Source organism: Gallinula chloropus (genome assembly GCF_964237585.1).
Source record: "Gallinula chloropus genome assembly, chromosome: 3".
NCBI classification, from domain to species: Eukaryota; Metazoa; Chordata; class Aves; order Gruiformes; family Rallidae; genus Gallinula; species Gallinula chloropus.
Genome location: NC_140087.1, coordinates 72533946 through 72592664, shown reverse-complemented (window position 1 = coordinate 72592664; position 58719 = coordinate 72533946). Strand labels below are relative to the sequence as shown.

The 58719-nt window shown below is 41.5% G+C and overlaps 1 protein-coding gene across 1 annotated transcript; it reads right to left on the bottom strand.

The window, feature by feature from the left end:
- Nucleotides 1-2385: 2385 nt before the first annotated feature.
- On the bottom strand, nt 2386-31944 carry WDR26 (WD repeat domain 26). Its single transcript, XM_084262269.1, has 14 exons — nt 31166-31944; nt 29460-29559; nt 29223-29330; nt 22533-22669; nt 21851-21948; nt 21138-21294; nt 16578-16716; nt 12592-12732; nt 11174-11293; nt 10306-10451; nt 9717-9795; nt 9049-9178; nt 6713-6898; nt 2386-3513 (listed from the first exon to the last, which is right to left on the bottom strand). The coding sequence occupies exons 1-14, from the start codon at nt 31525-31527 to the stop codon at nt 3488-3490; spliced, it is 1929 nt and encodes a 642-aa protein (XP_084118395.1). The 5' UTR covers nt 31528-31944; the 3' UTR covers nt 2386-3487.
- Between the last annotated feature and the right edge of the window lie 26775 nt (nt 31945-58719).

The following is a 58719-nucleotide window of genomic DNA, read 5'->3' as shown; positions in this document are numbered from 1 at the left end:
TACCGACTTTATTAAACATTACCTGTTTGAAGCCAAGTGGAGAAGTACCTGGCAAGATCTGGATAGATTTCTAGCTTGCATCTTTGCTCCAATTATAAAAAATGAAGTTAACTTTAAATTTTGAGAACTTTAGAAAAGACAGAGGGGATTTAAAACAAAGGTGTAGTTTCCCCCCGCTGCCCTCCCATCCGGAACAAGGACAGATCTAGCGTTTTCCCTTTTGTGCTCCATTGTGCCTTGAAAATTACTTACCTGAACAGCTAAAGAACATTCAGATCATGAAATGCTTCAGGTTGTTGTTTTTTTTTTAAGACCTGCCTTGACAATAACTTGGGGCTACTGCAAATATTTTAAGCCAACAGCTGACCAGGGAAAATTACAAAAGGAGTACACACTTACAGTATTTTCCTCTCTAAAACCATAGGTCTGTTGACTAGGTGTGTACTTGTTCCAGCCTTAGACTCCAGCCTGCAAACATTTTTAAGCACATGGAAATCAACGTGTTGCAAATGAGCAGATTCAATTGTTCCCCCCCCGCCCCCCAGTCTCATTTTGTAGTCTGTGCACAAAAAGTATTGGTACTTTTCAACCTGCATCTTGTGAATTCGTGACACGTTACAGAAATGGTTTTAGGTTCCTTTTAATCTCCAGGTTGGAGCAGTAGTTGTTACTGGTAGGTCTATCATGCCAGTTTACTGTGGGACCAAGTAGTGTGGCAGAATGGTTACTCTCCTCTCTGCTCACTGCCTGCGAGCGGCAGACAGCTACGCAATACACTGAGCCACTCTTCCAGCAGCACCACCTCTACGGAGCTTTCCTGCACGTCGCATAGTCACACCACAAAACTAACCCGGAGATGCCAGAACACGCAGTTCCCTCTAACTAACTCTGCTTCTCAACACCTGAAGTGTATTTGAGAGGTACAAACCCAAGTTCAGAACCGAAACCCCAGAATGGAGAGGGAGTCTTTCTGCAAGAGTATTACATTTAAACTTTTAATGACACAGGATTGCAGTGGACCATCACATACATCACCCCCCCCACCTGCAGACTGTACCAGGCAAGGAGTCTCACTTTGCTTCAGTATGGCCACATTAAAAATACCTGCTGAAGTGTGTGTGAGGGACTAAATCTAAACTTGAGATTTGAGCCAGCCTTTACCTCGTGCCTACAGCTCCCACCAAAGTCCCACAAGTATGAGGTAAACAAGTAGTGCCACGACCATTGTATGAGACACCAAACCCAGCATTATTCTCCTTACTCTCCCTAAATAACATTTTGTTTCTAAACGTAAGTTCCAGAGTAAGGAAACTTCTAAAGATTCACATACTGGCACTAGTAATGAATTATACCATGTTTTGAACCTACAAAACACTTAATTAGACATTCAATTTTTATTTAAAACCTAAAGGTTTAACTTCCTAAGGTCAAAATTGACTGAGTTGTCTGTTTGCCTGCAACACCGATGCCACAGGGAACAAGACTGATTAATTTTACGTTGTCTGAACTATAAAGAGAAACATCTTCCTCTAGATTAGCTAATGGAAGAAGAAACTGAGTTGTAGTCTTCTAAGTTTACACACGTATGCCCAGTGTTGTGGAGCAGTAATTGCTATCTTGAAAAAAAAAAAAAAAAACAAAAACCTTAATTTCAGGACAAATATACCAGATTGAGGATGAGAACCTGAAGTTCCTAGCACCTCCAAAATGAAGTAGGATTATGTCAGATTCGGGGCTGGTCTCAACCAAAGCATCCTTAAATCATGTTTAAGTTCACATGCAAGGCACAAATAAACCTGTGCCACTTCACAGCTGGGATCTAAAAAAAAACCCCTAACCTGCCAAGGCTCACCTTGGTTTTCTGGGAAAGAAAAAAAAAAAAAAAAAAGGACTGTTTATTATGTTAAAATAACACAATCCCATTGAAAGTGGCCACAGTTCTCGCCAGAAAAATCTTCCCCCACCCTTCTTTCACACATGACTAAGAAAGACACTAGATTATTATCTCCTTAAAGGATGAAATCCACACTTGTGCTCACGTCATTCTTGGCAGCACGCCTTTCCCTGCTCCTTCTTTACTTCACAGCAATACCAACAACTACCTTCCTACCCAAGGTGACAAAAGGGAATCCAGTGCCATCCCATAATGAATGTGTATGTGTAGCACAGCAGCACAGTGATGTCAGGCCAGCTGTTTATGTCAAACAGAATAAATACTTCTATCATGAACATCTTTATCTTTTAACATGGAATATTAGCGGAACTATTCCTAGATGTGTCGAGATGTTCACAGCACCAGCTTGCAACAAGATCTTGGAGAGGCAGAGGTAAAAACACATTCTCAAAAAGAAAAATCTGTACACCTTTTTTATCAAACCAAGAGAAATTGCCATCATAATACAAGTGTTTAATTATGATTTGTATGTTAATTACTTTTACAAAACGTTGACGTCGTGAAGAAAGGATTCAGCACATTCTTCCCTTGAGGTGTAGTCTACCTTTTATCAGCATCGTTGCATATATTTATGTCACTAAATAAACCAAAGGACCTTGTCTTGTTTAAACTCTTAGTCTGGTGGTGCACTCTGAATGCTTTTTTTTTTATTCTAAACATTGGTAAAGGTGGACAGTGAGTTTCTCCTTCTAAAACAAGCTTCACTGCCTACATAAAGCTCCTTCCAGACACTGCTTTTGATTGGATCTCAAGACACTTCGGAAAAGCATTAGTGATACTGTGTTTCGTGACACTTCTTGCATTGTTTTAATTCCAAATGTATACAAATGAAGTCATTTTAATCCTATAAATAATTTATTTTTAAAAAATTGTGCTGTTAACCCCTTTGCAGGGCAACAAGCTATGTGAAAAGTACAAAACTTTTTGTCAAATGTGATACTGAGAGTGCTTTTGACATAGTTCGTTGGTTTATCATCTCAATTTATATATACTGCGCAACGGGCAAGGCTAGAATCCATGAACCAAGCTGCAAAGATCTCAAGCTAAGTAAGGCGGAGAGAGACTTGAGAAACAAGAGAAGGAAATACTTTCCTATCCAATGTATACTCTTCAGACTAAAGCACTCTTTCTATCAAGCCTTCTAAACTGTTAAATAAAGTGTTCCAAACAAGCATTTAAACTTCATTACACAGAAGAGCAACAAGAACAGTAGCCTGCCAGACAAAAAGGCAGGAGGGAAAAATATATATACTGAGTTCAATGGTTAGCCTGAATGTAGCACAGTTCTTCACAACCGATGGGGGGGTAATTTCAACACGGTGTCCAACAACGTTCTAAGGACGTGCTTCATCTCGACTGGTTACTATGAAGCAAGGTGGTAAATGTTTGGCCCCAACCGGGCTTCAGAAATGGTTCTTTTTCATGACGAGCATGTCTGTCCAGCTATCAATCATGTTTGTTTGCACCAAATCCCAAGCCATTTAAAATACGACTAATTAAGTTAAACTGAAGTCGTCTGCTCCAAATTCGCCATCAACTATCCATGCTACTGCATTCCTCTGAGCAAAAACAAAAACATAAGAGAAAAATCATACCTTGAAGATCTTATTAGTCGTTAGCATTTCTATTATTAAGTCATTAATACAATGTACATACACAGTTTTACTGAACATGCATTAGGTAAGGGATCTTATTTTTATTCCGTAACTAAATCCCATGAAGAAAACTAATTTTAGATATCATTATTCATATTAACTGAGAGAATAATTAACATGTTAGGTGCTGGTACACAAGAAACATCTCTTCCAAAAAAGAAGTAACACATTTGCATTTGAGTTCCAAGGAAATGTGATGATTACAAAGCTGTCTATCATCTACTTAAGATTCCCAAGTTGTTAGATACCATCCCGTGCACCTAAACCCCTTGTGGAAGCACTGCTGTGAAAAGTCCATTTACTACTGGCCTGATTTTTATGGTGTTTCCTAGCTCGTTTTCTGGAGGAGCTAAGAAAGAGTGAGCAAGCAGCTAACTGGAGAAAACAAACAAAAGGACAAGTGAAAACAACTGGAGGAGGGGCTCAGAGTCCTTATTCAAGGTGTTACAAACAGGAGATTGGCCAGGCTGGTCCACCTAGTTCAACACCAGAAGCAGATGCCTCAAAGCGCAGGAGGGAGAGGAGATATTTCTTCCTCCTGATATCCTTCCAACTTTCAGCCATTTTCACCTAAGGGACATTCTGAACTAGAGGCGTTTCCTTATCTAGCAGCACTCAATGGATTTCTCTGATTACTTTGTCCAGGTTTCCCTTGAACTCTTGTCCACACCTGGTATCCACAAGGTCCTGTGGCAATGGGATATACTGTATTTAACTGCAATGTCTACTGTAAATTTTTACCACAAGGTTGTACGTGTAATGACAGAAGCCTATAAAACTGCAGAACAACAACCCAGCAGTCATCTTGTTAATTATTTGGGGGGTGTGGGGGGGCAACAAGGATAGCAAGAAGCGTTGGAAACAAATGAACATTTTGGCATTGGAAAAAGCTGCCTTGTTTAACAAGTCTCTCCTGGCCACAGATGGTTAGGAAAGAGTCAACTGTGTACACAGTTTATAGTGGGGAAACTTCACTCTCTCCAGACATTGGAGATTCCTTTTGGAAGCACTCTAACATCATTATACAATTTGCAGTGTGGTCAGAACGCATTTTTTTAAGTCTATTAACACTGGATGTTATTAAGCATCAGGCACTGGATGCAAGATTTAAGAAGTCTACATAGAATCACAGAATCCCTGAGCTGGAAGGGACCCGTAAGGATCACCAAGTCCAGCTCCTGGCTCCACACAGGGCCAGTCAGGTTGGAGCATGTGACTGAGTGCATCGTGCATTGTTCTCTAACTCAGTCAATTTGGGTGCTGTGACCACTTCCCTGGGGAACCTGTTCAGGTGCCTGAGCACCCTCTCAGTAAAGAGCCTCTTCCTAATATCCAACCTAAACCTCCCCTGTTGCAGCTCCATGCCATTCCCTTGGCTTCTGTCACTGGCTACCAAAGAGAGGACATCAGCACCTGCCCCTTTGCTCCCACACATCAGGAAGCCACAGACCGTGATGAGGTCTCCCCTCAGCCTCCTCTTCTCCAGACTGAACAAACCAAGGGACTTCAGCCTCTCCTCGTAGGACTTCCCCTCCAGACACTTCATCACACTCATTGCCCTCCTCTGGACACTCTCCAATAGCTTCATGTCCCTCTCCTACTGTGGCACCAAAACTGCCCCCAGTACTCAAGGTGAGGTCGCACCAGCGCGGTGTAGAGCGGGACAGTCACCTCCCTGGACCAGCTGGCAATGCTGTGCTTGATGCACCCCAGGATATGGTTGGCCCTCCCGGCTGCCTGGGCACACTGCTGGCTCATGTTTAACTTGCTGTCCACCAAGACCCCCAAATCTCTCTCAGCACGGCTGGCCTCCAGCATCTGATCCCCCAGTCTGTGTGTGCAGCCAGGGCTGCCCATTTCCAGGTGCAGAATCTGGCACTTGCCCTTGTTAAATCTCATGCTGTTGGTAACTGCCCAGGTCTCTCTCCAAGGCTTTTCCACCCTCAGAGTTGACAGCTCCTCCCAATGTGGTGTCAACTGCAAACTTCTATTCCTGTGTCCCGATCATTTATGAAAGCACTAAAAGGAGCTGGATCTCAAATGGAGCCCTGGGGAACCCCACTAGTGACTGGCCACCAGGCAGATGTAATCCCATTCACTATCCCCCTCTGGGCCCCAACTTGTCAGCCAATTGTCCACCCAACGCACTATGGCTTTGCCTATTTGGATGCTGGACATTTTGTCCATCAAGATAGCATGAAACATTATCAAAAGCCTAACTGAAATAAAAAACAACATCATCAACTGGTTTAGCTGGGCCAACCAGCTGGATGACCAGTTGCAAAATGAAATCAGACTGGATAGATAAGACTTTCTTCTGAAACTGTGCTGGCTGTGACCAGTGACTGCATTATCCTTGAAGATCTGGACAATGTTTGCCTGCCTCCAGTCAACTGGGACCTCTCCAGAAGGCCAAGATCATTGAAAATAACTGAGAAAGGTCTTTCAATGAGAAGTAACCTGTGATGAATCCCATCGGGGCCCATGGGCTTATATGGATCCAAGTGGAGAAGTAAATCATCCACAAGTTCACAGTTCACTATGGATTTATTGTTACCGCAGTCACACTCCTCCAAATCTGAGATCCCAGAGCCTGTCAACTGTGGTGAAGACAGAGGCAAGGAGGGTGTTAAACATCTCTGCTTTGTCTATGTCCCTGTTAGTAAGGTAACTGTGCTCACCGAGTAACAGACCAGTGTTCTCTCTGCTCCTCCTCTCATTAAATGTAATTGAAAAAACACTTTTTGTTGTCTGTCACAGTACTGCCCAGCATCAGCTCTAGCTGAGTTTATGTGGCTAAATTAATATAATCCTGAGATCTTAGTGACATCAGTTTTCTCTAGAGCCATGTCAGATGTCTGAGTATCATTTTGGAAATACAGGTTGTCTCCCTTTTATTCCACAAACAGGAATAAGTTAAAGATCCATAGCCATACATAAAACCAAGTAAACTGGTAATCTTTTTTAGTAAAAGCAGTGATTCTAACCCAAGAGTCAAAAGCATTTTTATATCCTATATATGGTAAGTAAAATCCACCTACCCAGCTCCCTTTGATTTACTCTCTTAGTAATTAGAGAACATACACATACATGCTGGTTTTACCTTCAATATCCTGGTTGTCTACGAAAGGCGCTGGTCCCCATATTCTAACAGTGCCATCATCTGAAGCGCTGGCCATCATGGATGGGATCTGCGGGTTCCAGCTCACACAGTTAACTGTACGCGTGTGCCCTGTCAGCTCCGCAATCGGCAGCTCGCTACGCTTGTGCCAAATATATACTTTGTGATCTAAATAAAAACACACAGTAAAAAACCAGAATCAGAAACATTGCTCTGCACAGATCAATCTGTCACATCACTATCACTCCCACACAAGCTAGCACCCCGTGGACTTTATAAAACCCCATATGCAAAGCCCGTGCCTGTTGGATGTACGACAGCACTAACACTGCTCTTCTAAGAGCGACCACAAGAGCAGGAGTGCAGCTCTCGCACCAAGAGGGAGGCTCCCTTTAAGGCCTGCCAAGTCTCCTACCCATGCTATTTCACAAAAACATTTAACTACAATGAAAATAAGCCAATACGTGGCTAGAGAGAGAAACGACGATATTCGTACGGGAAAGTCATGGAGTTGTAGTCTTACTCAAAAGGAAGCCTTGCAGATTAATTTTTTAAATAAAATGTGTATTTACAGATCAGAACATACTTTATAAAGTCATGAATAATAAGGCAGAACATTTACAACCATCACCTGTTGACGAGTATGAGACAAGATCACAGCTCTATAGTTTATAAAACACATCTTTGTGGTGGTTTGGCCCTGGCTAGAGGCCAAATGCCTACCAAGCTGCTCGCTCACTCCCTCTTTTCAGCTGATAAGGGGAGAAAATATATGCGGGGAGGCTAAGGACTTGAGATAAGAACACCACCTTTATATAAACTTGCATTGGATGCAAGTGTAGTGGTTGTGTATACATTCCACTTACAATTTCAAGAGACTACATACCCACGCTATTCATCAGACAACACAATTCAATCTCTGCTTAAACACTGGACACGCAAGCCTCTGCTGTCTGGGAGAATCAAAGCCTAAACACAAACCAGTATTTTGGTGCTTGTCAGAATGCCTGTATTTTGTTTTGGGAAAAAAAAAAAGTTAGCTACATTAAGGCAGCACTCAGTTTCCCTCTCAGAAAGAGGGAATTTGCTCTTTTCATGCAAATGTTAGAAAAAAGCCTACCTAACTACAACACCCCTTCAGTTTAAGAGGTTCTGACAATGTAAATTATCAATTACTTTTCTTAAAAAGACTATGACAATGTAATCCATTATTTTTGTAATTTGCTTGGTGGTTTTTAAGATACAGAGACTTTTTAAGTAGCCACATTTGCAACAATTCAATGCAAAGTGGCAACAACTTCGCAGTTCAAATCTAAATACGGTATCATCAATTTCTAGTTCGTTTATTTGGGTAGTTCTCAGACAAGATAATAAATAGGATGTGAAAAAAGGACCGGTGCGCTGTAGTATCTACACCTACACATGCACACTGGTATAGCTCAACACAAATCCTGAGCTTTTGGGTCTTCAGGTTCTTTGTTCAACCATTAAGAGGTTCCTACTGGCTCGGAGGTGCTGTCTTTCAGTCATTATACTCCACAACTTGATCAGAGGGTAAAGTCTGGTTTTATTTCATAGATATTCGGTGTTTGCCAGAAAGGCATAGTGGGAATGTCCTGGCTAACCTTATTTCATAAGAGCTGCAAATTACATGGTACTAACAGTGATACACTTACATATCCTAAGTGTAATTCTTAGCCCTCCATAAGCTGGAACCTTAAGTGACCTCTACAGGAGCTGATGGCATTACATCAATGACAGAACTGAACCAATTCAACATATAAACCATTAACTAATTTCTACTCTTGCCACAGACAGTTGAATAAAAGCATACCACAAAGCCTTTGATCACTCTACCAGACTATGTCAACAACTGCTTAATTTGAGACTGCTCACCTCTTAATTAAGCTGACAACTCCTACTGAAATTAAAATAGCCTCACCACACCTCTGTCTTCCACGGGCAAACAAAGCTGGAACTTCCCAGATGTATTTTTGATTCAAACCATAAGCCTAAGTATCATATCACTAAAAGAGAAAACCTCAAGAACACCCCACCCACTTGTAATTAAAAGATGCTTTTGCTTTAGAGGAGCAACCCAAAAGATTCATGAATGTTTTCTACTACTACCACCATCTTCTCAGAAGATTCCTTCTGCTAGCATGCAGTTATTTTGTGAAGTATGCCATATCTTCAGTGCTCCTCAACTTAACCAGCCCGTTGCTTGCTTTTATAGATGACAGCTGCTAACAACATTATAAAAAGGTATAAGAAGGATACAGTGTTCCAGTTTTCTGCAAAAATGCGAATGATGTTACCTTCGCTGCCACTCGCAATGAAATCTTCATTATGACCTCCAAAACACGAGTGAATTGTGTAAAATCCTTGTGTAACACCTTGATACTTTCTCACTAAAACTCTGTCTTGTAAGTCCCATAAGTGAACTCCCTGAGAATAAGAAATAATTAAAAAAATAAGACTTAATTTATCAGTAAACATTATTTACTGCATTCTTCTGAAGCACTGTATATTACTTCAGCCAAGTTCAAGACTGTTGCTCTATCAAGAGGGTAAAGATACACCATATTACTAGATTAAGCTTCCATTGTGCTGTCCCACTGTGGAAGTTCCTATTCTTACTCAAGATTCCAAAAGTAGAAATAAATAAAATCTAACTATCAAGCCCCCAAAACATGTTGACCTGCCACAATTCTTGCTGTACATGGCTTCTCAATGAAACAGCCAGATAGTAACATCTAATTGTACACATTACATAGTATGAAACTCCTGGCTATAAACCAGGTCACAAACCCCATCAGTCTCAAGAATAAGACCGCCTTCAAGCTTTATTTGTGCATATTAAGGCCTTCATATGACATGAAATGCAACTGGTTAATATTGGACATTCCAATTTCAAAAATATTTTTAAACAGGTGGCAGTTGCAAGCACATTTATTTGCATTTCCATTTGCCATCACTAACTCACCTGAGTTGCTACATTTAACAAAGCTAAACGGCCATTTTTCGAAATAGTAAATGACATAATAGGGTGATCTTCTTGTACTCTGCAATGATAAGACACATCAGTGTTAAGAGGACACAGCCTATGACGCATCACCAAAGTAATATCAGAGACAGGACATGCCTTTTATCAGGGAAAGACAACTCTGCATTTGAAAGTATGTACATCTCTAGGTCAGTACAAGTTAGGTCTGCAATAGTTTGCTCATACTTATGACAAGTCCCAAGACCAAGAGCTACTTCAGACCTCAAATAACCCCCAACTTTGAGGCAGGACCTACTAAAATATTCCAGGAATGGAGAAGATGACAACTCCGACAGAAACATCAAGACAGCCACAAACAACCTACTCCAATGTTCAAGGATTATTTCTAATACTTAATTTAATGCTTCTTTCTGCAACTGGAATTCAGTAATTCTTGTCCCATGTTATTTGTCTTTTAATACTGAGAGCAATTTAATAACTTATTTCCCATCCTGCCCTACAAACCTTCCCTCAATCTTTTTCTGACGCTAAGAACCAGGAATTCAAAGCCAAAGAAAGAGGTAGTTACATGTTCCTGTCTGTAAGATCCTCAAAGTTATAACCTCGAATCCGCTGGTGTGTGTCCGATGCTAGAACGGTTTTCCCATCACTCAAGCACCAAAGGCATTGTACTCTCACCCCTTCCCAGGAGTCAAGGAGATTACCATCTAAATCCTGATGAGAAGAGAAAAAAAGAACTGTTAGCCTCAGATTTCTGAGGAGTTGACACACAACATCTCTCTAACCTTCTGTTCATACAATTGCTACAGAAAGCATTCTTACTTTGTACAAGAGAGGACTTAATGAATTAGGACTTGGCTGTTTTTACCAAGGGCTTTTATAGGCACCCATTCCAGAGAGCAGAGAATCTTACTTTCCTCAAGCATGACATGTCCAATTTAAGTTATGTTACATCACAGAACTCACCTCTGCAGTGAGGGCTACATACCACACTGTTATTCTGGCACCAATTCAGATGACACAGGTAGGTCAAGACTGTGGACCACCACCCAAAATCAACACTAGTCAAATAATGAGAGTTTCAAATTTGTTTGCACTATGCAAAGACAGCACACAAACACTAAGACAGACACAGCCAAAATACTGTGGAATAGACATTATCTGTGGACAAAGGCACTGCACTTTTTATAGGGGTATTAATATCTTCCAGCACATTAATCCTCCCTTGAGCAGGCAAAGAGATGCTTGAACCCTTCTACCCGCTTTACACAGAAGTGCTGCTGAACTACTAGCATTACTGTATTGCTGCTCTGAGTTATAAAGGATCAGAAGTTTTAATGCACACACATAAAAAAAAATACGTCTCTCAGATTCCACCATGACAAAACTCTTCATTTCTTGTTTTGTTTTTGATGGGACAGACACAGAAAACTTACACACTGATAGAACTGTCCACGCTGACCTCCCGTTACAAAACGCTTCCCATCAGGATTCCAGGCCACACTTGTTAAACTGTCTTCATGAGACTGGCTCATCTTTGTCCTCAGCTCCCCAGTCTGGAAAATAAGCAAGGCCTTATACCAGAACCCTTTCACAAAGGGGCATTTATGATTTTGACATGCATAGTGTCTGGAAGTACATATATTTCAACATCTTTATTAAAAAGCAATACAAACTCCAGAATAATGCAATAAAAAGAATTACTTCAGCATCTCCAGTGACCCTGTCCTCAAATCAAGAGAAACAGACTAGTTGGTATGTCAGACAAGTGGAAGGTTATGAGTAAAGAGAAGGAAAAAAAAGATGGAAAACATGTAAGAGAACCAATATGAAATTAAAGAAAACCAAACATAGAAAGCAAGGAGGCAGAAGGAGAGTAAAATACAGAGACAACAAATTAAATTTTAGCAAAAAATTGGGAGCATTAAGAGTATTTAGAATATTCTCCTCCCCAAGCTAGAGCTCTCCGTGCTAAAATGTAGCTTTCATCCCTAGCTTAATGCCAATGTTTCACAAGACAGAGTGCCAGTGAGCAGCTTAACCATTGTCAAAACACCAAAGGCTTCTCTCTGTTCCCTTGTGCAGCTCTAGTGCTCTTCACAGAGCCAATTTAGTCAATTAAACAGTATTCCAAGGGTGTAAAAAAGGGAACGTTTTTGTTTTAGGAAACTAAATTGGTTCAGAATACCAGGCAGCACAAGAATGTCTATACAGCCCACAACTGAGGCAGGGGAAGATTTTATAACAACTCAAGTTCCAAGAGGAGAAAAGGATATTCAAATTCACAGAGGAAGTGGCAAAATTCTCTAGCGTCTGACTGAACTATGAAGTTGTGAAATAAAAAATTTAAGCCTCTGTGGATCTTCTGCCAACATTACTGGGAGGGTTACACAAAGGAAGGTTTGCTTCTCTGTTGGTTTTTTTTTTTTTTTTTACTTGTTAAAATCTTCAACAAGCAACTGTTCCCCTTAGATGATAATTCTGCCCCACTTCTCTTGATTAATTTACTGTTCCTCTCTCCAGTAGCTCTCTAAGGTCCTATGGATTTATGCCATCCCTTCTCAGAAATCATCAGTAACAAGACATACTAGAATTGCTGCACAATTCCAGCAGCAACTGGGAACTCTGATTTCAAATCTGTACAGAGTTGAGTTTAGTCACAGAAACTGGGGGCAGGGGAAGATCAGCACTTCCTTTATACTCACACACCTTTGCACAACAGGTTTGTACAAGATGACCTCCTTCACACTTAGCACATTTAGATAATGAATTAAAAGCAGCAGCCTGACACCAGAGTTTGGTTTTGTTTGGTTTGGGTGTTTTTTTTTTTTTTCCACTCTTAGTTGCCACTTACTTGTACATTCCAGAGCCAAAGCTCAGAACAATCATCTGGGCCACAGGCAACAAGATAGTTGTCATCTGGACTCCAAGCAATGTAAGAGACACCATATGCATGACCTTCTAACGTCTTGAGTAGCTTTAGCTGGTGAGTATCCTGAAAGAAGAGAGACTCTGTTGAGACAATGCAAATGAACTCCTACTAGATTTCACATATACAGTACATTTGAGTACAGCACAGCAAGTTTGCTTTATGCAACTTGGCATCTGCGTCTTACAAGACTTTATATGAATATGTTGTTACTGGAGAAGCAGCTGCTAGTTTATGGACTAGGGCCATAAAATGAAAGCCTGTGTGTCAGTGTGCAAAACAAAAACACTTCAAAGCGTTTTTGTTCTAATCTTCCCTGATTCCAAGTACGGAACTCATAAGATACCGTTGCACAATGAATTACACTTGCTTTAGTACAGAAGAACAGGAATACAAAAATACTATTATCCCTATTTTATAGAAGTACATTACTTTCTTAACAGTAAAGGCAAGAATGGACAGGCTGGAATCCTGTCAAGATTAAACAGAGAAGCAAAGCCTTCACGTACACTCAGAAGGGAAAACCTGTAAGTGCCAGTATTTTAATAAACATGAATGTACCTTGTATGTGCTGGTGAGGAAGTTTTACAGAAAGGTATTTTTAAAAGCTTCCTTGAGGGGTGTTCTTATTTCAGAAGTGTTCCCTACAGCATGCTGCTGCATCTTTTCTGCCAGATTTAGTGAATGAAGCATACTTTGCTCACACAGAGTATCTTATATCACCTTTATGCAACAACTGTTCTACTGCTGCCCTGTCAGAGAAGCATGACTTTCAGGCAGCTTGTAAAAATAAATAGTACAGCTACTGTGAAACAACCATACACTGGCTTCCTAAGTACACAAACAGGCTTTAATACAGTATTAGCACTGATTCTTGACAACCAAACACTCATAAGGAAAACAGAACCAAGCTTGTTAAACTGCTGACAATTTTGGTGAAGCTTCTTGGAAAAGGGCAAGTGCATTTCCCTACCTCCTCCCTCCCCTTTGTTTTTCTCCTGCACGGGAGATTTTTCTTTTAAATAGAAGTAGTAAGTATAAACAAGTAACTCCTTTCAAAACCAAGCTTAATTTCTCAAATTGTGTTTTTTCTTTCTTTTTTTGCATAACCTAGTAGAACACCTCTTAATTCTACAGAAAAATGACATGGTCAGCAGTACACTGTGACAAAGGACTGTTTCCTAGGATCACCTGCAAGGGATTTGGTGACTCTCAGCCAGCCTGCAGCTCTGCTGGTTCCAATGGCAAGAAAAAGCTGAATTCCTCGAAAGAAAGCAGGCTAAGAGTAATTTTAAAAGCACAGAGAAAGAGGGGCAAATGAACAGACCTCTTCAAGGCCCCTTTTCCTTTCTAGTTATTATTATTATTCTGCATTAGACACTGCTGTGTCTGTAGCTAAACTGATCTACAAGGAAACCAAGTCATGTCTGACACCACCTCACATCCTGGAGCTTGCCTGCAACCAATGTACTTCTTTTTACATCAATATTAAGTAGCCTGTCACTTCTGCATCACATTCGAGACTCATGAGGAACAAGACACATAGGATGTTAACCTTCTAATGATAGGACTTTGTGGCTGTTATCTCTCACACTGTTCTCATACTTATCTCCAAATACAGCAAAACTACCATACCATGATTTGCTCTGGAACAGTCATCCATGGTACTGGAGGAAAACGTCCCCAAAGTTAGTCCATCTTCCTACCCTCCACCAGAATAAATCTTAGCACTGTTATCCTGTACATATAGCTTCCCAAATTTTTGTTATGTAGAAGAAATAACTATTCAGCTATCAGCTTAAGTCTGCAGTAGTTGAGGTCCTTGGCTGAAAAGCCAAAAACCTGCCAACAGGTTTCAGAAAGCACAGAAAGAAATGTTGGTTTCAGGAAAAGCCTTCCTTCAAAGATGACAGATGCCTGAGAAGGTGATGCACCAACTTTGCTTATTCTTTGTGATCTACAGATTCTGCCACACCTCGTGCCAGTCAAATAATGTATTCCATACACAAACCTAGCTCACCCAAGTCATTTAACGCTGCTGAATCTGTGTAAGATCTATGAAATGAACAAATGAAAATAGAAGCCTGAGTTAAGTCAGCTTGAACATGTAGTAGTGTTTTCTTCATTTCATACCATGAATTTCGTATTTCTTTTCCAAGAAATACGAAATTCATGGTATGAAATGAAGAAAACACATGGAAGCAGTGTCATTACACTTGGAGAGGCGATGAAGAAAAAGAAGAAATTAAGATTGGATAGATGTTTCCATGTAGTTTATATATACAGATTAGAATAATTCCCAATACCTGGAGCTTTGAAAACTTGATTAAACTTATGGTTCAGAAGACATTCGCAACTTCTACAAGAAATGTGAAAGGCATGCTCTGGCAAACACAAAAATGGCTCTGGCCTAATTTATTTAGGCATCTACCTTCTTGAAAAGGTTTCTCTTTTTTTTTTTTTAAAGTAGCCGAATACAGAAGATAGAACTCTACAAAGCTGCACTCCCATTATTTATGTGTTTTGTTCCACTAATAACCCCAGCCAAAAGGGTGAGTCTAAAACACACACAAAACATTTACGTGGTTTGATTAACCAGGTATCAGCTAACAATTCACTAACCAAGATGCTGGGTAGTAGAACCCATAAATATGAAAGGAATATGTACCTCTACAATCAAGTGACAAGGAAAACATTTGATCTTTAATTTACTTGTTTGTTTAGTAAATTACTCAAGTCAGCTTACAGTGCTATGCACCCCTCTGCCCAGAGCACACTAGTTGTGTTAAGCTATGCCCGAAACATTCATAGCAATTGCTGTTAGTTCGGGGGCTAGGTAAAAACTCATCATCTTAATAGCAAAAAGGGCTCAAATTATATGGCCTCCTAACCTGCAGCAGAAGAAAGATTAAGTTCCATTCTCAATTCCTACTGAAAGCCAGTACTGAGTTGAGAAAAATCTGTCATCTTCCACACAGCACAGTTTTTAACTACGCAGCTGGTCAGAATCCTACTGTTGATGGTGCTTTATAAGCATAAACAACATCAAATACTACACACATAGGTACAAGCTTATGCACAGATCTCAACTGTTATGAAATATACAGACACTTTCATATTACTTCTACCTGTCAAAGTGTCTTAGATCCACCACAAACCTTTTATTTGTGTAAGAACAGATATAGATAGGAAAAACAAACCTTGTAGCTGTAGGATATTTTGCAATGGGAGTAGTGCCACATGTTAGCATCAAAACCTAAAACCGTGGTCTGCAAGAAAATGGCTGGGGATACTTCCATGCATCGGGGGATTCTGACAAGTGTTTAAATTTTCATCTCAAGCCAAGGCAAATCTTAACAGCAAGTAGGAAGTAGTAGTATAGTGATACAGATTTGGTTTAGCACATGCCATATTATTACTCAGAAATAAAAGTAGTAAAACGGTGAAATAGAATATTTAAACCCAAGTATGTCAACAGCAGCACGGTAATAGAAAAGGGTTAGCTGCTTACATAGCTCAGAAATACTCTAAGAAGAGTGATTTATAAGAAAGGATCCTCACTGCCCTGTTCCTTCCACTCTCACCCAATGCTTCTCAAGGTCTTCAAACTGAGAAGTTCCTCTGGAGAGCATTAGCAGGCTTTACCCCGTGCTTACTGGTGAGGGGCATGCAAAGGCCCTGCCCAAAGCAGCCAACAGTTCAAACCTGTTACACTCAGGCATCAAGTTTTCAAGTGTCCTCCTTCACTTACTCTGACCATATTCAGTCATTAACATTCCAGAGAAATACCCTACTCCGCGGGCTACATTACAGATTAGCCTGTCCTCCAAAAATCAAACCATCCTAGCAAAATAAAGTGAAGAGGGAAGGGAAAGACAAGTCATACACACTTTAACACGTCTCACACTTACTGGATCAACCTGCCATATAATAACAGTTGTGTCCTTAGATCCTGTTGCTAGTTTAGTGCCATCATTGGAGAATTTACAGAACCACACTTCATTACAGTGCTCCGTTAGTATCTGCTGTGTATAGCATGGGAACTGTTTCCTGGGGAAAGAAAGGGAGGGATTTGTAGGTTAATAAGAAAGCAGTAACACACTTTTTAAAACTGAGCTAGTAAAAACTCAAACAAAAAAAATACCTTAAATGCAAGACCAGGCAACTTAAAAAAAATTCCTCTAGTAAGATAGAGCCTTCAAGTAAGTATAGAATGAAGTGTCTTACTGGGTAAAAAGCTCATATCACTAAATAGTCATAACTAACTGTAGGAACTTGGAATTATCCTTATTCTACTAACAATTTGTTATGCTTTCATGTAACTTGGAAGAAGAGACCTTATTATAGGTGTAGGAGCTTATTACTATATACTTTGACATATAAAAAATACTGGAGTCCAAAACTCTTTGATCCCTATGCACAATGTTTTATCTACATACAAGGTTTTTCTAAGTACTTAACACTGTATCTTGCCAGTTCTTTAGAAACTATTCTTACAAAAGTTGAGTAAAAGAACAGACTTGTTTCTTTTTCTCAACGGAATCTTGCAGTAAGTTAGGTGTTTTTTTGCCTTCACTTTGTGCCATTTTTCACTTTCTTTGCAGAGTACCACATACTATATCTAAACACATCACCATTACGAGCTTTCAACTTGAACTGTTTTCCCCTACAAAATCTACACTGTGTAAAACATTAAGTGTTTGATAAACAAAATATTATATGGTAAACTACTGACAGAGAAGAGTCAAGCATTTCTCTAGACCTAATATTTAATCTTCCAGTTACACACTGAGGAAAAACTAACAATCAAAATATTAAGTTAGGTAAGAACTGAAGACAAGTTTTATTTTATTTACAGCTTGCCCGCTGCATCAGAATGAGAGCTAAGCTAAAATAAATGTAGACTTTTATAGCAGATGACTACTTTTAGAAGTAATACTGCAGTTAACTACTAGCTCATTGTGCAGATCCACTAAGAGGTAGTCTCTAGCCACAGATTTTCTTTTTCTTCTCTGAACTGCAGGAATCCTGAAGTGATTTAATTATCTCTTGAGTTCTTATAGCACTCAGTGCAACACAACTCTAACAGGCCAGAACAGTACTAATGTAGCATCAGTCTCTGTGAATGTACAGTTGTACTTCTCACTGGAGATAAACTGGCTTAAAAGAACACTTACTTCCTTTAAATTTGTGGGTTTTAAAAAAAAGCCAGTTTGATGATAGACAAACCAGGTTGACAGACAAACTACTTCTTACCAGAAGCCAGAAGTCCTGCTTAATACAGTGTCCGTATCTTCTCATCCCATTTTCTTTTACTAGAAGATGCTTCCTAGTCCATACTTAAGGACTATCTAGCAGCACTAAACAACCATACAGCCCTAGTATTCTGTCTTATGGTAGAGCAGGATAAACAAAATGTGTGTATGTACACATATATGTGTGTAGTTGGCTTCCTTGGGTCTACTTGCTCTACAGAAACTCAAGTCTGCTATGGTTCCTGCTTTAAGCTGACCAGCAGCTGTCTAGTTGCCACTAGAACAACACTGAGCTCAAGGTAAAAAGCCCCACCCGTGTAAGAAGACTTTGTTTTCCTTGAAGTCTTGAGGGAGGAAGGCAAGCCCTTGCACAGATACGTGCACGTACAGGAAGAGTGTTTTATTATTATTTAGCCATATTGTAGTAAGTTAATATTTCTCCTCAGAGCAGCAATTTGCTCTAGAAAGTGAAAGAGTCTTTAGCCATAAGTCAAAGTACAAGGGGCACACTCTGTCCCAGGAAAGCTTTTTCAGAATATTTAATTTTAAAAAATACTCTATAAAACATAATGTTTGTATTCTAAAGTTTAAGAACAGTAGTCAAGGTTTTGTAGACATAAAGAGTAAACACTATAATGCTGGAATACACAATTTTCAAAGCAAGGTGGCTTTTGGATTCCTAAAAAGGGAACAGGCACAGTTGATACGGCTCCTGCAGACTCATCCCACTACTGAATTATGCTATTTACAATCTGGTCAGAACAGAGTACTCTTTGAAAGAGTTCACTTGACTAATGAAATATACAGTCCAGCAAGTCTGACTTCACAGATAGCAAAGCATACACTAAAAACCCTTCTGCAGAAGGAAGTAGCAGCAGTCTCAAAAAAAAAGAAACCAAAACCAGTTGTCGGGTTTGGTAATTAGAAATTATTGTAACTCAAGGGTCATCATAGATCACGCCATTCAGCACAGCACACTTGAATTATGTTGTTCACATACTGAAGTATCTAATAAAGATATCTGTTGTTGCATTCACAGGAGTTCAAAGTTTTAAATAAAGCAAACAGCTACTTTTTTTTTTTTTTATCCCCTGCACATAAACCAGAACATTTATTCCTCAACTTCCACAATGGTTTGTTTCCAAAAACGCTACATTAAACTGGTACCTACAGGAAGTAGCACCATTCATCTCTCATTTAGGCTTCACTGTTTGGAAACTCAGAGTAAAGTTCATTCCCATGAAAGCAAGACAAAAGAATTCCAGGAGGGGGAAGACCAACATAAAAACCACTCACCTAAGCTCAACATTCTCAAAACCAAAAGCGACCACCCCCAAAGGCATTGATTTTTACCAAAATAATATTAAATCCCTCACCTTCACTCCCAGCAATTTCCCCCTCTTATCTCCCACTCTTATGAGGTGGTTAAGTTTTAGTTAAACATTTTTCCTATTAATTCATTTCAAGCATGCTTGATCAAAATACTGCCAGAAGTCAAAAAATGGATTAGTTCCAACTAGAAGGGGAAAGTTGTCAGTGTTCTATCATTTAAATTGTCTAAGCTATTAGACTAGATACTTCTGTCAGTTTAATCCAAATTTGGCTTCCACTGTCTTTAACTCACCTCATTAAGCCCAAGCATGGCAGCATGTACAGCGCACCACATACTGATCTCAGATCCCTGCAATAGGTAGGTACAATAGGTTGAGTTGAGGACAGAATGGAAGCCTTTATTTTGAAGTGGTTTGGGTTCTGGTTTGGTTTTTTTTTTTTAAATTAAAAGTAGTCCCAAGTATGTACATATGTGTACATACCAAATATGCAAGCTTAGAAAGTACCACATTAGGTTAAAAAACCTAAATAACCAAGATATGGCCAAACTTAGGTCAGCAAATAGATTCAGGTGGGTAAAAGTCCAAATTTATTCCATATGTTGCCATTTATAACTGGCTCTAGCTAGTACAATTTCAGTAAACCATGCTCTGATGAGATTAATCAAACCCCAATCTGCTACAGAACATCCAGTGTTATTTATGAACTTGTAGAAAGACTAACATCTCCTTCCATCAGTCTGATTTTAAGACTCACTTCTGAAGTAAGGAAGCCACAATTCCAGGATTTGATAATTTCCAATAACTCTTAAGATAGGAAACTAAAACGGAAAAAAGTTACTTGAAATGCCAACAATATTAATTTTAAAACTTTAAGATGGCTTCAGTGAAGTATTATGGAAGTCTGCATCGTTAAAAACTGACTCCAAGAAACCCAAGAACTTAGGTCAAAGCAGCTGATTTCACAGAATTTCTATCAAGTTTATCAATACTTAACTTCCTCAGATGAACTAACCTTAACATGAAAAACCCTCTGACATAAGCTCAAGAGTTGGCTGTTACATGAACATAAGGATATCATATACAGCCCTTATTTTCTAGGTGTCCTAGCCCTCACTCCCTTACTGCATGATGCACAGTCATTCCCTGGTTACAGCTACACTGAGTTTTTAAGCTCTCAGCCAACTTCTGCAGGATGAAGAAAAGCCACTCAAGTCAGCTATTTGGTACAAACATCCTCCCACTTCACGTCTACCAGAGTATGGCTTCTTGAAGATTGACAAGCAACAAAGTGTTGTTAAAAAATATTATCCAGATAGTCTTAAGATACAATGTGTAGGTATAAGAGATTCTAAATTCTTACTACCTTACAAATCTGAGTAAGTAGGTTTTGTTCATGTTATATATTATGTGAAACAGCAGTGACTACTGCATGTTACTACTCTATTCTAACCTTGGTGTCTAAAAGCACCTTGCTGTCCACTATTAAAAGTTGAAGCTGAAAGTTGACATCATGAAGTATGCTTCAGCAGACTTCCTGCATTCCAGCAAGCTTGAAGACAGTCTGGATAAATAACATACTAGTAATTCTCCAATGAAAAAGCAGAGCAATCACATGGTGATGAATAAACAGACCGTCTGTCCAAAATTACAAGAAGCAAGTCACTAAGGATTAGCATAGTAATATATTCTATTCATACCCATCTGATTAAAATTTTAAAGCTTCAGTCTGACCCCATTACCCCACATCCAGCTATCAGTCTCTTACAAACACACTTTCCCTACTCCCTCCGATTACCCTTTTACAAGAACCGTCTTTTCCCAGTCAAGAAGACCAAAAAACCCCATATTGTTACCTATCTTAAAAGTAGCAAAGGTTTCTTACCTACTACAAACATGATCTATTAACAGCGAGACAGAGTCTAGATTACTATCTAGTTTGGTATTATGGTATAGGCACCGGTCCCGTTGTAGCTCCACGGCCTGACGTAGCAGGTTCTGTAAACGCCTTGGAGGAAGCATCACCGATGGGGGTAGGTATGCTTTCAAAGAGTTAAGGAAAAAAAACAGAACAAAAACACCCCATCAAAACCAAGTTACAAGTAAAAGTGTATTTTGAACTTGAGTGTTTTAGGAAGAGACTGTAGTAAACAAAGCTTAATAACTACAGGAAGAGTGCACACAGCTTGTCAAATTTACAGCTATACATCAGGATCTAGAGGCATGAACTTCTGGAAAGCAAAACTGTATGCAAGGCATTTGCAATTGTAGTATATGTTATCCTAGCCAACAACCACCATTTGCACAAGCTAACTCAAAACTAGGTATTTAACAAAATCCATAAAACTATAAAACAGTCACAGCTGTTAAGAGCTCTTAGAAACAAGGGCTATTACAAACAGTTTAATCAGAGACAGCAAAAGGTCAGCTACAGAAGACCAAAGGGTAAAGGTACAAAAAGGCATCCCCGTTCACCAAGAAATACAAACACAACCACCAGCAAGCACAGTTAAGCGCCTATCCCCTGGGATACATCATTATGTAAAACAGACTGGATTTATAGAGGTGGGAATAAATTCTAACACTGGAACATCTTACTCTGGAGTTTGTCCAAAAGTTTAGATCTGGAAGCTGTTCCTTTCCCTTCCCACTCCGCTTTTGCACGCAAGTCTTCTGCATGGCTACACATCAGATACCTGTTCGAAAGAGCACACACACACACCAACAGACCAAGTCTTTCTGGAATCATTCTTTCCACTTTTGAACATGGCAGATATCATAACATTCTGAATGAATGGGAAACAGGTGACTGACTTAAGCTTGAGACTGATAGGAAAAAAGGCAGGGAACTATTTCACACAAACACACATCATCTTCAGAACAAGTATCTACAAATTGGCAAAAGAAAAACAACATACAAACAGATTTTAGATGAAAATAAGACATTTTTACCTTCCCTAAGAAAAAAATATATACATTCACCTACTTACTCAATTAGAACATAACATGCTAGCAATTCTCAAGATTAGATGACCATACACATGAATGTATTAACTTTGTTCTAAGAATAGAGTAAACAATAATCAGGCTATTTTCAAGCATCTGAAACACAACACTGTCTACTGTCATCTTTACTCACCACTACAGCATATCTCACTACAGCTTATTAATCAACAGGATAGTAGTTTTAATACAGTTTGAGTTTTTACAGTGTCAGCTAGCAAAAGCTATGGAACTTAGAAGATTCCACTGAAAGATCTCCCAAAGTCCAAGCACTTACCCACTGAGGACATGAATGCGTTCTGTATTATATTTCAGAGGCGTCAGTTCACAGCGTAGAACTTGAAGTGCCTCCAGGACCTTGCCATCCTCCAGGTACTCCAGGTACTTCTGCTGCAGCAGCAAAAACTTCATCCTCTGACATGACAGAAAGCAGCAGTCAGGGGAAAAAGGTTGACTGAAGTTTCAGAAAACGTTTGAGCCTAAACAGAACAGTAGAAACCATTCTACTATGCCCTTCAGAAATACAGCTATATGTAATGTTTCATTACTCAGAATCTTTTTGCTGGGTTTTCAACAAAATTGCAACAAGTTATCCATTAATTTCCTTCCTGCCTTATGGGGCTGCATGTGTCTTCCTACCTCACTTCTCAGTTCCCCCCTTCAACTTGCCTCATTTTCATACTCACTCCCTTTTCAGCCACCGATCTTCAAACCCCAAAGCAGACAGAATATAAGGTTGGGAATCCTATCAAGAAAAGCACCCAAAAGCATCTAATCACACATTTTAGACTGCATGACAGAACACAACAGGCCAACTCAACAAGTTCTCATACTGCTTGCATAGGAGCTGACATGGATTGTTTGCATAGCTGCATAACATACAGCAATAACAAATGGACACTGCCTAAGGTTTTATTTTGTGGTCCCATGTTAAGTTATTTTCCTTGGGTGTTGTAAGAATTGATTCCTAAGTGTAAAAAATCTTTTTTTCTGTAATCCTTAAAAATGATCCAAGTAGCCACTGCTATATCTTAGTATTACTTTCATCTGGTACCATTTTTTGTTATTTTATTTTTACAAAATAAGCAAGCTTGCTGTTCTAACAACAAAAAGTAAAAATAAAAAAGAAAATGCAGGCATGTATTTACTGTATTCAAAAATACAAAGGCTTAGAAGTTTCCAATACCAGTTTATTACAAACGTAGTTTGGTTTTTTTTCTGGATTAAACCAACTAATCAGTGTTTCCACATCTTTACTGCTAGCAGTTATCAGGAAGAAAAGACATTTCTGGACCACATGACTCACCAGGTTGAAGAGGAAAATGTACATTCTTAGACATGTAAGCGATAAGCAGAATGAAGATTAAGTATAGAAAAACACATTTGCTTTTCTAATGAATATACCACCACAAGTTCAATCACTGCTTTCCTTTTCTTTGTCAGTCCTCTAGCACCTCACTATTTTCATGCTCATATTTGGTCAATGTTTACTTAGTTTCAAACACACTGCCAGCCTCCTTAAGCAGAGGGATAATCAGGAAGTTTTAAGATGTTCCTGTCCTCTTAAAGCTTATGTGAAAGTTTAAGGCTTGCTATATGTAAAACCCAAAGCTAAAACAAGGCAGCTTTAGCTTCTAGAGACATTCAATTCTTAAAAAGAATAAAGTTTCCACGCAGAATGCTATTAATTTATCCCACAGCTTTGTGACACTTGAAACATTACATAGTAAAGGTGATTTATGTTCAAACACATCTGTAGTACTCTACTGTCCTGCATGCGACAGACAAACCAATATTACATTCCCCATCCAGTTCTTCAGGTTATTTGGACTTGGAATTGTTAGAGAATCACTGTACTCTTTTTCCATTTGAGAAAACATTTTTTTGGTGTTCTCACATGTAGACAGACAAAAGAATGATATCCCAATTATTTACAGCCTCAGTGGTGGTTCCATGCAGTAGGCCAGCAGATCTCACGCTGTTTGCTTATACACTACCAGCAGGAGGGATAAGAGCTTCTTCTCCCAGCTATGCACGTGCTTACAAGGATGCATGGAGGTGCTCAGGTAGTAGGCACATACCATATTATATTCCTCTTGGTCACTCAACATCGATGACCACCATCAGATAAGAAGTCTGATATTTCCAGTTGGTAATCAAACCTACAATCCCTCCAACTCATCTTTATCCATTCATCTATTTAACATTATTTATTAAGTTTATATAGTCTTTAAATGTGATAGCCATATCTATAATTAATCTTTCTCCCTCCCCACTTTTTAAGTCTTGGTATGTTACTTTCGTAATTTAGGGGGAAAAGTAAAAAAGAGTAGAAAAGCCTAAAACCAGTTTTTGTAACATCAGTCTCAACAACTTCCAGGAAGCATTACAGAACAGTACCATGCAGAACGTTGTTGCCAAGTTAGCCAAACAAGTATAACTTCAGTTTGGGGTTAGAAAGCATAATTAAGAAAAAAATAAAGTCATCAATGTCATATGTGACTTTGGCATACTAGGAATACAAAAGCCTCCAGAACATCACAGTCCTATACGCTTTATGCAGGAGTCTACTGTTAATATACTGGAGAATTAGAATAAGAAATAAATTACAGTTTCAAACTGCTTATCTACAACAAAAGGCAGGGACTAAAGCATTGACAGGGAAATTAAACTGATTTCTAAGCTATTTTGATAACTGCTCCAAAACTCACCCTACAGCATATCCTTAAGGCAAACCACACTCTAGTGACATCACAGATCAAGTCTTTGGTTTTTTAATATATCAGAGCCTTCTATCACTTATTTTTGTACAACTATTGACTTTTCTGACAAACAGATTTCACTGATCAACTGAATTCTGTCTTTATTTTCTCTCAACTACTTATGTGCCCTACTAATATTACAGCCAATTACTTCTAATACCACCTTCTCAGGGCAGGCAAGACCTCTTTTAGTGTATTATCTCTTCTACAGCTCAAATTAAGTCTTCTAGAAGGAAAGAGAACTGTTTATAATACTGGCAACTATAAAGCAAAAAAAACCCACCTCACTATTTAAGCAGAACAGAACGAGTATAAAGCTAATCTGATGCAAGGCACCCACAAGAACAGCTTACTCATTCTCCATATTCTTCAGCTTCCTTCCAAAGAAGGGAAATAAAAATTATCATAATCCAAATTACATCATGTACAATGCAATAGAAGTGTCTGGGATCTGTTGTTATCATCTCAGTGTTTGCAATGGAAATTCAACATCATTAAACTCTTAACTGTTGAACAATTGAAACCCAGACACCACCGCTGCTTAGTTTACAGCAAAGATTCTTCACCCAGCAGGGCCCAGGGAACAGCCAAATCCAACAGTTTTAGTACTGCAGTCTCGCTGGTTTTGTTCAGTTATCATTACCTCATCCTGACTTTTTAACTCTGAGGATAAAGTGCAGTACTTTGTTGTTTCTAGAAGCTATTAAAGTGTAAGTTGAACCTCTGGTCACCCTGGGGCAAAACTAAGAATTAATAGATTTACAGGGGGTTTTGTTTCTTTTCATGTATGTACTACCAGCACTTTGCTTTCTTCAAACTGCAGCCTTTGGTTACTAACACAAGCGTTTAGTTCTTTACTCCTCGGCTGCCCTAACTGCTAATAGGAAAGTCCCTTGTAAAATCTTAAATTCTAGAAGTTGTGCGCACACCACCAATTCACTTCAGTAAGTAACTGAAGGCAAAAACCTCAGCAAAATAACCCAAAACAGTAGAACAAGCATCCTACTACAGTCAAGAAACTGGGCCATTCTGAGCACTAGTTACATGACCAAGTCTTCAGACACTTAAGGAATAAAATGTGTAATAACCTAATTTTAGGATTAGATTTTCATCTTATTTGACCTGTATATATTAAGCTCCACAACCATTCCATTTCTGTACTACATGTTCAAAATAATTAAGTAAACCCTGCTGAAACAACTCTTCTTTGAAATGAAGACAGTAAATAAAAGACATGCTGAAATTATCAGCTTATGTTTCAAGACAAACTCAAGGCAGTAGCTACCTGCTTATAGCCTGCAGAACTAATACCCCAATTTTCATTACTCTGTAGCCCTCATTACTTTGGCAGTCTTGTAAAATACCGATAAAAGCACTTAACCATCCAAAACTTAAACATAAGATTTGATACGTAAAAGGCAGAAAATATTCCAACCTATAGAATCTCACGAAGCTTCAAACGTGCTCCTTAAGTGACAGGATTTGGTAATTCATTCTAATAGGGAACTACCCTTAATCCTGGTAGCAAGAGGCACACCACACAGGCAGGTGGAGCACTTTGCTTAAATAACAAAGATCAAAGCCTTTTTTTTTTTTTTTTAAATTCTACTGCCTGCTGCAGGCTGTATAACTCCAAAACTTGGGAGAAGGCCCATTTAAGTAAATGAAAATAAAGAGTAAACAGGACAATTTGAAAGTATATTCTAGACGACTATAAACAAATAATCTCCACATTTCTTACTAGGTTAAATTAGTTGCCGAAGATAGATGCCATGATGTGCTTGAGTACCCCTAAAGCAAGCAAAACTTTGGGCTGGCTTGAAGCTGGTATTTTCTAAGCATCACTCGAGGAAAAACAACATGCTTGAATCAACTATAAAGTTTTCCTACAGTTTGTCTCAAGACAGCTGTATCTTAGATGCTGGATAAGTACACATGACTAATCATACACTACATAGCACGCAGTCGCATTGACAAATAGCAGACAACCCAATATATCAAAACACAGCAAAGGTTTACAAACAGAGAACAGTCATTTCATGTTAAGTGTTTTCACCTGTAGAACTTCCACCACTTTGTAGAAATAAGGAAAAGACAAATAGAATTTTCAAAATATGTACACATCCCCTTGACTGACCAGACATTTCAAGAGCAACTATATAACCTGGTTATTTTGTCCAGGTCAGATCACTGTAAGGAAAAAAACCAAGCCACCCACAACCGAGCCACCAAGCAAAGAACAAGCCACCAAACACCCACCCACCCTTGTTAAACACTGTGTGTCATCTAAACTTTTAGGTACCCATTCTTCTTGTATGCACACATTTGTGAAACTTCTAGTCATGCAGTATGAGTCACAAGTCAGGAAACACAGAATCTAATTTTCTGTTTTTAAAGAGTTACCTGCAGCAGCATCTTGTTTGGACTTTTCCCTAATCAAGACATTTACCATCTTCATTAGCTCTGACTTTGTTGCAATAAGGATTACCTGCAGAACATCAAGCATCCCTCCTTACCTGTGATGATTTTTCACTAGTTTTCCAGGTGCTGACTACACTAATGCCCAGCCACAATCTCAGCCGTGTACAGAGAAGTGCCGGGCGTGGAGCGAGACAGAGACAGTGTGCACACGATGGAGCACGCACGAGCTCGACTCAACTCTGCAAATCAGCACTGGCTAACTAACACACACACACAAGACATTTCATACCATTATCTCTTTTAAATCACATGTCTATGTAAGGCAGAACAACTTTAAGAAGAAAATAGTTAATATCTGGTTCAGGTGAAGTTCTGTCTAAACCAAGCATTGTTATTGCACCAAGTTTTACTCAAGCAGTTAGACAGCAACATTAAAAACCACCATGCTTTTAGAGGCTTCCAAAACAAAAGGAGGAAAAAAACCCTTTTTGACTCAAATTAAGTTCTCCATAATGTACAACACTACTGATACTCAGCTAAATCTCGATTCACAGAGACATAAAAAGCTTTAATACTACTGAGAAACTTGTTATCTTCAGAAGTTATATGAGAAAATAACAGTCAAACAACCATTCATATTCAGATAAGGTGGTTTCATACTTTTAGTCTCCACAAACTGTTGAAAGCTGTGTGCAATGTTCTAAACTACTTGAACAGTAAATCTTGTACTATCAACTCTTCGAGAAAACAAAACGTGAACAACTAGTCTAACAAAGAGGTGCTAAGCTTGAACCAATATAATAGAACAGAATGTAATCTTCTGTCAAGTACCCTCTGATGTTTTGTTAAACATCTGTTTTCCTACTTCACTTCCTGTTCTCTCTTTCTCTCCCTCCCCCACCAGACAGGAAATTGTCTTGACAACAAATGAATCAGCTAGAAGTGGAGCTAAGCAGCCATCAGCTGATTCTTCATTGTTTACAGTCACAGACACTTCAAAAAGCCTTTGCTACTGTTTTCTTCCTAAGTGACCCTACGGTTCTAACGTCCTTTTGTTAAAATAAACGTTTAAACACAACAGAATAAGCTGTTTGAAGAGCCAAGTAATGATTTTCACCTCGAAATAGAAAAAAAAAATATCAAAGTAAGAAATAGTGTCCTCAAAGTGAGCGAAGTCATAACAACACATATTGCAATTGTCAAGTCACAGGATCTACCGATCTACCAACCTTTTATTTCTAGGTTCATCTTTAAAAAAAAAAAGCCAGCCAAAGAGAAAAAGCTCTAAATAAAATCCCAAACAGCAATACAAATGCATTTGCTCTTTAGAAGCCATCTGGAAAAGCAACAGTATTGTTCATGGTCTATAGCTGTTTCTATATTTTTGTATTGTTCTGTTACAATGCCCACTCCACATTAGTATCACTGCATTTTATTTCTGAACTTCTCTTCCCTCAAGAAAACCCAACTCACAAACACATAGATTGCGAGAAGCATTTCCAGTTTTAGATTAATATTCAAAATAACCAGTTTCTATGCAAACTGACCTAATTTAGGACTGTTACAGGATTTATATTTTATCACTAAAGTATGTTCAGCAAAGCTTTAACGTTCAGTACACCAAACATTAGCCTCAATACTTTTGGGCTTCCTATCTCACATTCTAAAAAAGAATTTAGAAAGTTCAGATTAATATGACATTTGATACAGCATGCAAGCTGCTTAAAGTAAACAAAAAAGAAAACAAGAACTGAGGACAACCAACTCCATGGTGATTACACCACTACAATTAGTCCAACTATACAACTCTGAAAGAATTCAAGTGTGCCTCTTACCACAATTGCATGCGGAGAATGCACTAAGGCCTTAAGTTCATTCAGGTCGTTCTCAGCCTGCAGAAATAGGCATAAGAAAAAAAAAACAAAAACAAAGAAGTACGTAAGGATGGTGGATTTTGAGTTCTCTCTCAGATACTATAAATTTAAACAGTGGTTAATACAGTCCTATAAGCCCTACGTTACCTTATCCCATTCTCCTTCCATGACATGATTGCGGAATTTGGTAGCAGAAGGATGTTCTAAACGACATCCTGACTCTTGCATGAGAAGATCAACAGTCTGGCTGCAGGAGAGATACAGTGTAAAAAAACCCGACCAGTTTTACCCTCACAAATATACCGCCTGCTATGATAATAGTTAACCATATTTAAAAGTAACTTTAATAAAGAATACCATGATCAGATTCAGATGGTTGTCCAGAAAGAGTTGGTTTCCTGAGACATGTACACAGCTACCTATATCTAAAGCAAGTTGACAAAGAGCTTGAAAGCTTCGCTGAAGTACCATAAAGTATGTGACTTACCAGCCACCACAAACAGCCATCCCTGCACAGAAGATAAACTTCATGAAGGAAGACATAGACTAGAAAGCTGTTAGCTACTGGCTACAATCCCCTGCCCCCCCCCCTTTTCTCCTCCCCCATAAAAGAGCATGGAGAACCACTACATTTGCAACAGGCCTTTCTCTTCTTCAGCATATATTAAAAGACTGGCTCCTTAAAATAAAATAAACAAACTCATGAACCTGTAGCCCTCCCCCTTTTACACTAAAAATAGCTTATTTACTGTGGTGCCATCTATGAACAGTCACGAGTTGCCTGCTGCTGTAAACTAGTCTCTTGTGTCAGACGCAATTTATTTTATGTGTTAAGTTCTCTACAATTGACCCACTCCACAGTGTTTTGAAAACTTCTTTTGTGGCAGTTACGTGAAAACTTTACAGGGCTTCTCTAACCTCCTTCCCAAATGCTGACATGTTGGCTTCGGCTTTACTCACAAAGTGAGCGTTGCGGCTGAATCCTCAGGCTTCTCCTACTAAACCCAGGAAATTATTTTCCCTATTCTGATTTTAAGAAAGAGCCAACATAAGATTAGCTGTAGACCATAAATTAGTATTATCAAAAGGCTGCGTCCAGCACAAATCTGCAGAGGCCATCACCATTTATAGGGACCAAGGCCTTCGGAGTGAAACCAAACAGACTATTTAAGTGACAATTTAGTTTATGCTCACTTCCTCCCAGCTGACAAACCAAATCTTGGAGGTAACCTGCAAAAAACCGCCCCTTCCCTCCCCCTCCCTCACTTGCAGGCTCCATTATATTTACCAGATAACTTCTCCCCCACTAAAACATTTGTATTGATCTGGCCTTATCGGTGTGCAACTCGACTTCCATATTGCCATCCCTGGCAGAGGAAGCTCTCGGCCTGTCCCTTCGCAGACACCGAACCTGACCGCCACAGGCTTGGAAAACACATCTCCGGCTCCATTTTTTTTGCGAGCGGGCCTGCCCCACTGCTCTGCCTCGCACCCAGGCACTGCTCTCTTCCTCGTTGGGGACTACAAGGCTGTGACAGCGTAGTTTTTGCTACCAACCCCTGCTCCGGAGATCCCTTACTCTCTCTCCCGACCCCCAACCCTCCCCCCGCCCCCCCCGAGCTCCTCGCTTCGGGCTACCCATCCTCACCGGGACCACCGGCCCCCTGCGACCCCGCGGAGAGAGAGGACAGCGGGGTGTTTGCGTGGGGCCTCCCCCGGCCCCACGGTCAGAGCGCCTCCGACGGCGCGGGGAGGGAAGGAGCCCCGTTCCCCAACAGCCGCCCCCCCTCCCCCCCCCGGCGTCTGCGCTCCCCTTTGCCGACCGCGGCCTCCCCGCGGCCGCGTCCACTTACTTAAGGCCCAGTCCATGGAGGTGCTGCCCTATCAGCCGGATCACGTCTTCGTCGGACTGCGAGAGCCGCTTCTTCTTCTTCAGGGCGCTGCCGCCGCCGCTGCCCCCCAGCTCCGCGGCGGCCGGGCCGGGACCCCCGGCGGCGGGCACCCCGTTGTTGACACTGAGGCCGCCGGGGCTGCCGCCGCCGCCGCCACTGTTGGCCGAGGGCAGCAGACCGTTAGCGTGTGCCAGCTGATCGCCGGCGGCCGTGCCCGCCGAGGCCTCGCCGTTCTGGGCGCCCAAGCAGCCTAGCTCCGGGCCCGCCGGGCCCTGCGGCGGCTGCTGCTGCTGCTGGCCCCCTCCTGCCCCATTGGCCTGCATGGCGCTGCAGACGCCGCTGCTGCTGCTGCTGCCTCTGAGTGGGGCGGCGGCGGGGGCGAGCCCGGCGGGGAGCGAGGGGGACTGGGACGAGGTGAGGCCTGCTCTGCCCGCGGAAGCCCCGGGCTCTCCTGCTCCCTCCACCGCCGCCGCCGGGGAGGCCCGGGCTTTCTTCCGCGGGGGCGGGGAGGCTCCGCCGGTGTCCGAGTCGGAGGAGGAGGAAGCGGAGGCCAGAGTTTCCTCGCCGAGAGCGGCCGTGGTGGGAAGCCGGGGGGGGAGGGAGGCGGGGGTGAGGGGAGGCGGAGCGGGGCCTTGTGCCCCCCGGGGGTCCCGGAGGCAGCGCCGCCGCCCGCTCGGGGCTCCCTCTGGCGATGGCGGCCGCCGCTGCCCTGAGCCCCCGCCCGGCAGCCCCAGGAGCCCGGCCCGTTCCGCTCGCTGCCCGCTGGGTTTGTCTCTCCTCAGCCCAGCTGCAGCCTAATGGAGTCCGGGCCGGGACGTCACAGGAAATTCCTATACTGCCCCCTACACACACTTCCGCCGCCCGGGGCTGGGCGTGGGGCACGGGCCCTATAGGGGCCGGGGGGCGGCGGTGGGGCAGGCCCCGAGGTCGCTGCAGGGCCCTGCCGGACTGTTGCCGGTCGCCCCGCGCACTGCCCTCCCGGCCTCCGCGCCAGGGTCTGCCGATGCATATGGGGGCCATAAGGCGCCCTGCCCCGGGGGATCCCGGGGGTCCTGTGCGTGTGCCCGGTGTGTGCCCGCACCTGTCAGACCCGGGGTGAGAGCCCGGTGCTGGGGACGTGAGAAGTCGAACACGGTGGGCACACACGACAGTGTGGTGAGCACCCGCTGTAGGACTGGCCATCCCTATAATGTGTTGGAGGTGACTGGGCAGGAGAGGGTTACAGTAATTTCCTGGAGCAATCTGTTGGGTTTTGGGTGTTCGTTTTTTTTTAAAAAAAAAATAGAAGAAATGCTTGATCAAGTCGCATCCTGTCATTCTCAGGTTGGTTACTGGAAGGGTTCAAATGTGCTTGACTTTTGTAGTCACTGTGTGCATTGGCACAGAAGTGTGTGTGGGGGGGGGATGGTGTTCTTGCCATAGATCTTACAGGAATGTCAAGAGTTGGGTCATACTTGTCAGGTCAGGCTGTTGTAAGACACGGGGGAGTCCCAGTGTCTGCTCTGAGGTGTCTCCCTCCTGTGCAATGGAGGGGAAAGTCAAAGCCTCAGCCAAATCTGATCAGAAGTCATGAGATGAGTGAAATCTTGGTCTTTAAAAATAGTATCTTGAAGAAATAACATGCATTATTTGGTTTAGAGACAGGAATTTTCTGATTTTCTTTTTTTTTTTTCAATATTCTCAAGCTTTTCTTCAAAACCTAAAGGGAAATAACACAACTTTCTTTTTTTCTTAATGAAAGCTGAGATTAACATCATCTTCACCTTCAGAAGCTGAGGTCTAGAAGCACTGAATGTTACTTAGGTTAAAATGACAACTTTGGACAATAATGCTCTCTTTCACATGCAGCTTTGAAGAAGGCTCACTGAGGGAAATCATGGGTCCAAGAGCAGTGGAGAAGCTACGAAGAGACACAATTCATGAAAGGAATGAAACCAGAGGAGATGAGATCATATGGAGGCCTGGCCATTTGAAATAGATACACCGTGCCTTGGGCCTGTTTAGAAGCCTCTGAAGGTATTTAACTGATACCAGCTGTAGCACCCTTATAATGAAGGGAGAAGTTGGAAAGAGCATTGACACTGAGCGCTGCCCAGGTGTGACTGTAGTGTTAAATTCAACATTGGTCTTCTGGAGAGAGGAGCATGTTGATTTTGTGTTCCGTAGCTCACCAACCCTTGCACTGCTTGTGTTTTAGCCACCACTACTGTTGTATCTCCTCTCATCTCCATCACTCCATCCTTTCATCGCTCTTGAGTTCTTTCTCAGTTGTTCCCAGGTACCATCACTGAATCTGTAATTCAGAGATTTGGATAAAGATGACAGAAATAGTAGAGAGAGCTGCCTAAGCCTGTGGAGGCACCTTACATACAAAAGCAAGCTCTAAAGAGCAAGGACTGGGTTTTTGAGAAGATAAAGTTGCCCATCGTTCTCTCCTGACCTGTGCCTCAGTATCCAGGGGTGGGGGTAAAAAAACCCACCTTCCCACCATACCTGTTTGTGCTGCTGTCCCAGCAGCTGCTTGCCTTGCCATCCTGGCCTCGCACTGCCTGCAGAGCCTGGCATTTCCTCACCAGTCACTGCTTTGAGTCCCTGTTCCTGTTTCAGTGATTCTCTGAAGCATGTATCTATGATGAAAGAAAGGCAGAACCACTGTCCTGTGGCTGGATGATATCACGTGGTTACATAGCTCTGTGTACCCTGCTGTGACAGAAGAGGGTCTCACAGAGCTGCGCTACGCCCCATTCGTTTAAATGAAATATTCTTGGAGCAAGATCAGTGTTTGGAGCCAAAAAGAACCTAAAATACCACCTTTAAGAGGTAGATCTTGCTGCATTAATCACAGTAAAAGTCCTTCCTGCCCCTATCTCAGAACCTTTCTGTACCCCTCAGAAACACAAAAGAGCTGGAGGAAGAAGCCGAGCAATGCTTGGTGGGCACAGGCTGTGGATGCTGTGCTGGGGAGAGCTGGGCACAGCATCAGAAAGTTTCTCAGGATGCTAGCTGACATGAAACTGTGGAAGGGAGATGTTTCAGAGTCCCATACCTAGCCAGTTCCCAGAACAATTCCTGCTCCTTTCCTCCTTTGTCACCTATGGTTTTCCTAGTCATAGGGAAGAGTTTTCTTTGTCACCAGGAGGGGGTCCTGGGAGACAGGTGTGTGGCCACTCCTTTGTGCTGCAGATAGGAAAAAGAATCAGGATAGGGGCAGTGGCACTGTGCTTTGGCAGTCTCTCATCAGTTGAGCCTTGGTTTGGATCCTAATTCCTACATCCAAATTTAATGACAGAACAAGCACACAGCTTTTTGAGCAACTGTATGAATCAACTATTAAATACAAAACACATCTTGCTTGTAACAGAGAGCTTTATTAAGAAGTAAATTTATTTTTTTAGTAAGGAAGTATGCATTCATCATACTCAGACATCTTCAAAGTTTCCTAAAAGTAGAGAATAAACACTACAGTTCAGCAATAAAAATTGACAAACTTATGAACACTCAGAAGAAGAATTTAAAAAACCAAATATTGGCAACTTTAAATACAGCTGTCATAATATCAACTGTGTTACTGAAGTGCAAAGGTAGTACATAACTATGGAAAATATGTACAGTTCTGGCTATATTGCAATTCAAACAACTTCCTATTGCCTACAAAATTTCAGAAACACTTCTTAACTATTGTGAAAGTTCATAAGACTGAAGAGACCAATTAATTTCTATCAAAAACAACCAATGAAACAAGTGGAGAATATGTTGAACGAGTAGTATCTTTATATGAAAGAAAATTGTCTTGGGATGCACTAGACTTAATGCACATGCTTGGAAAGTAAGAAATACCTCCCTTTTCTAGATCTGGAAAATTAGAAAAAACCACCCTCAGAATTATCATTTACAGACTGACTACAACTAAGAAAACTTTAGCTAGTTTCTCCCATTATGGTGTTTTTTCATTTTGCTTTAGAGGGCGATGGGGCAGGAAGTTCAGATCTGAATAATAGGAAGGAACTCTTTCATTTAAGGGCTGGGTTTTTTAATGATAATTGTGTGAAGTTGCTTGGGCAGACCTGAGGTAATACAAAATATTAGAGAAAATCCTGGAGAGATGTGTTAGCAGTTGAATCTGCGTGATGAAGGTAATGAATCATTCAATTCTCTCCTATCAGGTGTATGTGTTTATGTTTTTTCTTATGCACTGAATATGAGGTTACTGGAAACAAACCAACTAACAACAGAGAACAAAGGAAGAAAGAATAATTTAGAACAATGTCATTTTCCACAGTACCAGCTAAATAAATGCTTGAACAGGCACCTGCTTGCAACTTTCCAAAAAGATGAGATATGGATAAAAACCAACCACATTTCTTAAATAATGTTTCTAGAAAGCATTCAAAAAACAGAGGGTTTGTAAGCAAACTACCCTGGGCTGCAGTTCCATCGCTTCATGCAGATGATGGTTGGTATTTTAGTAAAGGAGTGGAATCTGAGAAGCCAAAGGTTGGCTGGAGGTGCAACTGAAGAAGAGTGTGAAAGGCAATAAAAAGGGGTTCTTACAGGCACATCAGCAGCAAAAGGAAGACAAACATGTGGGCCTGCTGCAGATTTGGATGATTGACCTACTGATAAAGATTGAGGGAAAGGCTGAGATACCCAATTCCCCCTCACCTTGGCCCACATGTCCCAAGTGCCCATGGCTAGCAGCAGAGTTTAAAGGAGAGGGGGACTGTCCACAGTAGGACAAGTTAAAGTCCACTGCATCAAACGGCATATACGAGATCCCTGGTCCAGTTGGTGTACATTTGAGCATAAGGGACCTGGCCAATGTTACTGTGTGCTCATTCCCAGTGACATTTGAAAGGCTGCGGTGTTTAGAAGCCTGCCAATGACTGAAAAAAGGCAAATGTTACACCTTTAAGTTCAGTTATGTCTGACCCAAACTCACTGACTTCTGGCTTAGTGATCAAGGGGAAAGCAGAGGATGCCATGACTTTATTAGGGTTTTTGATAGGGTTTCCCTCAGAAACCTTAGAATTGGGGGGAGGTGGATGTGGTGGGCAGACTGGGTGTGAAAAACTGTCTGTACCATCAGGCTTTAAGGGTAAGACCTTGAAGTCTGATGCAAACTTAGGAGGCATCAGGGATCAACACTGGAGTAAATCCTGTTTGATATGTGCAGTGGTTCGGTGAGTAGGACAGAATGCATCCTCAGCAAGTTTTCAGCTGATCTCTGCATCAGACCAGGAAGATCTCTTGACATACTGGAGGCCATAGCTGCCATTCAGAGTGGTGTTGGCAAGCTGCAGGAATGGGCCAGCAAGAACCTTTTGTTGGTCAACAGAGACAAGTGCAAAGTCCTGCGCATGGGATAGGCTATCTTCATGCAGTGCTGCAGGCTGAGAACCAACTGGCTTGGGAGCAGCCCAGCACCTGGTGGACCAAAGTTCATCATGGGTGTTCAACACCTACAGATGTTCATTGTCAATATGTGCTCACTGTGAAGCACTGGTGAGGTCACATTGAATATCCACCGTGTAATTTTGGTCCCTCCAGCAGCAGCCTAGAACATGTTGACCGGAGGCTGCTGAGGTCGTAGGGGCTGGAGCACACGATGTACAAGAAACTGAGGAAGTGGGTTTGGCTACAGCAGGATCTAATGACAATGTCCACCTTCCCAGGGGCTATTGTAGAGAAGACAGCAGAAGGCTTCTATCTGAGATGTGCACCAACAGGACAAGAGACAAAAGTGAGAAATTGCACGCAGAGAAATTCCAACTGCGTATAAGGAAAGAGAGTTCAAAGGTCAAGTACTGGAACACATTTCCAGAGTGGCTATGGACTTTCCACCCACGGAGGTACAACTAGACTAGACAGGGCTTTGAAGATAGATCTGTTTGGAGCAAGAGGTTGAACCAGTGACCTGCAAAGGATCTCCACCCAGCTTTAATTTTTCTGCGATTGTAAGTACACATCCTAAAAGAATCCCCGTGGTATGGGGCGGGCACAATATTGGTGATGCAGTAACTGTCATGTCTCAGGAGTTAGATACTATGTCCCAAAGCTTCAGTAGGGATGTTGTTTTGCCCTGTAGATGAACTCATGTGGCAAGGATAAGGGTATTAGTGCTATTGTTGTAACCTAATTAAATATTAGATAATCACACTGTGTCTTCTGCCCACCAAAGTCATGTATATACACTGATGCTGACCTCTGCCCACCAAAGTCATGTATATACACTGATGTTGACCTCTGCCCACCAAAGTCATGTATATACACTGATGTTGACTTCTGTGTTCTTCTGAGCAATCACAGCATGGCCTGCTATCAAAAATAAATACCACAGTGCTGAGGGTCCCATGTACTGTAGAATATTCTGTTTAAGTACAGGGTGTGTCGTATTATTATACGTTCAATACAGTTTCTCATAGGAAGAGCACAGATGGCATGGCTTTCCCTGTATTTTGGTTGCCATAGGTGTTTCTCTACATGCACAGGATGCCATGTATTGGGAGAAATCGGATGTATCCATATGAGCAGATAAAGAATGTATGTGCAAGAGGTCTGACTCTGGACTGTACTTACTGTGCAGCTTCTCTGAGCATGTACAGCATAACAGTATTGCATATGTGGTGAATCTGACATATCACACTTGCTCTGCATGCATCTGTCTGTCTGGGACTGTCCTAGATATAAGCCTGCGAAATCACTAATTTTGAGATATATTAGAAAGTTATGTATAGCCAGGATTTGGAAAGATGGTAAATTACCATGTCTGTACTTCAAAGAGAGGTTTCCACACTTGTGACTGGCAGAATAACAGCATGCTTGGACTATTTTTTTCCTCCACATCTTGGTCAGTATAAATGTTCTCTCTAACATCTACTAAATCCTCTCCTGACCATTGTGTGCAGCAGGAGCTGGCAGATATTCCACGGAAAAGCCTAGCACGGATTTTGTCCCATGGGGATTTCCAAGTCCCTTGTTCAGAGTGTCTCCTGTAGTCTGTGTTCCTTAATATTAGTGTGTGGATTTCATGTCCATTGCTCAGATGAGAGTTATCAATGGTTTTGTGTGAGATTTGATTTATCCTTTTATTGTTGCAGTTATTTTACTTTTCCTACTGGAGGGCCGCTCCCCAGGCTTTTATTTCTTTCTGGCTCTCAAGGCAATTGTTATTTCAGGCAGTTAATTGTGTCTGCCAACTCCCATATAGCTCCTAGAGCCTAATCCCGTGGGGGTAACACACTACTTTCTATCACTCAGCCACTGAATCAAGCCCCGCCTCTCCCAAAATGACATGTGCACAAGGCCTTTCTCTCACTTTTTCTGTTTTCTCTAGAGGGTTGTATTGCACTGAGCTCTTACACTCAGAACTAAAAATTCAAGACTGGGCATGTAGACTGCAGTATCTCATATCCACTCTGGAATGGGCAGAGAGGGGAAATTGTTACGTAGTCACCAGCAGATTATATTTTAACATTAAGCTTGTGAATAACTCCTTGGAGACATGGGAATACTTAGTAATTCTTGTTTTCCTTCCTAATATGGTTTTCCCAAGTCCGTATTTAAAAAAAGCAAGTGAACAGCCAGACCCTCCTTACGGGCTTTGGATGAGAGATTGAAGGTGAGTGTCTTAAGAAGGTTATTGCACTGCTATTTAAGTGCCCTGCATTTTAAGGGAAATTACTAGTTTTTCTAACAACTGTATTTTTGCTTAAGATCCAACTTTCTGCACAAGCTTCTCCATCCTTATTGGTGCATAGTATTTATGTCAGAAATAAAGAGCCTAAAAATTGGAGAAAAGATTCCTTCATGTGGCACCATACATCTACATAGTAAATCTCTTCACCTCTGTCTCATTTGTCACTGTGTTCCAGTACATCAGCTCTGTCACTACTTCTCTTAACTTAAGACCTCATAAAGTTTCATATAGCTGCTGTAATAAAGAACACAAGACACCACCAATAACAGCAAAAAAAGTCTTCTGCATGCTTGAAAAAGAGTGGTGTTCCAGAACTGTTCTGGCCCGAGATGCAGAAGGGGGAAGCAAAGTCATGGCACAACCGTATTTCACAGTATGATCGCTCAAAATCTTAGGACACTCATGCAAGACAGAAGTTTCTTCTGCAGCTAACAGCAAGCAGTAAGATGTTAAATCCATGTCATCCGATGACCTTTACATTTTACATGATGATTTGCAGAAGAGTTTATTCAGATCCTTTTCCAAAGGATCCTAGTATCTAATAAGGGTGGGGAAGTTTTTTAATATATTTGGGTCTTCGATACTAAAGCAACTTGCTTTCTCAAACTTAATGTCTCCCAAATTTTCTAAAATGCTTGCTTTTTTGAAGAGGGTACAATCTGTGGAATATAGGCAGAGACAGTTTTTACTGACACCTGTTTGGGGTGATTAATACACCTTATTGAATCTTTGCCTCACAAATAATATAGTCATTTCAAATAAGTGCAGGTTAAACCTTCATGCTTTTGTGGCTTCTCTCTTGAAGAAGAGGGTTTCTGAAATGTGGTGTGGTACGTAGGTTTTACTGACATTCATTTGGATACATTACTCATTACCAGTTTGACTAATGGGAAGGGTACCCTATTTGTTGTCATTTCTATTTTTATCCATCTGCACAAGAAGATTAAAACCAATTACATCTGTAGAATTTTCAAATTAGTTCCTAGTTTTCTATAAACACAAACACCTTTGTAAGTATCTATTTAACAGTGCTTCTTCAAAACGCTGCATCCAGGAGAGGAGTGTGTCCCACTGGATACACTTAGAACTGGGAGGCACAGAGGGAATGGGGTCCAGCTGGAAGGTGGAAAGGGAAGTTTTTTAACATTAGGATCAAAGGCATGGTTTTTTAAATATTACAGTGTGTGTGTAGACATACTTCCGTGGGTAGTACCACTTGCCTCATTTTCACAGTTAGAACCTGGTATTACAAATTATAACAAATCTGTCACACTGAAGAATCTAACTATATATCACAGTGTGGCCACACACGACCTCACAGTGCATTCTGAAATGAGCTTAGGCTTTCTCCCCTAAAAGCAAAGGCTTCTGTCCCTGAAGCTTGAGGAATCCCTCTGGGTTAGAAGTCCAGTGCCAAAGACATGTAGTGCCAAAGACACAGCTGAACAGGACATTTTGCCAGGAGCATTGATATAAGTACAAAGTAGGTAGCTTGATAAATCTGCTCTGCTGTTACAGTTGTAACAATGGTATTTGCTGGAGACCTTTGATAGAACTTTGTTTTTAAAAAACATTGTGCATGATATTCATCTAGTCTGACTTTATACCTCTATAAGTTAAACACCTAGTCCAAGCTATTTTTCTGGGATTCACCTGGAGAGATGGAGGCACCTACAAAGGTGATACATTTCAGATACTGATCTTAGCATGGGATGAATCACTGTGGTGTCTTTCTCCATTGACATTAGGGGGAGCCTAGCCCAACTACATTAGACAACATTACTAGCTTCTTGGTGAATACAGTTAAAAGAGGTAAAATCTGGCCTAAATTCTACGACTTTAATGGTAGATTTGAAAATGCAAAAAAAGTCATTGTGGCTGAAAGATGCCAGTATGCCATTGGCAGTCATAGTAAATTTTGACAGTTTAACTCCTACTCCCATGTCACTGGGAGGCAACCCTGGGGCTCATGAATTGCATACAGCTCACAAGCCAAGTTGGAGCCATACTATCGCATTGCTTCTTGGTGATCTGTCATCATCTGTCGTTAAGTCCAGAATGATTTCTAAAACTCATTTGTGGGAGATCACTAGCCAGGAAGGGGTGCTGAGGCCACTGTTGATAAATCACCTGAAAACCCAGCTAAGGAGATCCTCAGGTAAATCCTAGGATAATCTTTAGGGATCTTGGAGGATCTAGACCTACTGCCTTTTAACTGGAAGCTGCTCCCAGAGCTTGCTGTCCTCTTGGTTCTTGAGGGTATGTGTCTTGTGGCTCTTGGGCCTAGCTAGAGTCTAATATATGCAATTCATTAGATGATAAAGGGTGATCACTGCTGCTCAATTAGTTTTGTTGCTTTAAAAGTATGCAAATAATTAAACTTCTTTTAGAAATATTATGATACTTGCACAGGAGCAAAAAAAAAGATGAAAGTTTAATATCCTTTACTGATTAAAACCAGTAAGCATTATGAATATACAAAACTGCCAGCAGTTTCTCATTCTTTCCACAACCTCTTTTCCTTGGTAGAAACAAGAAAAATTACAGGTATCAGCTATCCCATCTTGGAAATAAAGCTTTCTCAACAAAACTCTGCAATATGCCGCTTTGTTCCCTAACCCCATTAATTTTTCATATTAATTTTAAAATTTTATAAAATCATGTATCCCTGTTGTGGGTTTGTGTGGCAAGGTTTTGGTGGTGGAGGGGAGACTGCAGCAGTGGCTTTTGCAAGAAGCTGCTAGAAGCTTTTCCTGGACCCCACAGTGTAAATACCAGCCCGGCTCAAGAGGAGGGACCTGCCGCTGACCAGGGCCGAGCCCATCAGTGACAGTGGTAGTGCCTCTGTGATAACATATTTAAGGAGAAAAACCCACAAGCGGCCACTTTTTGCCACCAGAGAAAGAAGTGCAAAGATACAAGAAACTTTGCAGACACCAAGGTCAGTGGAGATGGAGAGGGAGGAGGCACTCCAGGTGCCAGAGGAGAGATTCCCTCTCAGCCTGTGGAAAAGACCATGATGAAATAGGTTGTCCCTCTGCAGCCCATGGAAGATGATGGAGAGCAGAGACCACACCTGCAGCCCATGGAAGACCCCATGCTGGAGTGGGTAGAAACATATGGAAGATGCTGTGACCCATATTGGAGCAAGCTCATGGCAGGACCTGCAGCCTGTGGAAAGAGGGGCGCATGTGGAGCAGGTTTGCTGGGGGGGACTTGTAACTCTATGGGGGACCAGGTTGGAGGAGCCTGGTCCTGAAGGTCTGCAACCTGTGGAAGCCACACTGGGGCAATTCATGAAAAACTGAAGGCCCTGTGAGGAGGAGAGAGAGAGAAAGAGAGAGAGAGAGAAGCCTTAGTTGATGCAAAACCATATTTAATCTGTCTTATGCACAGAACCGTTACTGTAATACTTTTATAATCAATTAAATATTAACATTTTCAATCAATATTATTTAAAAAATAATGTTAACAAAACAAATGCCTACTATTATGTGAAAAATAAGACTACACTACATATGTTTAGAAATTTGTCATACGAGTGACAATTTTAGCTACGCCTTTCAATCCTTAATGAGTTTTAGAATTTTATTTATATAACATGTATACCTATAACCATTAATTTAAATGGTAAATAATTTAATGTATGTAACAAACCCTATGGATATTTGGTCTGGTTTTTTTCAGCTACAGATACTCTGAATACAGTAGGGCAGATTCAGGTTGTCAACAGAACTGCATCTATGACTTTGCTTTTCAAACAAGTCTTCTTGAATATTATTGCATAGTTATTGCACTATCAAGCAATTTCCAAACATAATTAAAATATTTATTTTTTTAATGAAGCCTTCTAGCAGGCTCAACCTGCCAAATTTGATGTTGGGCCTTTGTAATCTTTAGGTAACAGCACTACTCCATGTTTCAAAAGAGAGGATTTTCAGGAGCAAGGCAATATAAAGCCTCTGAAATGGGGGACGTTTTGGTGCTTGGATAAATTTAATCAAAGAAAGATGTAGAAATCAGGTCTTCAGTGAGTCAGCCTCAGCTTTGCTTTTCTTGATCAGTGGACATAAGTCACTCTTCTCATTTCTACAGATGTTTTCATAAAGGGTTGTCAAGTTCAACTATCATTTTTATTTCTCATTACATTGGATTTCTGTTTGTACGGATTAGGCTGCAAGGTCATCTTTTTATATATAGGTTTTCATAGGGAGGAAAGAATATCATACTGTTCTGAGTGACACTGACATACAAATAAATAACACTGAAACTTGGAAGAGTGTTAATTAGAAATTATTATAACCTGACTGACCTGACTTGGCATTGTGGTATGTTGCCAAACTGGCTTTTTATTCTTACGCGTGTCTGATTTGTGTTTGTGGCAGGAAGCTAACGATTTCATGGAATTGTTTGGCTTAATGCTTATTTCTTTACACTGCGAAGTTTTATGTGAGGAGGAGTAAGTAAAGTCAGAATGAGGTTCACTGGGTATAGTATTTGGTATAGATTTCTATTTTAGTAAGTTCATATAGATGACACATCAGGCCTGTTACTTGTTTACTTAGATTTACATTGGTTTAAGACTGGCTTGCACCATGTAATTCTACTGGCTTCCGTGCAGTATTTTTGTAATTCCTACTAGTGTGAGGTCACAGGAGGGTCCACTGAAACAAATTAGCATTTATTGAATGATGTTATTACAGCAACCTAAGAACCAACTCATAACTTCTGATCATGTTGCCATCCTTGTAGCTTTGAGGAAGAAGAGCTGTGGTGGTGGCTGTGAACAAGGACTGCTGTGTCTGGCTGGACCAGAACCTCATTTAGGAGGTTCCTCAGTTAAAAGAGAAGCACATCTAATCTTTCTTTACAACTTTATGTTCTACACAGACATCAAAAGGCCCTTTCTTAAAGTCTTTGAAGTGAGATGGGTCTAACATTTGGTATGGTCTTCTTTATTCCAGTTCCCTCAGGGACACTGGACTGTGGGCTGGGGCTGTGGAAGCAGATGGTCTCCCAACTTAGCCTGCCTTTCCAGCAGCTTGCCACACTAATTAGCTGGGGTGGAGCACCCTAATGACACATCTATACAACATCTTGTTTTGGAGTTGGTTTGGTAGGAGAGCTGTGCTGAGCTGTGCAGTCATATCCTACATTTAACTATAGGATTATATGAGTAATAAGTCAGGCAGGTAAACCAAATTTATTCAGACTATGTAACACGGGTGATGCAAATGCCATACGAACGCTGTGGGACCCTGTTCCATGGTCACTGCTGTATTCAGTAATTGTCAGTGTGTTTCACCATGTGGGGTTTTAAGCAGCACAAGAGAATTCTTCGTATGATGTATCACACCATCCTTTTTGCATCTCCTGTTTTTCATATTTTTTTCTACTATTTCAGGAAGAATTTCTGGATGTTATTTTTCCTGTTTCCTTGTTAAGATATATGATAGCAACCACAATCCAACCTTGCATTACTTACAGTACGTAAGCACAGTGTTTTTGACATCTGTGGACCAATAATCCCTGTAGATGCAGACAAAGTGAGCCCTATTTTTGTAGATACTTAGTACAAGCATAAAATGAATGTCTGTCCATGCTCCAGTAAACTTACATTTTAGAAAGAGGACATGAAATGGGAAGGTAACATAGACAGAACAGTTTGTATAGGGGGGATTCCACTGAAGGGTTTTTCTTAAAATTGGCATCAGTCTTTTAAAGCTATTGGAAAGGAAGTTGTTACTGAGAAGCAATGGGAAGGGGAGAGAAAACACAAATAGTGGCACAGTAGTGTGCAGGGAAAGGGCAGAGAATACATTTGAATCGGGGAAGCTTTTGCTGACTGACACCATAGGAATAACACAATAGCAAGGGGAGAAAAAGCCCATGGTCAAATCTCATGAGAAGTCGGTCCAAAATTTCCAAATAGGTTGCTGATACTTACTGGCAGCTTTTCACTTCAGCTGGAAGAAAAGAGCCTCTTTTCTCCACAAACCAGAATTAATCTGTAACACTTTTCTCCTCCAACTCAAGTGACTTGTGTGAAGGGAGCAGCTTTCAGACAAGGCCCCTGGCCCAAGTCCTGTTTGGATACAGTGAAAGATTTCCAGCTGTATCTTAAAGCACCATTCACCTCTTGTGTTTGAACTGTTAATTTGCAGTGGGGTCACTCCCAACTTACACTAGTGCTAGGACATTAATGGTCTAAATAACTGCACCTGCTATGTTAATGAAAGTGTGCATAATAGCTCCAGTAATTTAGAAAATGGGGTATTGTTTTGGGGTGGAGAGGAGGAGACAAGGGTATAAGGGGTGAGAACTTGGTCAAAAGAAATATAGATTTCAGACCACTTGGTGTATTATTGCCACAGTGTTATCAGTGCTGCTCATACAAAGCTTTCAGTATTTTGCTGGCAATGCTCAGCTTTGCAGTTGAATGTGTTGAAGAGTGGGAGGGCTTTTTGAGTAAGGAGAGGGGGAATCAGAATAATGTTAATTAAAAAAATTCTCATTCTTTGTCTGACAGTGTTTTGAGGTTGTGAGGTTTGTTTAAGATTGAAAATAGCCCTGGAAGGGACTTTGAACAATCCATTCCTTGCTACAGTCTGCAAACATGTATACCAATATGATTCCTGATAAATATTTATCTAACCTGTTTTTGAAATCCTTCACAGCCTCCTCAAGTAATCTATTCAAGTCTTTAACTATGCCTACTGTTAAAAAAACATTCCTAATACCTAACCTAAACCTCCCACCTGCAGTTTACACCTATCACATCTTACTGTGCCAAGCTGGGCACAAAGAACAGCTTAATTCTCTCTGCATACATCTTTTATATACTGGATAATGCTTCCATTCTTCTGAGTGGGCCTTTTTGTGTATATCTAGACTCAGATGAAAATAAGTTAAAGGGAAAAATAAGAAAATATAGTTCCGAATGAGACAGTCATTTGAGCCAGTCTGGCAGCAAGTGTCTGAGATGGAGGAGTTGGAAGACACTGGGCAGGGCAGGGCGATTTGCTTAAGGCAATCTGGGGCCCTAAATATAGCGCATAAGAGAGAGGCTGATGCCTGCCATGTGTTACACATCTCTTATGACAGTGTCTGTTTGGCATTTCTGTCTCACCTGCCCATGTCTCAGCCTGTATCTCCCACCCATCACCTGAACTGTGGCCAGGAACAGTAGGCACTTCTGTTGAGCCTGATTTTCAGTGATTGTTTCTCTGCTTCCATTTTTAGTTCTATTTCTAAAGTCAGATATGGGTAAGAAAAAGTATGGAATGAGAAAACTTGAAATGTGGTGGCACCTACAAGTTGCCCAGCTGGTGGGGACAGAGATAGAATTAGGCATTCATTCAGCCCTCAAATGTCACACTCTAGTATATGGCAGGAAATACCTTCCTCCTTCCTTCTTCACATCTTACAGGTCCTGGCAAAGATCCCCAAAACTCTATTGTCCCTGACTGATCTCAGCACCTGTTCCAAACCAGTATCCTGTATCACATAAACTACAGGAGGCTTCCCAAGCATCCTACAGAGATTGTGGTTGCCCCAGGCACTTAGGAGTACCAGCCTGCTTGTCCTGACACACTTTGCCTGTCCACTGTATCCTCTCCCAAATGTCCACAGACATGCCAGCACTTCCTGATGGTATTTGCTTGGAGTGTATGGAGTCTAAACTGAAGCTTAATATTTACTTGTTTTAAATTATTTAGTATATTAGCCTAGTGCTGCCTACGCTTTGGATGCATGGAGCAGCAATCCAGTAGTCCAGGTGTAACACGTACATGTAGGTTGGTGATGGTCTTCATCTCATGGGGGCCTTTGTGGGTTTAATACTGGCTTGTCCCTTTGGAGCTGACAACAGAGCAGCTCATGTGATTTAAAACCCATGTCTGCAAACATGAATAGGCACCAGTTATACTGTGGTCATATTTTCTTTCCTGTGTTGAAGATTACAACTTACTTTTAAATTAAAGAACCACGAAAACTCACGTTCTTCTGCTACTTGTGTGATTCTGAGAGTTGGGACCTGAAGCACAAGGCTCTAGTGTTAGGTGTATTGCCAAAATGTTTACACCTTCTTTGAGTGAATGGAGAAGGAAGAATTGATTCTCTTGCCATGTAATTTTTGAAGGAGAAAGCCTATGGAAATTATTCCTCAAGTCTATGATGTCTAGAATTGTCTCATTCCACTCTAGCAGTGAAGATACTTCAAAAATGGGCAGTATGACAGAATTTTACCTGTAGACTAAATTTGAAGTGCAGATCTCCATTTTGATACAGTCTCTGGAAGAACACAGTTTGCATAAACTCTGATGTTTATTGGGGAAACGATTCCCTTGTCTCCGAATGGGCGTAGCTATTTGTATCATGGGTACGAGAGAATACCCATGATCTCTCATACTGTGAAGCTGTTCTGAAATGCATCTGGCAAAGTTCTCCAAGTGTAGAGTTTGCTGCTGATAACTGTGACACCCAGTGGTCATTTCAAGAACCATACAGATGTAGTACAGAATGACTGCAGTGAACCTGAAGGCTATACAAAATACTGAGGTTTATACAGTAAGTGTGTGCTTTTAAGAGTAGCCCTCTTTTCCTCAGTAACTTGTACAGATAGTAAAAATAAGCTATTTTAGGAGTTGTAAGATTTTCATCCAATTTGTCTGTGTTTCACTGTATTTAGCATATTTGTATTTACTTATCCAGAGCTTTTTAATATCTTGTGGGTCTCAGGTTACAACTGATGAAATGCCCTGACAAAAATTTACTTTATCACTGTGAAGTATGAAATGGCTTTTAATTCTTGTTGGCGAGAAACTGGCTCAGAAGAAGTCTGGGAGATAAAGGGACCTTGTTTCCCCTCCTTTGTTTGCCACTGACTCATTGTGTGTGGCTTAGAGCAAATCCTTGTGTGCATGGCTGATAAATACTTCACTCGGTACATTCATAAAGGTACAAGGTGTAATTAGTATTAGTCTAGGCAGCATTCACCTCCAACCATAGTCAAGAATGATGAAATTATATGTTGTGTATAATGCGTCATATTTATATTCCAAAGCATAATATTACTTTATCAGCTGCGTTTTATTACGGAGAGCCGGATGCAGATTTAGTCCCATATACCCAGTAAATGAGGGACTCAATTCTGTTGTTTATGGATCACCAACCATAAAATATTTACTCTTGGTGGCACGTTTTAAATAAAGGAATACCGTCAAGATTCATGATATCTAATTGCGGTGGACCAAGCAGCACATTCCTGTCATATGTATAATTATAGCTATCGTTGGGAGTGTCTTGTGGAACTACTGAAGCTTTTTCTTACAAGTAGGAAGGGTAGCAAAAGGAACAGCATCAGAAAGCATCCACTTTATGAACCTGGACATTACACAGAGCTGCAAAGTCAGTTATTGCCTGAGGCCCTCTTCACAGCTGCGTATAGCTGCAGCTATACTGTGTGCCTCAGGAGTGCTCTTTACCTCCATGAGTGTGTGTGCCTTGTCTACATCCAGAATTGGGATGACATCTGAATTCCCACCATTTATTAATCTCTACCCTACCCAATTTCCACACAGGGAAACTGGGGCAATGAGGAGAGCAATGAGACTTTCGAGACACAGATGCACATACACATGCTGAAAGGCTGTGTTACAACATCACTTTCCAAGAGCATCAATATTACATATTTTGCACTTTTTTTTAAATGACCATCAATGTTTCACATTTAATAGGATCATGTGAAAGGAAATACTTAATTGCCATAACCAAAATGCTTAAATACTGAACTCATGATAAAAATACCTGACAAAACCAGCACATATTGGTTTATTAGCAAAAATGCAGGGTTTCTACATGTCATTACTTGAATTCCTGTAACATTTAATGATCCTGTTTTTACACCCTGCTGTCCTGATCTTTACAAAGAAAGACACAAAGAAAAAGTTAGTCTCTACTCTCAAAAGCTTACAAGCCAAAGAAACCACAGGAAATATTAGATGGAAACAGGTGGAAGAGAGCACCCAAAGAAAATGAAATAAAGCTTCATAACACGCATTGTTTACTATGTAGATTGCCACATGGTGTTCTTTAAGTTCAGGATGAAGAGTGAGTTTGTCTTCCAGCTTCTGATAAGAACAAAAGTATGTGATAGAATATTGCTTTAACATAATGATATGTAATGCTGCTTACTAATATACTAACTGATGTATACACTTAGTACAATTCTAGTTTAGTCTCTGAAAGGAGACTGTGAACAGATCTTTTGCTCTTTAAATTAACCCTGAAATAAGGATATTTTCTTCAGAAATTTTTTTTTGCTTAGTGTCCCTCCACTGCTTATTCTATATTTGAATGACTTGAATTCTGGCTCTGAGTCAGAGATGCCTGCTATTGGATTTTATTTTTTTTTTTTATTTTTTTAAATATTACATGCAGCTCATTTCAATCCTCCCACTTGGGTTGGGGTTTGTTCTCTCCTCTCCTCTCCTCTCCTCTCCTCTCCTCTCCTCTCCTCTCCTCTCCTCTCCTCTCCTCTCCTCTCCTCTCCTCTCCTCTCCTCTCCTCTCCTCTCCTCTCCTCTCCTCTCCTCTCCTCTCCTCTCCTCTCCTCTCCTCTCCTCTCCTCTCCTCTCCTCTCCTCTCCTCTCCTCTCCTCTCCTCTCCTCTCCTCTCCTCTCCTCTCCTCTCCTTCCTTTCTTTTTCAGCCTTAAAAAGCTTGACTTTAGCCCCCACAGGCTGGACAAATCATGTTAGGAAACAGTTTGCTTTCTACTTTGTTTATTGCATGTTTTGCTAGCCAGCATAAAAAAAGCCTTGGGCAGCTTGCCATGCTATTCTAGACAGGATGTCTAACAAGTGTAGTAACTGCAATATCTTTTGTGTAGATCATAAACTGAGTTTGGGTTCTTTGCTGCCCAGTTCTGTATTCTTTATTCTATCTGATTTCTTGTCCCGTGAGGAGAAAACTACAACTTACAATGTGCAAATTTTCATTTTTAGATAACGGGGCTTTGAGGAGATTGGTTGAGGGCTCAGGGGCATGGGTAGTGTTCTCCTCAATTCCTCTAGTGACAGGAAGGAATACCGAAAGAAAGAGGAGAACCCACATGATTAACAGGTGGCTTAGGGGCTGGTGCCACCCACAGAAGTTTGGGGGTTTTGATCATGGCGAAGTTTTCACAGCACCAGCTCTGATTGTGACAGGTGGAGTTTGTCTGTCCCAAAGGGGGAAAGGATCCTTGTTAGGACTCATGGATAGGGCTTTAAACTAGTTTTGAAGGGGGAGGGAGATAAAACTGAGCTTGCTAGAGTCAAGGTGAAGGGTGGCAGCCCAATGTTGGGTTGGGGGTGATATTTACACACTCTATTCCTTGACATGCCTGTACACCAATGCATGAGTATGGAGAATAAACAGGAGGCACTGGAGATCTGTGTGCAGTCACAGAGCCATGATCTCATTGCGATTATCGAGATGTGGTGGGATAGCTCACATAACTGGCATGCTGGCATGGATGGCTATGTCCTTTTCAGGAAAGATAGGTCAACAAGGCAAGGTGGTGGAGTTGCTCTCTATGTGAGAGAGCAAATGTATCAAGCTCTCCCTGAGGGCAGACGAGGAGCAGGTGGTGAGTTTGTGAGTAAAGATTACAGGGCAGGCTAAAATGGGAGATACTGTTGTGGGTGTCTATTACAGGCCACCTAATCAGAATAGGGAAGTTGATGAGGCCTTCTATTGGCAGCTGAAAGTAGCCTCACCATCTCTGGCCTTGGTTAAGAAACTGCTTGGAGAAATCTCATGGGCCAGGGCTCTGGAAGGCAGAGCTGGCTGACCCCTTGCCTGAAGCTCAGGATTGATGTATCCCTAAGAGCAAGAAATCAGGCAAGGGAAGCAGGAGACCTGTTTGGCTGAGCAGTGAGGTTCTGAAAAAGTTGAAGTGGAAGAAGGAAGTCTATATTTCATGGAAGAAGGGACTGAACACTTGGGAAGATTACAAGAAAGCTGTCAGGGTATGCAGGGATGAAGTGAGAAAAGCCTAGTCCTCCTTGGAGCTAAACCTGGCAAGGGACATCAAGCTTAACAGAAAGGGTTTCTTTACGTATATTGGTGGCTAAAGGAAAACTAGGGAAAATGTGGGCCCAGTGTTGAATGAGGCAGGTGTCATGGTGACGGAGGATGCACAGAAGATGGAGTTACTGAATGCCTTCTTTGCTTCAGTTGTTGCGGCTCAGGCCAGCCCTCAGGAGCCCCAGACTTTGGAGGTAACAGAGAAAGTCTGGAAGAAGGAAGACATTCAGTCAGTTGAGGAAGATCTAATTAGAGACCAAATAAACTGGCTATCCATAAGTGCATGGGTCCTGATGGGATGCATCCTTGAGTGCTGAGGGAACTGGCAGAAGCCATTGCTTAAGCCGTTCTCCATCATCTTTGAAAAGTTCTGGAAAACAGGCAAGGTGCCTGAAGATTGGAGGAAAGCCAATGTCACTCCAATCCTCAAAAAGGGCAAGAAGGATGACCCAGGAACCTACTGGCCAGACAGCCTCACCTATATCTCTGGAAAGAGGTTGGAGAGGCTCATTCTGGGGGTCATCTCAAACTATGTGGAGAAAAAGGTTATCAGAAGTACTCAGCACAGATTCACCAAGGGAAGCTCATGTCTGACTAACTTGATAGCCTTCTATGAGGGCATGACTGGATGGGTAGATGAAGGGAGAGCAGTGGACATTGTCTACCTTGACTCCAGCAAGGCTTTTGACACCATCTTCCACAGCATCATCATAGGCAAGGTAAGGAAATGTGGGATAGATGAATGGACAGTGGTATGGATTGAAAACTGACTAGAAGACAAGCTCAGAGGGTTGTGGTCAGTGGCACAGAGTCTAGTTGGAGGCTTATACCAAGTGGTGTTCCTCAGGATCGATCTCAAGTCCAGCCCTTTTCAGTGTATTCATCAACACCCTAGATGAAGGGACAGCAAGTTTGCTGATGATACAAAACTGGGAGGGGTGGCTGACACACCAGAAGGCTGAGCTGCCCTCCAATGAGATCTGGACAGGCTTGAGAGCTGGGCAGAGATACTCTTATGAAATTGAACACAAGCAAGTGCAGGGTCCCGCACCTAGGGAGGAATAACCCCACGCACCACTACAGGTTAGGGGCTGACCTGCTGGGAAGCAGCTCTGTGGAAAAAGGTCTGGGAGTCCTGGTGGACAAGAGGTTAACCATGAGCCAGCAGTGTGCTCTCATGGCCAAGAAAGCCAATAGCATCCTGGGGTGTATCAAGAAAAGAGTGGCCAGCCGGTCAGAGGGGAGGTTCTTTTCCCCATCTGCTCTGTCCTGCCCTGGTGAGGCCTCATCTGGAAAATTGTGTGCAGCTCAAGGAGTAAGAAGGACAGGGAGCTACTGGAGAGGGTACAAAAAAGGGGCTACAAAGATGATTAGGGGACTAGAACATCTCTCTAACAAAGGACTTGGGACTTTTTAGCTCAGAGAAGATAAGGCTGAGGGGGGATCTTATCAATACTTATAAATACTTGAGGGTTGGGGGTCAGGAGGATGGGGTCAATCTTTTTTCAGTGGTGTCCAGTGACAGGACAAGAGGCAATGGGCACAAACATGAATATAGGAAATTCTACCTAAACATGAGGAGGAGTTTCCTTACTGTGAAAGTGACAGAGCACTGGGACAGTCTGCCCAGGGAGGTTGTGCAGTCTCCATCTCTGGAGATACTCAAAACCCACATGTATGCTGTCCTGTGCAGCCTGCTCTAGATGATCCTTCCCTGGCAGGGGGTTGGAGTAGTCGATCTTCAGATGTCCCTTCCAATGTCAGCATTCCATGACAGTCTAGCTGTAAGACATTTATTCCAATATTTGAATTAAAGGAAAAAGAGTATGCTAAGAGATGGAAGAAGTCTGACATGTATGTTGACATTTACCTTAGTTTGTATAATGGGAGGAGCATGACTAACAATTTCTGTTGCCCTTTCCTGCACACCGGGGCCTGGCACACACTGGCAGGGAATCTCCTGGCAATTGTTACTAATTGCTATAGTGCAGCACGTTGGTAGCTCATAAAGTCTCTCTGATGTCTTGCTGACACCAAACGTGTGGGATGCAGACATAAATATCATATAGAACACTTTTTCCAGTAAAGCTACACCCTTACCCCTGAGGTCTAGTGATAATAAGACCTTCTGACTTAAACCTCAACACTCATCCCTCTTCACACCACCCTTCTGTGATAATCCAGCTCTTCCAGCGCTCATGTTCATGTCAGTGGTTAAAAGTTAGCCCCTCACTCTTGAGAGCATCGAGGCCTGGCTTTTTGCAACTGATGGCAGATAGATACATGCACATTGATTTCTTTCAGGGGCAAAAGGGGAAAAAAGGCTGGAAGAAGGGAGTTTAGGACTGGAAAAAGAGCAAGAGAGCAGCTGCAGGAGCCTGGAAGCAGGGTGAGCTACAGCAGTCTGTCAGGAGATCAAAACAAGTGGATCCACCCTTGTAATCTTCTTCTTGCACAACTCCTGACATGGCTCTGTGTGTATGTGTTTCACCCTGAAAAGAGGTGAAAAGAGGACAGGCTGCTGACTTATGCAATGGTCAGAGGAGATAGAATTGAATTTTTAGGCTCAAGCCCTGTAGCCTATATACTGAGTAAAGTAACAAGTAGAAAGGATGTAGCAAGCAAGCTGATTTTGTATGAGGGTGCAGTAATCACCAAGCTGAACTCCCTCCTTCCGGTGTTTTGAATGCTGAGGCATAAAAACAAAACATGCAAAATACAAAATACGATTTCTGGATGGTGGAAGTGAGCAAGATGTATTAGGGGATGTTTGTTTAAATACTGCTACGGCAGATGTACTACAGATCATGACATCTCACTAAGTCACAGGAGTTCAAGAGTTGAAAATGGCCATTTAAGACTTGTGTGCATAAATAAGTGTCAGAGAAGCTGGATAAATTCTTTTCTCTTGAAGTTGAAGAAACTTCTCAGACCCTATAAATGTCAGAAATTTCATCTTGTTCACCAGAAAGCATTTCCAGAACAGTCAGTGACTCGTAGTCTCAATGTCAGTCCTAAAAGCTTTCTAACAAGAGCAGAATATGAAAAGATGAAGCATCTGCTGCCGCACATCTGAAGTACAGCTCAAGGCTGTTTTAACAGCACCAGTGTGATCAGGAGTATGGGTGCTGGTCTCAGTCACTACACACCCCTGTTGCAGCGAGGCAGGACTGTCCCTTCTCTGTGGAGTTGTTATGTTGTTTTTTTCTAATCTTCTACTAGAGGACCAAAGGCAGGATACCAAAGGGACTGGTCAATTCATTGCTGTGACTAACTACTGGCCTAAGGCCCCTTTAAATAAATGTCTTTGAGAATAAATAGACAAGATTATCAGTTGTTAGCCTAGTGTCAATTGACAGTAAGAAATCTCTTAAACTGACATTCTTCCTTGAAAAGTCCTGTCTGCCACTCTGTAGAGGCTCAGATGGGTCACTGTCGCTTTGCTTCATCATTTATGTTGTGTAGTATTCTGGGAGAAGTACAGGGAAGGGGCAAGAAACAAATGGAGATAGCAGGTTTTCAACCCAGCTGTGCTAGAAATGTGCTGTATTGCTTTGGACGAGCCGTTCCACCTGTTGGCATCTCTTGCCCTTGTTTGTTTTAGGACAGCCATTTCATGAATAGCTGAAGCCAATCTAAGACTGTGCTGCTGCCAAAAGGGACATTCCTCCCCCTTCTTACATCACACCAGGCACAGTGTGATGTTAAATGGATCCAACCAAAAACAAGCCCTGGGTAAAACAAAAAGAAAAAAAGAGATTAACTATGTAAATTAAGCAGATGTTTGTTGGATGGTTGCTGGTGCTAACAAAGCATCTAGAGGGAGGGAGAGGTTAGGCAACTGCTCTCGGTGGCAGTGAGATTCAGTAGGTGAGTCTCATTGTGAGTGGGTACATCTACTTTAGCACTTAGTGTAGGATTAGCTCTGTAGAGAGAAACAGGTTGTGCTGCCATTCCAAGGGCCCCGCTGTGTGCATTGGAGAGATTTTACTTTGGATTAGCTCTAGGCTTGTCCACTGCTGGTGCCTGGTGTATTTGCTACACTCCTGGTGCGTGTCTTCTAGTTTAGTTCATACAAAGTCTTACGTAGATGCACCAGGTATGTGTCTGCAGGTCCTAATACACTGGTACTGGTATTTGTTGAGACCTCTAGGTGCTACCATAATCAAAAAGATTTGAATCTAAACTGTTTGGAGTGAGAGGCAGGAAAGATCTCATGGGCTTCTATCCCCACAAAAGGCAGAATAATTTCTGGGGTCCTTCCTTCAAGCAATGAAGGTGTGCCAAGACTGAAGCTCAGGTCTCCGTGCTATTTCTGGGCTCCTCAGTTCAAGAAGGACAGGGAACTACTGGAGAGGGTACAAAAAAAAGGGCTACAAAGATGACTGGAGGACTAGAACATCTCTCTAATGAAGAGAGTCTGAGGGACTTGGGACTTTTTAGCCCAGAGAAGAGAAGACTGAGGTGGATCTTATCAATATTTACAAGTCCTTGAGGGGTGGATGTCAGGAGGATGGGGTCAGTCTTTTTTCAGTGGTGCCCAGTGACAGGGCAAGAGGCAGTGGGCACAAACCTGAATATAGGAAGTTTCACCGAAGCAAGTGGAGGAGCTTCCTTACTGTGAGGGTGACAGAGCACTGGGACAGGCTGCCCAGAGAGGTTGTAGAGTCTCCATCTCTGGAGATATTCATAACCCTGCTGTCCTGTGCAGCCTGCTCTCTGTGATCCTTCTCTGGCAGGGAGTTGGACTAGATGATCTCCAGAGGTCCCTTCCTACCCTTACTCTTCTGTGATTCCTTTTGGTGATGATGCACTCAGTGCTTTTCCTCTCTTTGTGATCATTATTCTACCAACATACAGCTCTGCTATTCTCAGCTCCTGGGTGCTTCACCAAAACAGCCTGTGTACTCACACTCTAGTTTAAATGTGCCTTTTTGAGCGGGGTACTTATTCTGCCCTTCGGGGCTGGGTTTGGTGCATTTAGCACTTTTTTCCTCCTGTATTTTTTCATCTGTCAACTCTGGCAGTGAAAGACAGCAGGGGGCACCAAATCTGCATAATTCTGTGGGAATGACAGCTGCTGGACCATGCTCATGAAATGAAGCTGGTATGTGTGCTCCCAGGTTAACACCTCCAATTTCTTCCCAGCACTGATGGTTTCTAAGATACCCCTTTGCTTCAGTGGTGAAGGTGAGGATCAGATTTCCACAAAGGTAGGAATCCGAGTCAGTCGCAGACCTTTCTCCTGCCAATTGTCATCCCACTCCCTTCCCTGCTCGGCGCTGTAGGCTCCAGCAGGGAGCCCAGGAAGATGCTCTCTCTAACACTAAGCTCAGGAAGGCATTCGTCTTGGTGGAATTGAACTTACTTAAGGCTATGCCTGTCAGTCCCAAAGTGTGCTGGTATCAGCATTGCAAAAAGGTTTTGTGCTGAAACCGCTGTTGGACTTCCTAAAGAATTTAACCTCTCAGTAACCATGTGAAAGGTTTTCAAGTTTAGAATAAGTGATGTAGCTTAACTCTGCCTCTGTTCTTTTGGAGAAGCTGGAACTCAGCTTTCTTACAGCTTTTAAATAGAAATGAAACACAAAAATATGTCCCCTCATGATTCTTTGAGTACTTGATTTAAATGTATCTGTGAGGTAGGGATCTGATTCAAAAGGTTTCTTCATGTGAGTGGTTCACACACATAGAATATCTGTGGGAACACTCAAAAAACTGAACCCTATTATTTCTGTATAAAATACATATGTATTATTTGTATTTTGGAAGTTGTTCAGGATTGGATCCTCATTTGATAATATATAAGGACAAGTAACACTGCAGTTTGGCTAACACTGAGGAATCTGTGAGAACTACTAGTAGTATATTTCTGTTACAGTCAAGAACCAGTAAGATGAAAAAAAATGTGTTCAAACCTTGCGAAGATGTTCATGACATGGTATTTTTTTCTGGTCTGCTTACCCAGTCCCAGATGCATAGTCGTCTAAATTTGCAATCTCTTTCTTTGAAAAATAAGGTCATTAATATAGAGAGAAAGAGGCAGAAAAGATACTAAGATGAGAGCCTAGGACTGAGATTCAGCTGCTCATTGTGTGGCTTTTGTTAAGTCATTTTAGGGTCAGATTTATAAAATCATTTTGTCATTTGAATTGTAAGTTCAACTGGTTTGGTGCATGCCTAAGTCAGCCGTGCCTCCAGGTTTGTTTAACTACTTTAAACCCACTGGATAAAACAGGCAAACAACATACCTGCTAACCCTTTATACCTGCTAACAGCATGTTCTTACAAGTAATAGATACTGTTTCAGACAGCAGGAAAATAATGTCTTGTTGTCAGATGACCTAAGCTTGCACCATAGCAGCTGTACATGAGCATACCAACCTGTCAGTAACCCCATAAAAAACCAATCATGATCTATGTTGAACTGATGGCAGATGCTCAGCTGATGTGAATCCAATATATTTGGATTCAGTGATATTGGCAGGTCTAAAATATTAAGAGCAGGACCTTGAAAGTATGTATGCTTTCCTTCAAGGAGATATCTCATCACTGGATTACTCTCCATGTTTCATTTACTGGGTCTTATCACACCGTTTTCTCTCCAGGTTCATAAATCTTAGATTTTTTTTTTTTTTTTTTTTGCATTTTCATGGATTCACTGACCTTACAGCATTATTGTGAAGAGCAGTACATTAAATATTGGGAAGAGTACTGCTACTGCCGTAATGGGGATTGCATAAATATCCAGTGTAAATAGACTCCACGTTCCCATTGATTTCTTTAGAGACAGTTTACAGCCTTGAACTTTTAGCTTAATTTGTCCTACTTATAATAGCAGGCTAAAAATAGTGATTTCAAAACCATATTTTACAGTCACATGTCAAGAACTGCATGAGTCTCTTGATAATGGATCTGGGTTGTTCCTTATTAAGCTGGAGCGTGGCTGTGTTTCTTCTGTCTCCGTATCTCTTAACCTGGGAGCTTAAACCCTGTCAACTTGAAGTCCAAGAAACTGGGGCCTTTCTCACCTGTGATCTATTGCATTGATTCCTGGTGCATGACTCGTAAATAAATTTAGGAAACTGTCAAAACAGACTGCTCCCCATGCTCAGTATAGTGGGGGATCAGAGAATCACAGAATTGCAGAATGGTTGAGGTTGGAAGGGATGTCTGGAGGTAATCTGCTCAAGCAGGGTCACCTAAAGCAGGTTGCCAAGGACCATGTCCTTGAATATCTCCAAGGATGGAGAATCCTCAACCTCCCTGGGCAACCTGTGCCAGTGCTCACAGAAAAAAGTGTTTTCTGACATCAGGCGGGAATCTCCCCTGTTTCAGTTTGTGCCCACTGCCTCTTGACCTGTATTCAGACACCTCTGGAAAGAGCCTTGCTCCATCTTCTTTGCACCCTCCCTTCAGGTATTTGTATACATTGATAGGATCCCCCTGAGCCCACTCTCCTCTATACTTAATAGTCCTAGCTCAGACTTTCTTCATGTGAGTCCCCTAATCATCTTTGTGGCCCTTTTCTGGACTCTATCTGGTATGCCCAAGTCTCTCTTGTGCTGAGGAGCCCAGAACTGGACAAAAAATGTCACTCACAGGATAATTGTATCTTTCAATTTTTTAGTAATTTGAGACATTTCTTTCTTTGCTAAGCTTCCTTTGCAGCCTGACTTCTAGGGGGTATTTATCCTATACAAGCCTAACTTTCACAGCCAGGTCATTCTTTGCTGGGGTTTTCATCTGAT

What these genes read in the sequence shown, in the direction of transcription:
- WDR26 (XM_084262269.1), bottom strand. Translation starts at nt 31,527, where the DNA reads ATGCAGGCCAATGGGGCAGGAGGGGGCCAGCAGCAGCAGCAGCCGCCG. An exon ending in GTGGACAGTTCTATCAGTGT is followed by an intron (nt 10,452 to 11,173) that starts GTAAGTTTTCTG and finishes TCTTCTCATCAG; the next exon opens with GATTTAGATGGTAATCTCCT. An exon ending in CATTGCGAGTGGCAGCGAAG is followed by an intron (nt 6,899 to 9,048) that starts GTAACATCATTC and finishes GTTTTTATTTAG; the next exon opens with ATCACAAAGTATATATTTGG.